The sequence below is a fragment of the Motacilla alba genome, chromosome Z, assembly GCF_015832195.1.
Source record: "Motacilla alba alba isolate MOTALB_02 chromosome Z, Motacilla_alba_V1.0_pri, whole genome shotgun sequence".
NCBI lineage: Eukaryota > Metazoa > Chordata > Aves > Passeriformes > Motacillidae > Motacilla > Motacilla alba.
Window position 1 is genome coordinate 64,152,503 of NC_052046.1, and position 72,089 is coordinate 64,224,591.

The 72,089-nt window shown below is 36.5% G+C and overlaps 1 protein-coding gene across 4 annotated transcripts; it reads right to left on the reverse strand.

Annotated features, from left to right (window-relative positions):
• Positions 1-14,182: 14,182 nt before the first annotated feature.
• On the reverse strand, positions 14,183-41,774 carry SLCO4C1 (solute carrier organic anion transporter family member 4C1). 4 transcript variants are annotated; one of them, XM_038124829.1, is made up of 13 exons: positions 41,430-41,771; positions 36,258-36,521; positions 32,105-32,299; positions 29,401-29,497; positions 28,398-28,519; positions 27,455-27,570; positions 27,020-27,164; positions 24,978-25,173; positions 21,771-21,924; positions 20,056-20,243; positions 18,451-18,515; positions 16,556-16,693; positions 14,183-15,020 (listed from the first exon to the last, which is right to left on the reverse strand). In XM_038124829.1, exons 1-13 carry the CDS (start codon positions 41,662-41,664, stop codon positions 14,896-14,898), a joined length of 2,040 nt encoding a protein of 679 aa, XP_037980757.1. In that variant the 5' UTR covers positions 41,665-41,771; the 3' UTR covers positions 14,183-14,895. The 4 variants fall into 4 exon arrangements, 3 of the variants coding, with proteins under 3 accessions (XP_037980757.1, XP_037980759.1, XP_037980758.1); XM_038124831.1 differs by lacking the exon at positions 36,258-36,521 and having other exon boundaries at positions 41,430-41,774; XM_038124830.1 differs by lacking the exon at positions 32,105-32,299 and having other exon boundaries at positions 41,430-41,772.
• Between the last annotated feature and the right edge of the window lie 30,315 nt (positions 41,775-72,089).

Consider the following 72,089-nt stretch of genomic DNA (forward strand, 5'->3'; position numbering starts at 1 on the left):
TCCACCGCTGAGTGCTGCTGTGCCAGACATGCTGGAACTCCAGAATGAGCTAGAGTCCAAGGCAGCCAAGTGGTATGCCACTATTGACATTGGTAACACATTTTTCTCCATTCCTCTGGCAGCAGAATGCAGGCCTCAGTTTGCTTTCACCTGGAGGGGTGTGCAGTACACCTGGAACCAACAACCCCAGGGGTGGAAACACAGTCCCACCATCTGCCATGGACTGACCCAACTGCACTAGAAAAGGGTGAAGCTCCAGAACATCTGCAGTATGTCGATGACATCATTGTGTGGGGAAACATGTATATGGAAGTATTTGAGAAAGGAGAGACGATCATCCAGATTCTGCTGGAAGCTGGCTTTGCCATCAATAAGAGCAAAGTTAAAGGACCTGCCCAAGAGATCCAGTTCCTGGGAATAAAGTGGCAAGACAGATGACGTCAGATTCCCGCTGAGGTCATCAGTAAGATCACAGCAATGTCTCCACCTACCAGCAAGAAGGAAACACAGGTTTTTGGAGAATGCATATTCCTGAGTACAGCCAGATTGTGAGCCCACTCTACCTGGTTACCTGCAAGAAGAACTATTTCCACTGGGGCCCTGAAAAGCAGCAAGCCTTTGTCCAGATCAAGCAGGAGATTGCTCATGCAGTAGCCCTTGGCCTAGTCAGGACAGGACCAGATGTGAAGAATGTACTTTACTCTGCAGCTGGGAACAATGGCTTGTCCTGGAGCCTGTGGCAGAAGGTGCTGGGGAGACTCAAGGCCAACCACTGGGATTCTGGAGCCAAAGTTATAGAGGGTCCAAAGCCAACTACACTCCCACAGAGAAGGAAATCTTGGCCACCTGTGAAGGAGTTCAAGCCGCCTAAGAGGCGATGGCATGGAAGCACGATTCCTCCTGGCACCTCAACTACCCGTGCTGGGGTGGATGTTTAAAGGAGAAGTTCCCTCTACCCACCATACCATTGACATCACATGGAGCAAATGGATTGCCCTCATCACACAGTGTGCCCATATCGGAAACCCAGATCACACTGGGATTTTGGAAGTAATTACAAACTGGCCGGAAGGTGAACACTTTGGTCTCACTGATGAAGAGGAGCAGGAACAGATGATACGTGCTGAAGAAGCTCCACTGTATAACCAGTTACCAGCAGAGGAAACATGCTATGGTCTTTTCACTGACGGTTCCTGTTGCATCGTAGGGATGAACCGAAGCGGAAAGCAGCCGTATGGAGCCCCACACAACAGGTCGCAGAAGCTACTGAAGGAGAGGGTGGATCAAGTCAGCTTGCTGAACTTCAGGCCATTCCAGATTCAGTAACTAGAAATACTAAGGTAAAACAGAAAACAAACAAACAAACAAACACCAAACCAACAAACAAAGAAAGAAACCAAAAAAACACCTGCATACAAATGATCTCTCACAATGAATTGTAAGACGTCGTTTTCCTAGGTGATATTCAGGATCTCCTCGTGCATATGAGGAGCACAGCCTGCAGGTTGCTCAGAGAACTAGTTAGTGAGGTCCCAGGTAAAATGCTTTAGAAGGTGCTGGGGCCCATCACTGCTGGTCAGTTTTTAAGTATCACCTTCTATTAGCACAGGATTTGGCAATTCCAAAATGCTGGGAGTCAAGCAGGTGAGAGAAGGTCTGCTTGGCTGAGCAGGGATCTTTGGAGCTAAGGTGACAAAAAGGAAAGTGAAAGCAAGGTTGGATTACGTGGGAGGAATACACACACGTGCTGGTCACCACTACAGCAAAAAAAATTGTGCATCCAAAGCTCAGCTGGAGTTGAAGATGGCTAGGGCTGTGTCTTGGTTTACCAGATGGGGGTCTGCTAGGGAAAGCAGAAAATCTCTCTTGGAATGGAGAATGTAAACCCCCTCCCTCCAAATTATCATAATCTTGAAATTAAGGTGCTCTCAGGCAAAGATATGGGAATAGGAATAACAATATACTAGTATGTATAACAAGGCAAAACAAAACAACAATAACTATGGCATTAACAACAAGCAGAGCCAGGGGCCCCGTAACAGTCTCCTTGCCTGCAGTCACTCTCCCCTTTGGTACAGTTACCATCAGAGCCGGCAGGAATGAGCAAAATTCTTGGGCTGGTGGGCGAGATATATCAGCAGTTTCGCGGTAGCTGGAACTGTGGGGATATGCCGGCAAGGCAGCAGACTGCGGGCTACGGCATGGAGAAAATGCAGAGCAGTAACGAAGAAACAGCGGGGGCGGGACAGCGGCATCCTGGCTCCGAGCAGGACAGGGAGAGGTGAAGTTCAGGATTCCACGAGCAGATAATGATCAGTTCAGTCAGGGCTGAGATACAGCGGTGCTGGTGAATTCTCCTCGCAGTAAGCGACAGCTTGGCTGTCCACCTCCGATGCTGCAAAGCGAGAGAGGGCTGCCCCCAACCCCGTCTCCTTTATTACCGGCTCCCATTCCCGCGGCGGTGTCTCTGCCCTGCCCGTCACCGCCCCCGCGCCCCACTTCCCGAGAGAGAAACTCCCAAAACCCAAAGGAGTTCCCCCTCCCCGCCACCAGTGCTTATTAGCAACTCCATGGGAACAAAAATGTTAGCAGCAGCTAACAAGGAAAGAACAGAAAAACCCAATCCCCAACAGGCTGTGGCAATAATAAAAAGAGCTTTAAAAAACATGTTAACAGCTAAATGTAGTGTAGAAATAAATATTAGAAATAACATTGGCCAGTCACACCATGAAGAGGGTCACTTCACTGAACAGGGACATACACAAAGCAGAGATGTTTAAAGCTTTCTTTGCTTTGGAACCAAGGGAATGACACAAAGCTCTGTCAAGGGAGGGTTAAGCTGTGCTGGGCCAGGAGTTTGATTCAATGATCCTTGTGAGTCAATTCCAATTCAGCAAATTCTGTGATTCTGTAATTATATGGAAATCACAGTCAAGAATTAAGGATTAAGCAAAGATAACACTTAATTGAATGATAGATGAGTAAGTTTACGTCTTGACTCAGTGAGATATGGCATTAATGCCCATCAGACTTCCCACCCTCAAAGGCAGGGTGGGTATCATTCCACTAATATGTAATACTTGTCAGGAAGATTAATCCACAAACATCAGAGGTTCATGTCCAAAAAGGAGACAGAGGAGTCCTTTTACTTTGAATAAAGGGAGAGGCCATGAGGCATTCCCCTGGGGTCTTTCTGATTTTTGGAGGATGCAGCCTCCTCTTTATCCTAATTTCCCAGCTGCATTTCCCTTCTCTCCCCATGGGCTGAGGTACTTGAGAGGTACAAACTTCCTGAAATGCCTGAAGATTTCCCTCTAATGTATAACCCTCCCTTTTAATTTTTAATTCTTATGGAATTTAGGGTTTCCCCCCATTGTTTCTTTCATCTTTCAATATCCAGTTTCATTTATCAGCAAACCTAAAGTTTATTTGTAAAAGTAAATATCTTTTTCCATTCATCAATCAGTATTTGCTGCTCACGGAAATTGCAGGTACCAGGACTGTGTCTGGTGCTTCCTGTGTCCTGAGCTATGCAGTCACATTGATATGGTGGTGAGCTTGGATTACAGTATCTTTTCTTTCAGCAGTAATTATCAATTTTGCCTTATTATCACATTCATGTCAGATGTATTTTTTGTTAAATCAGAACAAGAGCAGATCTGATTTCCAGCTGCTTGCTACATACCATGACAATGCATTCATTAAATCTTTTGTTAGGACCATTAGCTGGAAGGTAGGACGTGTATTCTGACTCCAGTTAGCACAGAAATATTACTACTTCAAATACAACTAATGAGATTTACTTGGAGATGCATCTTTAAGCATCTGTAGAAGCTTACAAACAGAAACCGAGTTAACACTGGACTTTGGATGTTTCCTGAGATAGACAGCAACCATTTGGGGATATACATATTCCAAAATTCTGACTTCTGTCCCAAACACAACTTTCTTCCTGCAGGTTCTACCTTTGTCTCAGTGTTATCAGCCTTGTGATGGCATTGCAATCCTCTGAGACTCAGTCTGACTGTCCCTGTGTTCTCAATGCCTTTATGAAAAAGGAAAATATATTTCTGAATTACACCATTACAGCATTAGAAATCATTATGGCATTAGAAAAGCTGAATTAGTGTTTTTATTATTTTTCTTATACTAAAGATAAAGTGAGTACCTTCATCAATATGCATTTTTGTAGATGTGCTATCTACAACTGGCATGAAAGCATGAAATTAAAACAGACCATCACTGAACTGAGACAAACACTGACCCATGGCTGCCTCCATGGTGTTGGAAGCCTACATAGTATTTCCACAAGCAAAACATGAGATGTTTGAGTGAGTCACACTAAAGAATGAATAAAAGAATCCCCATTCAAAACACAAATCTCTTCTCTAACTTTTGTCTTGTAATGTGAAACACAGTGTTGTATACTGTAAAATGTAGATACTATAAACTTGTCAATGGTAAAAGTATAAAATTATGCCTCAATGGCTGACTTAAATCAGGCAGGATTTGAGGTGGTCATTAGTGAAGGTTGGGGAAAAAAAGACAACCAAGACCATATCCTAACTTTTCTTTAACTTCAGTCTGCAATGATGTTGTTTCACAGGAAAATGCAGACAAAGCAAAAGCAAAAATATTTCCAATAGTACCCAGAGGCTGTTCCAACCTTTCAAAAAAAAAGTTGATTATCAAAATAAATTTGAATACATTTGCAGTATTCTGAAGATAAAATCATGATAATACAAAAATAATGAGAGGGAAGAACTAAGGGAGGGGGAAAAAGAACAACCTAAAGGATGAAATGGCTCATCTCACTATTTTGAGCATGGCAAGAACAGCTACAGATTTATATTTTCTTGTCAACTTAAAGCCTATTATTGAGACTTCAACAACAATTTTAAGGCAGAACACCAAAACTTTTGAATCCCTGCCAAGCATGCAGCACCATTTGGACCCACTACATACACAGCACCTGACAGAGACTCAGCTTCCTGCTGGGAATGGGAACATGACTATTGCGTGGTTCTATATACATGTCGAGTTCTGGCACTGGTGAACTGTATGCTACTACAATGTTTTGATTTGCCAAGGAAAAAAAAAGCTGACCTGCCATGTTTCAGATTTTGCTCCTCTTTAACCTCTGAAAACAGTAAATCTGGTTTGTAAGAAGCTTTAGAGAGGGAAAATCTGAGGCTAATGCTGTAGAAAGAAAATTGAATTTTGTTCAAGCACATAATTTTTTTATAACAGGCAACAGGGTTGAACGGGAAGTATTAAAATAAGTAATCTTCATCATTGCTTTCCTTCTGCAGAGAGAAAAAGAAGATACAATGGCTACTGGTATATTGCTCTGCATCAGATGCTGACAGTTACAATTTTACTTCCATTTTAATTTTCTGCTATGAATATGCTGCTCTCAGCAAATGAATTTACTGCTTGAAGAAATAAATTCCCATTAGGATCATATTTTAAGAGAACAACAGCTGCATATTCTTGTATTGTTAAATCATGTAGTCACTACAGTCTAGTTAATTTAATAGTTCAGAAGTATGTATGCAGGGGGAGGGGAAGAAGGGGATCTCAGTGCCCCAGTTTGTCCATCTCAATTACTCTTACTCTCTGAAGTGAGAGAAGAATATCCTTTCTGAAGAGAATTTACTTACTTCAACTAGACCTGGCTCTCTGTTATAATAACAAATAAACACTTTGAATGCCAGATAGTGGAATCACAGATAACTTTGCTTTTTAATGGAAGTTAAAGCTCAGGATTACCTGAGATCTGCATTGAAAACTTCACCTCAAGTTGCCCGAACAAGCACAAGTTGTTGGATAAATGCAGTTGCTTCTACATTGAATATTTAAAATGGAGCTCAGTTACCTGCATGTTGTACTCCAGTTGGACACACACATACGTAGTCCCATCAGGGACCTCATTAAGTGAACTTACTTTTCAGATTGCTAAGGACATAAGTCTTTCAATAGAGCTTCACCCAAACACTATTAAGAAACTCCACAGTAAAACACATGGCTCATGTTAAAATAAGTAATATGCTATTTTCCTAATAATGTTATTTAATCATCTACAAGTGATGTTAAGTACTATTCTAAAAGGACATTATTGTTCAGAAAAATAATAATGGACCTAATGAGCACATTTTTCTAATGGTTTTTCTTCCTCACCTCAAAAAGTACATTATCCCTATTTCTAGTTCTATATAACACATTAAAAATTCCACTTTCTAAACCAAACCATAAAACAGAAATGCAAGGAAAATATTTTGTCTGACATAATGTGAAAAAGTTACGAGATAAAACGAATAGCTAATACTTTGCTAGTTTCGATATGAAAATGAAGGACAACAGAATACATATTGGATGGACCAGGCAATCCATGCAAACCACTGTGGAGTTCAGGATGAATGAAATGTCTTCAAAGTAAGTCTAAACTATTCAAACAACAGAGTCTTATAAACAAGATACTGCCTACCATTCACTGTGTATAAGATTTCACACTTTTTCATGGAGCATAGAATAACAGCATTCAGTCATATTGAGTCCAGGTCAGTTTTGCTGACCACAGTACTGGCAGACACTACTACATTTAAAAAAAGTACACAAACCAACAAATGGACGAATTAACTACATTGATGTTGTCAGTCTGGTTTAGCTTGATAATTTTTCAAAATGAAGCAAACGTAGTCACTGTGACCATACCAACTTTAATACTACCCTCTATGTACACAAGGAATATAATAATTAATTGAGACTTCTTTAAGTATCAAAGTATCAACATTTGCACATATCCCAATGTGCAAAACACAAGTTTTCTCAAACACTGAAACTGAAGAGTAAGTTCCAAAAGACTCATTAACATGTAATTATAAAGATGCAAGGTATTATATACCAATGGAATGTTCACCAAACCTATCACACTTTTTTTTCCATAATCATCCCTGCACCAATTTAATTTCTTCATTCTGTGACTTCTCTTGAAATTGACGTCATGGTACAATAATCTTCATTAGCACGTAGCTAATAATAATAATAATAATAATAATAATAATAATAATAATAATAATAATAATAATATATTCCAGCAGAATAGGAAACAACAGTAGTGCAAAGCTAATTGAATAAAAACACCTAACTGAAATGTGTAAAAAACTTTTCCCCTTTTTATTCAGTTTTATTATCATGGGAATATACTCCTTGTATTCATGAACACTACGTACTTTGACTAAGTGACAATGTACTATAACTTACCTATGTGTTTCCCCTTCTCCATTATTTATGTGGCCTTTGTATTTAGCTGGCAAATATGTCTTAACTCCAGCATTTGGGACAGATGTTCTACTAGATCAAATTTTATCCAGTCCACATTTCTCATCACGTTCACGTGTTCAGACAGCCATGTACTCTCACTGAAATCATGAAACCCATAGAAAAGACTATGAAAGTTATTGAAACCAATTGCAAAAGCAGTTAGGTATTATTAATTCATTTGCAGTAGTAGTAAGTCTACCCTACCTTATGGATCTTACTGCATTTTTCAGCAGAACAGTTTTTGGGACATACCTGGTTTTTTGAGTACTTGAGCTGATAAGGAAATTCGCAGAGCCTTTTGGAGTTAGAAACTTTTTTTTATTGGTATAGTAGAAAAAACACTCTTTTATTCCTTTCCTGTTTTGCTAAAAAGCTCTATTGGACATTTTCTGAATACTGAAGTTACCATTCTGAGAATAGTTAAACAGATATTTTGTTTAGTTTTTTTAATTTTTTTTTTCAAAATTTTGACACATCTGCTAGTGAGCAGACCTAAGCAAGTGAGATTTAATAGGTTTCAGAATGACACAAGTCGAATGAATTTTTTTTTGTTTAAAAGTTAGAGTTGGCCACTAAAAAAATTAAATGTCTTAGCTCAGTCTGTCTAAGAAGCTACTCAGGAATTTTTAATATGCTGTTACTTGGTCTCCCATGCAAAATTTAAAAGTGCTTTACAGTTTCCAGAAGCAGTCCTCAAACTATCTGGAGGGATATTGACTAATGCAATCAAGGTCTTTGTGTTCTCATAGAATCATAGAATTATCAAGATTGGAAAAGACTTTTAAGATCATCCAGTTCAACCAACACTGCCACTGTCACCACTAAACCACATCACCCAGGGCCAGATCCAGGTGCCTTTTAAGTACATCTAGGAATGGTGACTCTACCACCTCTCTCAGCAGCCTGATGTAGTTCCTGACCACACCAAACTGCTTTCTAGTATCTAATCTGAATCTCCCATGTGTCAGTTTGAGGCAGTTTCCTCTGGTCCTCACTGCAGGCATAGTAGCAGAGGCCAACCCCTATCTCACTACAGCCTCCTGAGCAAAGGGCTTTTTTGCTTCTCACCCCACCAGTGAGCAGGCTGGAGGTGCACAAGGAGTTGGGAGGGGACACAGCCAGGACAGGTGACCCCAGATGACCAAAGGGATATTCCAGACCATATGGCATCATGCTTTACATATAAAGTTTAGGGAAGAAGAAGGACATGGAGGATGTTTGGAGTGTTTGGCTTTTCTTCCCAAGTTATCATTACAGGTGATATAAACCTGTTTTCCTGGGAATGGCTGAACACCTGCCTGCTCATGGGAAGGGGTGAATGAATTCCCTGATTTGCTTTCTTTGTCAATGTGACTTTTGCTTTATTTATTAAACGGTAGTTATCTGAATCCTAAGGTTTTTTTCACTTTTACTGTTCCAATTCTTTCCATCCTCCCACCAGAAGGGAGTAAAATAGTGGGCCTTTGTGGCTTAGTTGCCAGATGGGGTTAAACCACAACACCTACTACATACCACAATGTTCCCACCACCAGATTTGTTTCCAGGAGATTTTGAGGCTATGCAATCATCGACTGTATGTTCTTGTGTTCTGGTAGACAAAAATAAGTGATTTACAAAGCTTTTCAAATGCAGGTCATTAACTTGACTAAAATAAAATACATCAGCAATGTAATCTTATTTATCTCCTATATGAATTCACCTGTGTCACATTTTCAGCCTGCATTTGTTTTGTTTCATTTCCTATCTCCTGATACAACTTTTTTAGCATGTTTATTTGCCAATATCCTGCAGGAACTGCTTCAGCTCACTTATTGCAGGTAATTACTTCAGTTTTGGAGCCTCCATTATCCATAGCCTGACAGCTTGCCATTTGAAGGAATGGCAACACATGCTTGAGAAATGTGAAGTGCAAAGGTGGAGATGTGGATTTGCATTAATCAGCAGGCTTTTCCTAATATTTGAAACCAAATTCTACATCAAGCCAATTAAAATGTGACAAGTGAGACACTTTTTAAAAAAAGTGACCAAGTAGGGAAAAAATACTGAAAAGCACTGAATTTCTATCTCTAGCTTGCATTTCTGTCTTGGCTCAGTCATTTCTTACCAGGTTTATAGGTTACCAAACCCTTTCAGTTTTGTGACAGAAACTTCCTCCAACTGGATACATGGTACACACATCAAACAACTATTTTGCAATTTATCTAAGCACCCTGATTCCCTTTAAATAAACAGCAAAACTTTCACTGACTTCAGACCCCTACTTTATGATTTTATTTCCATACAAATGAAATACTTCCTTCATTTTGTATCTCTAAAGACAATCTCAGAATAAAATACTGGGGGCAAAACAAGTATCAATTGAGCCCAGCAATTTTTTGAGGTACCTGAATAATTTGGAGAGAATGATGATTTTTCTGGTTTATACTTCACCTTTGCTCAAGAGCTCCATTTAATACTAAAAATTAATATATTAAATATGAAAGCTCAAAGATAAATAATGATCAGAAAGAAACTTTATAGGTACCACTTGTACTTCCAGTTTGGGCATTTACTAAGGTATTCTGTAGACTGGAGAGTATTGGGTGTTTTATAACCAGTTACCAACACTCCTATTTATACAGATTTTGAAAGGCATATACATAAGTAGGCTGTCCAAATTCATAAGACTCCTCTGTATAGCAGAATGATTCTTCTGATTGTATTTTCCATGGAAGCAGCACACAAATAATTTATTCCCATTTTTTTTCATCATAAATTACTGAGATACAAGAGTAACAGTCTTCCTCCGTAACAGTAATTTTCCAAAGCTTCTTTAATCTAACACTGATCTTTTTTGCCTGTGGATTTCTGTCTTTTGGGGAAAAAAGCTCCACTCATATAAAAACAGAGTTGTATAGTGTGGTTCACAGACATGTCATGAAAAGAAAGTAAGTCATAAACAGGCATATTCATTTATTTACCACACAAAGAAAGTCACTGCCACTGCAAAAACAGAAATCAAGCCGACAAAAGGCACAAGTTACATTTTCATTAACTGAATATTTTTGCAAAAGCTGCATATTATCTGCTCTGCATTCTAAAGATTGTAATATTTCATGCAAAGCCCAACAAAATTATCTGGTTTTAGCAGAAATAGAACCATCTGGTGGGGAGGGGAAAAAACGCACATACCCAATAAAAAATCTACAACAAATAAATGAACAAAAACCCCCCACAAACAAACAAAAATCTGAAGTCCTAATGTCTTACTGTATGTTCATCTTTCTTAAAGATAAAGGCAGTCTTTTATACTCACTAATTCATAAAAATAAATACAACTTAACCCATAGCCCTTTTGATGGCTTTCAGACGCAGATGTTTTTCAGTAATTTTCTTATAGTTGCTTACACCTGAACCTACCTTTAACAAGGTAACTGCTTTAACAAGCAGTTCTTCATACTGTTATCATCTCAGTAATGGTCAACAAACATGTAAAACCAGCTAATAAGCTGCAGCATCGCTAACGTTCCCATGTTTCTGTCCATAATCAGTCAGTAGATGTACTTTGGTCTACTGTGTTCATAACCAACATATTTCAGGTAATTTTGTTCAGATACTTGTAATCATGTGCAAAGAGACCTTGCAAACCGGGCGTGTATACAAAATATTTTAAAGTTTCAAGTAATGATATTTATGGTAGCCACATGCAAAACAAAGTTCCTATTTTCCCCTTTCTCAGTATTCATGACACCAGGAAGAATGTACTCTTGCCCTTGCAAGTAAATTTTAGTGTTAAGATATTAAATTTAGAGTTTTCAAACAAAAAGAATTAGCTTTTTTAACAGTGGCTTGCTTTCACTGTCCAGACAGAGGCTGAGGTTACCTTATCTTCATCCTTCCTCTTCAAATGAGAGAAAATGCAATTTGCAGTTGTGGTTTTGAGATTAAAAAAACATACAACAACTAAGAAAGTTTAGATGAGTTTAGTCTCACGTCTAACAGTTACTTACAGTCGCTCCCTTGTAAGACTCATGGAATCCTATATATTTACTGGGTAGAGGCTCCAATAAACTTTTGGGTAATTCATTTGCACTAGCCATATAAGGTAATGTACTTAGTTTTAGAAGCTTACTTTTGGTTCACCGATGAATTACAATGTTTGTTCTACTACAATGTTTAGTTAGACAGTCCTGTTTACAGTAGGATATGTTTATAAAAGTAATCATGCTAGTTAGAAGATGCAACTTTCAGAAAGTCTTAAATCATCCTTATTTTGAAGAGTAGTTGAATTTCTAAAACTCCAAATCTGTGATAATTCATGTAACCTCAAAGGTAAGAGTCCATGAATTTAGCAGTCCAACCACTCTAAATAGCAGTTCACAGAGCATGTAAAAATCACAACTTCTATTTGAAATGGTTTACCACTGTTATCATGAAAAGAACTGTACATACACAATATTAGTTGCTAAAGGTTGTTTAATATTAATATGAGATATGGGCTGATATTAAACAAACAAACAAAACAGCAACAAAACCCAAGAAAATAAACCAAAAAACACTGTGCAAAACCAGATAGGTCTCTGTCATTGTAAGAACACATATAGAAGCTTCACATCATATGGTGAATGGGGCAAAAGTCTCACTGACAACCATCTCACAGAAACACAGAATCATTTAGGGTGGAACACTTCAGATCATGAAGTCTAAACCCTGTGCTCAAGGAAGGTCAGCCAGAATAGATCACTCAGGATCATGTGCAGTCAGATTTTAAAAATCACCAAGAAAAGCTTCACAAATTCCTGAAAATGTTATTGCAATGTTTGACGACCTTCACACTTAAAAAAATTTTCTTGTGTTCAGAGGAAATTTCAGGTGTTTACTCTGTGTGCACTGCCTCCTAACTGTCCAGAAAGTCAGGAATTAACAACAGTGTAGTTTCTACCTCTTCAAGGCTCAGAACTCCCTTGAGCCTGATCAAGGGCAGAAGGAGCTGCCCTAGGTCACAGTATGAATGATACTCCTGTTCCCTGATCTCCTCTGTAGTCCTGCACCACACCCATTCCAGTGAGTCTGTAACATCCTTGTTTAGGAGAGCCCAAGTGGCCTCAGCACTCCAGATGTGATCGCACTAGCACTGCATCACTCCCCAGACCTGCTGTCAGTGCTTTGCCTAATGCAGATTAAAGACACTCCTGGCCTTTTTTTTTTTTCCAGAAAGTGCGTATTGCTGCCTCGCGGTCACTTATCTACTGTGAACTCTTAGGCCTCCTCTGAAGGGCTGCTTTCCAGCTGGAGGGTCCCCTACATATTACTGATGCATGAGATTATTCTTCCCCCAGGTGCAGGCTTTTCTACTTTGTTGAAATTTATGAGGTTCCTCTTTGCCCCTTTCTCAATCTTGTAAAGGTTCCTCTCAACAGCAGCAATCAGCCAGTCTATCAGTCACTTGTCCAGTGCACAATATATCCCATCATTCAGGTCATCATAAAAGAGCTGACTTTTACTAGCCCCAGTATTGACCTGTGAGGTTCAGCACTAGTGTCTTGACTCAGCCTGGACTTCGTGCTTTGACATTCTGGGCACAGCTATTGGGCCAGTTTTTAGCCCACCCTCCCTGTCTGGATACATACAACACACTTGTCTGTGATGTTTACCTTTACTTTGTGAAACCTCTGACACAACATCTACTTGCCTCCACTATGTATTGCTGTGAAACAGGTAAATGGATAAACTTCTATTTGGTCTGTCTTCTAGTCACTGTGATACTCCTAAACCAGCAAGGGAAATCTTTAATGGGTCATAAAGCCAGATTATAAATTACAACAGCAATTCTTCCTTCCTTCTCCCTCTAAATAACCACTCCAGAGCAAGACTGCCGATAACTTCTTCAGAAGAAAGCTCTCATTGCTCTACCCCACAAGTTTTGTAATCTATGCAACCGCATTAAGCAGAAGAAACTAAACTATGATCTCAGAGTCTGGGACAGAACAAAAGAGACAAGTTTACCAGTTAAGCTACAGTACTATATGTCTTTTAATGATCTAGTACACCCCATACAAACCATGTCAGAGCTGGAAAATTAATTCAGAGTTTTAGGCCACATTGCCAAACATTAGGGAGGATCAGTACTTCATTCTTTCAGGGGTAGTTAATCTCTTGCTATGAGCCCGTTCATCAGGAAACAAACACAAAACTTACCAGGAGACATTTATCTAAATTGAAGCAAGCAAATCCTGCCCCTTTTCTTCCCTCCCTCAAAAGCCATCAAGTCTTGTGCTTTCACATACAGTGTAGTCAATTTTATTTCCTGAATTGTTATTTACAAATAGATGATCTTGAGTTGCATACTTAACCTCTACCTAATTTAACAGCTGTATTTAAAGAATGAGATGAAACTTCAGCCATATGTCATAATCCTTTGTTCTAGCACTTGTTTAAAAATCTTCACTGAGGCACTGAACACAGTCCTTGTAACCCAAAGAAGAGAGCACACAGTTTCAGAAGAGTGACATGAGCAGCCAATGCAACAGAAAAAAAATTACTACCAAAGTAAAGCAAGTGTAGAGGGTATTTTACTGATTAAAATTTTCCTGTCAATATTGAAGGAGACTTCAGTAGTAGGCAACCTTGTCTAATGTCTGGTAAGACTGACCAGGTAACTTGTGACCTGGTAACTTGTGACCAATTGCATTGTGCTATACAGATATGGCTTTAACAACATGACTCACAACTTAATAAAACTGTAACATAAGTCAGAAAGAAAATGAAGCCATATTTTAGTTTTGATGCTTCCATACACATTCTTGCTAGCCTTCATCATTATGTTTCTTGGGGTCAAGAAGAACTCAGTCACATTTGAAAATGACAAAACATACACAGATGCAGTAAGAAAATAGGTTTTATTTTAAAATTTTATAGAAACGTTTTTAGATTGCTTAAATAAAGCAGCTGGACAGCAAGTTTCTGTATATATTTCAAACAGAAACTCAAGTACTTAAGTTAACCAATACTTTGATTTTGCAACCCAGCTATTCTATCGTAACTATTTACATGTTCCTACAAATACTAAAATATGAACTTATGTCATTAAGATAACATGTAAAAATATTTCTAAAACATAGCCAAACTCACACATTGCCAAGTGTTCCTACAGAAAAATCCCCAAAGGCACTAGCCCAGATTATGTGCACATTAAGTCCTTTTAAATATACACAGTTCCCTTCAATATACCAAGTTAATATTTTTCTCCCACTACAGTAACATTTAGGGATAAACACAGCTCAGTCAGCTCAGTTCACTTTATTCATCCTGTTTTATGATCAGAGTATTCCATCTTATTTCAATTAAGTTACATACTAGACTTTTAAAATTAGACTGCAAATTTCAGTGCAACTTCTTTGGATAGCCACAATGGAATACTAAACAATGTCTAGCAAATTAGAGAAGAGTACAGATTCAAAATATTTCACGTTGTTCAAATGTTGAATATGATCTTTTACATTTAGGCAACGGTGTACAAGAACTTTGGTACAAGTGTTGTAATAACCCTTATTTTTACAGTTTTCTTTCAAAAGTCCCTGATTTGCTCATAATTTATGTGCGTATAACAGATATCCTTTCTGAAGTCTTTTGTGGCAGGGCTTTAGTTAATGGTGGAGGCTTGTAGAAATACACTGCCATGACCACAAAGATGATTGTGACGATTTTGCAAGCAGCACCTGAATGCAAAGAACAGGAGAGTTTTTGTCACACTCACTTTCAGTAGCAGACGCAGTGTTTCACTCATTTATAAAACTTCATATGGTGAGTTACATATATCCTGTAAGACTAAAATTCATTGCCTCCATTTAAATGTACTCTACATGAATGACAAAGGGCAGATAAAGACAGTCATATAGCTGAATTTAGACCTCTCACCTGCCTACCAATTTTTGCTCTGCTCCAGTTCTGTATTTCTTCACCCCATTTTAGCCTGAAGTGCAAATCTTTCTTATTTCAGTACTGTCATTTGTTGTATCAATATTCTTTTCCAGCAACTAAAACTTCCCACATAGAATACCTGTTAAGTATTCTCTTGTCAGCTGTCTTAGAAGGTTATACAAAGGTGTTTGCACAACTTGAAGGCCAAGGAGAACAGCAAAACCAGAGGGATTGTATTTGATCACAAATATGCCTTGAGATCCTTAACCTCAAGTTGTGACTGCTGCTTTTTCAGTTTCAGGATTAGACATCAGTACTTCAACTTACACACTGTAAGTATCATAGTTGCTAGAAGACAGGACATCAGCACTTAATCTCAGATGCAAGCTCAGCCTACACCCTCCCTCCCAGTGGCATATATACCTCACATTTGAAGGGAACAAATTGTTAAACAAGTCAGGAATTTTCCTGACTACTGTTCAGACATATTTTCAAGAACTTGATATAAGTTATGAAAAAGAACTGAAATACAAAAAGAGGAAGAAAGCTCCCCAGACCTTAACTGCCAACACACAACCAGATAATCACAGAATGATCTGGGTTGGAAGAGAACCTAAAGTCTGTCTACTTCCAACTCCTGTGCTGGGGGGCAGGCACACCTTCCACTAGATCAGATTGCTCAGGGCCCCACACCTTGAACACTTCCAAGCAACCTGTTCCAGTGCCTGGCCACCCTCTCAGTAAACAGTTTCTTCCCAATATCTAACCAAAACCTATCTTCTGAGTTCTAATCCATTAGCCATTGTTCCATTACTATGCTCTCTTATAGAGTCCTTTTCTATCTATCTATCTATCTATCTATCTTTCTTGCAGGCTCCCCTTCAGGTACTGAAAGGCCTCAATAAGGTCAGCTTGGAGACTTCACTTTCCCAGGCTGAACCAACCCAATTCTCTCAGCCATTTTTTTATAGGAGAGGTGCTCCATCCCTCTCATCATCTTCACATCCCTAATCATGCTCATTGCCCTGAAGACAGACTGAAGTGTGAGCCAGTCCCTTAAAAATCTAGTAAAAAAAGTGTGACAATGAAGCAAGATCAAAGACCAAAACTATTTTGTGTAATTTTTATAAGAGTTTTTAAAGTAACCTTTAAGGTTTACTTACTGTGGTGTTTCTCCTTCCATAATATTTTGCTGATCATTCATGAAAATAAATTAAAAAACACTGCTGCCAAAAATGAAAAGTGTAAGGTTTTATATCAAAATAATTCCCATCTAGCAGACAAGGTCAGTACATATATTACCTAGTATATGTATTTAATATAAAGGACTTACTTATGCCCATCAGCAAATAAGCCATTCTTTCATTGTCATATACCCAGCAAACTCCTTTAGTTTCACATTCATTTATATCCCACAGAGTACAACTGTTGTCTATAGCAACACCAAATAAAATTGGTCCAGGAATAGTACCTAAAAAACACAGCAACACATTAGAATGTTTGAGTTACTTGGCAAAATAGTTTTCATGCATACAGTGAAATGCCAAGCTGGTGGGGAAGATAAAATGGGAGAACCAAACACTAAACATAACATTTTAATGTAAGTCATAGGCTTCGTATTACATAGTAAGTCTGTACCTAACATTGCTCTCAGTTAATAGGTAGGATGCAGAGAGTTAATTCATTACACAGCTCTCACTTTATTAAGCAAGAAATTTATTCAAAGACTTGAGCTTCTTAACTTCCTCTGTCTTCACTGGAAAAAAGTAATTAAAATCAATGGTGAAAAAAACTAATCAAGAACTCAGGAATTTAACTGAAAGGAACAAAGTTCCTTTCTTCTGATCATACGCACCAGTCTGTTCCAAATTAAGACAACTAAATTATCATTTTGTTAAATGTTCAGTTACACATTTCTCCCTATTCCTCAGATGTAGCAAAGCTCCCAGTAAAAGTTTCACCCAAAAAAAGCAATGTTTAAAATTATTCTTGCACAGATTTTATTAACTCCATGTGATTTTTGTGTGTTATAATGCACAAGTGTCTTTCATCCAAGTATAGCAAATTTTAGAATAAACACACCAGGTACATCACTGCATGTCTACCCAACTACCCAAGGCTTAAACTCTCCTAGAGCTAACCAAGTAGTTATGCCCCTCACTAAGTCTTCAGCCTAAAACCCCTGTGTGATTCTTAAAGCCTACAGCAAAAATATGTTGCTGGTAAGTATACTGCCTTCTTCAGCCATAGTACAGAGCAAAAAGTTCTGTCACTCCACAGTGAAGTCAGGAGTTAAGAGATCTAGCATAAATATCTGAACTCTGAGTAAAGTGAATCAGAGGGCCCCTCATACAACACTGATCACAGTCTTCCAGCTTATTTCTACCTGTGAGGATGTTTGCTTTTATTACACTTTATCAGTAGAATGACTTAGATTAATCACAGTTTGAATAACGCAAGGCAGAACTCACACTGCAAGTGTTAGATATGTAATCTCAAAGGAGAGGGAATGGCTACAGTACTAAATATTGGCATAAAAGTCCAATCAGCAACTGTGTCTTGTCCCAGTCTTGAATTGAATATACAATTTAAAAACCATCTACTACTTAACCAATTTTCATTATGCCTGAGAAAGTTCAAATGCTTGTGGACAAGAAAATGCATACACTTACCTTTGTTTTACTTCAGATTCATCTATCTTACTGAAATGCTGGAGATGCTTAGATATGGAATTTAAGTATTGTGTGTCCCACATTATACTCTGTAATTATTTATGTACAATTATCTACAATCTCAATAAATGCTGAAGTTAGTCAAAGACGTTTTAAAGGAAGGAAGAAGAGGAAAGGCTCCACATATACACTTCTCTTTCAACTTCTGGATTTCAGATGTTACATGAAACTGTTTTCTATTACATCAGTACTTATCTCAGCTTTCAGAATAGACCTTCTTCTGGGGAAAGTAGCACCAGATGTCTTTCACTGAAAGAATGACAGTTGCCTGTATTTGGTTTGTGCTCATAAGACTGAAAAAGGCTAAAGAGAGCATGAATGCCCTATTAACAATGAATTTGAATCCAGATGTTACCTAACAAGTGTATCCTATAAGCCAATGACAGGCTGCTTCAAGCGCCTCTGAAAGCTTTTTAAGGCATTATTTTAAAGTCTAGGAAAAAATGTCAAATAAGTTCATTATTCAAAGGAAAATGTTTCAACAAGAAAGTCATACCCAGTAGTCGTATAAACACTAACTGTACTCCAAGAGCAAATGAGCGCTGTTTATCTGGCACACACCTGTAAATAAGAGTTTCAGTTTAAGACAGAGTAAACATGTTCCACTTTCGTGCTGTGTCCCTCAGTGAATATGCTTTTTCTCTATATACTCTTTTAACCTGTTAATTGCTGAGGGGTTTAGAAATCCAGTGTGCAGAACAAGTAACCCAACTATTTCAAGTGGTGTTTAGATAAAAGATAGAAAAAACACCAGTAGCCCATCAAGAAATTTTATATTTAACTAGTTTAACAAAATAGTATAAATAAAAAGGAAGGTTGCTATCAGCATCCTGATACAGTGCTGAACATTTTTCCACAAAACAACCAAGGAAATTAAAGCAGTGCTAGGATGCAATCCTGAGCTACTATACATAAAGAAGAAAGTGTTAGGATTCTATTATCCATAAAGGCAATTAAGAGAAGGAGAATGAGTTACGCATTATGCAGGTAATTATTTCTAGTAGTAGAACACTCTCATGAATATATGAATTTATGTTTGAAATTGCACAAAATAGGCTCACAGAAAAGACATCAGAATATACTGTAAAATTTACTGACATTTTAGCTATTTAAATTAGTTTTTGAAAAATGAATCTACTTACAGTCCTTTTTTCCACAAATACTGCTCCACTATTTCAGCTGAATTATATAAGGATTCAAATATCCAAATGCTACTGCTTAGAATTACTGAAATAAAACTAAGTCAGCTCAATTTTGAAGATAATGCAGAACTCCACATTATTCTGCTCCCACACTAATATGACAAGCTGTTAATTCCAGATTTACACCAAACCTGGACAGGAGGCTATTACAAAACACTGTTGTAGGATGTTACTGATTTCCTCAGCCCCTTGCCAAAAGGCATCTAGCCACATCCTCACAAAGCAACATGCTTATGCATCATGGTTATCTTTCCACTGGAAGTATTAGAACTACAAGCCACACTTCAACACAAAACAGCTCTAAATTCAGAATGAGAAGCACATTTTAAATAAAAAACAAAAACAATCTATATTTCATGCATATAAGCTTCAGCAATTTGAGAGACTGCAAAACCACTGGTTAACTCAGTATCACATTTTGTATTAGTGACCACCATAAATACAACATCAGTATGATGGAAAATAGCTTAGAGTTCTTGACAGACTACAATTTTCCAAGCTAGAACTCTGAATTGAGACAGGAATCTAAGGTTGAAAATACAAGACTAATTGTTATTTTGTCCTTTTCCTGATAGAATTTGAAATGCTGACACTATCAGTAGGCTACTCAAATATTTTCTTCATCGAAGCACATGGCACATTTATTCCTTTTTGCTTTAAAACAGTCAAGACTGCTCCCATAAAATAGATTTTGCTACATGCTAGAAAGATTTTTTTTAAAATAAATTCAAAATTTATCTACTAACAAGAGTGAATAGTGGTATGACTATGCTCTGTTTTAAGTACTGCTTGCGTATTACACAACCTTGTTCAAATACCACATTGCAAAGCAAAAGAAGTATTTCACTGATAGTAGTTTTCAAAAGAATGTCACCTTTCTTACAGACTAAAAAACATACCTGAGAATGGCCACAGTTGTTGGAGTAGTGGCCATAAATGTAAAAACAACAGCAAAAAAGAAGAAGGTCAGGAATAAAGGTAAAAATTTGCATTGTGTTGGGCATTTCCCAGGAACAGCTTCATAGATAAAGTCTTCTGAACCATTTCCTCTTTTTGGTTTCCCAATACAGGAACAGTTGTGGTATGTCTACAAATAATTTATAAGACAAAATTTAGCTCTAAGAAGGACACAAAATGACACATTTTGGTAAATTTTCATTATATTTGCAGCAGAGAAGACAAGAATAAACATTGACTTTACTATATGGGAAACATTCGATTTCCTGATGAGCACATGACACTAACACTAATTTTTAAAACTGGCTCACCAGAACTTGACTGGTCCACCTCACCTGAGCAAAAGATATTTTTGGATTTTTGACCAAAAAGACAGTAGTACCCTCCATTTTGTAAGCTTTTAGCTACAAGCATAAAAAACTTGCAGAAGTTAGAGGCAAACCATATGCAGAGAGGCAAGCTCTACACTTAAGCAGGAAAGAACAGAAGTAATACAGGACCACTTCTATATGCAGGTGAACAAATGGAATATGCTCTTCATCTAAATCCACAGATTTTGTTTTCAAAGAAAAATATAATGTGTCAGTGAAGTGTGAAATTTCAACTGCAAGAAGTAGTTAGTCTCCTACATTTTCTTATGGATAATACCTTCTCTCAACTTCCAATATAAAAAGTATAAAGGCCTTTCCTGAATCAACTTGCCTTTTGGATCTCTCTATACTGCTCCCACATCCCTGCTCAAGAGTCTATTGTATTAGAAGAGATAAGCACAGAAAGCCCCTCAGTTCCAGGAAGGCTTGATAATAACCTAGGCACATTCCCGGCTTACCATTCCAGCATCGGGCACTACTGACATTCAAGTTTTCAAAATTCACGGAAACAGGTTGTCATGTATACAATAAACATTGCATTTTGCTTAAAGACCTAGATAAGAACTTCAGGTTCTTCAGAACTTCAAGACGATTGCTGACTTTTCTGATTGTCAATTCTATTCAAAGTACATTTGGATTTACCTTATTTTCAGCATTAGGAAGTCTGGTAGATGTACACTTGGAGAATGGCATCACACAAGTGAGAAACACTGTGGCTAACCAGTAAACCCTTACAATGAAAGACAGCCCAGAAGTGGGAAGGACTGTTGTGCCCATGAAACTCACAGAACAATGCAGGCTGTGAATGACCAGAACTGTTGCAAAGAAAGCTATACAGAAAACAAACAGCTATGCCACTTCAGTGAATCAACAGTTATGTTAATGCTTCTCTCTGAGTTCATTAAGAGAGTGGAAACATTTTCCTAAGTTAGCCAGACCAGCATGAACATGGGGAGTGAAGGGCAGGGAGTGTGGCTCACCCCAACATAGAGTATAAAAAGCCAGACAACTACCAGAAACATTTCAGAGAGCAAAGGGCTTGACCTGGCTTCAACACATGAATGCCTTCCCAACTACTGGGGAGGCCCAGCACTGTGGCAGTGAACATGTTAAGAGACCAGCAGTGGGAGTCACACTGGTATCGTAAGTGAACTGTGTATTGTAATCACTGGATTTTGTTAAATACAACCGACATTTGGTATTGTAGGGAAGGACATTTTGAAATACAGCAAATTTTACAGGAAACCAGAACAAACCATATCAGCTATCTTCATTGCATAAAGTACCTTTTTCATGTTGTTAAAAATGTATGAGGCACATCCCGCAAAACAGGGAGAAAAGTACTGGACTTCATCACTGCCACAAACTGGGTAGTATATGGAGCGCAAACACCTGCAGTTAGCATTGCATGGTGCTGTTAAGTTCTGTAGAGTGCCTGTTCTGAAAAGCAGAAGTTAAAAGGCTTTTAATAAAGCAAATGGAAAACAGAAGATATGTAAATACGTAAAACAATATTTATAGCATAATAAACTTTAAAATACTCTATTCATGTTATTTATGCACTTCGTGTTTTAGAAAATAAGCATAGTAGTTAGAGCTCTAGATTTTCCATTTATTATACACCTATTTTTATGCTGTGATTCTATCCAAAGATTATTCCTCCAATTTCCACTCACAAAAGAGATGACAAAATTCTGCATCTCAGCCCAAATCTTACATCATCCTCTCCCTCCCAATTATGTATTTTAATTTCTTCAATTTATAATTTCAAGAAAAAAATACAATATTAAAACCAGTGTTTGGAGTTGTTTATTCTACTGATCATACTCCAAGATTTTTGCCCTTTTTTTGATTTGAGTCTAGTTGCAAAGCCACTTCATTTTTACTATTTCTAACACTGCCATGCAGATATCTAAATTGTATGAGCACAAAGACGACTGCACATGTTAAATGCAGAGTGCAATGACACACCCTGAAGGACCTTAAAGATTTCCTCTGTCTGTTTAGGGAATAACTAACAACAGAGTTTACTTTAACTCTTATACACTATATTTACTTCCAATTTACTTCCAATATAGGTAATAATATAGTTTTATTTGAAGTAGTCCCACTGTATTATTAGCATGAAAGATCACTCTGGTTTGTGTGAGGACTGTCCCAAGGCATAACCAGAGAGAATAAAAACATCTTTTGATTTTCAAATGGTAGTTAATTAATAAGTACAGAATTTTCACAGGTTAAAAGTTCAGTCGGCTAAAACCAGGTTACTGACACCGCCACTAGAGTTTAAATATTGTACTGCAAAATTAAAGTTCCACATTAATTATCTAAAGGTATGTTTATTTGTGAGAATTTGAGATTGCAAAAAAAAAAAAAACTAATAGGAGAAATAGTTTATCTAGGAATTAACTTCCATTTGAAGTTTGAATATATGTAATATTAGGGACATCATAACTACATATAAAATCCCTTTTGTTGTAGTTCAGCAGAACCCCACTAAATTAATTTGGGCTTTAAGCCTAAGCAAACTAACTTAAATTCTTCTGAGTACGAAGAATGAACTACAGTGCACCATAAGCAAATTCACTAATCAGATTTACATTCAGTGCCTTCCTAGCCCGTGAGGCATGCAAAGCCTAGAAATATTTAATAAATTTGGTGGCATTTGTCCTGTTTGCATGTGCAGTGTCTCTTTCCCTGACCTCCAAAGAGGGACTGAACACTCAGTTATACACAGTCAGATAAAAATACAACAAAAAAGATACTCCTGGCTTTTCTAAAAAATCTAGCAGATGAGACCATCAATTGCTCATTAAAAAAACTCTATACAAGTTTTTAAACAAGAGTCCCAGAGACACGTGGAAATAAACAAAGTACAGATATAGTCACTGCATTTCTGGTCCTTCAAGTTTTCAGGGAAGCACTGGGCAATAGAATTTGGCAAAACCAGTTCTTTGAAGTGCCTGTTGGACAAAATTATGTTAGTTCTGCTGATAGCCTACTTTAGCAATAAACAGCGTTACTAAAAGTAAGATGCTGTTTTCATTAACCCAAACAAGTGATCCTGTACTCGTATAATTCTGAGACAAAACCTGCAAAAGCTTCTCACCTTTCTAAGCTATTTTTCAATAAGATAATGCTTGCCATGAAGGATTTCTTGAAATTCTCCACAAAAATCTGTATCAAATTCCAAGTAAGCTCTCAGAGCAGTGTCATAATTTATTCATTCAGAAGCATTTGTTCAGTAGCATAAGCAGGGGGCAAACACTTGGCTGTTTTCGCACAAGTTTATAAATTTATTATTTTTTTTAGAGCTACTGCTACGTATTTTATTTCTTCATGGAAAATAGTTTAAGAACTGGCACTGTATTAATGCCACTAGCTATTCTGATGCACTTGTCTGGTATAATCCAACATGTAACACTGAGTAAGGTAGAAATGAGCCATTTTTTATAATGTATACCAAGGAAAGAGATATATTTCAGGACTGGTTAACTTCCAATTGCTGTAGATAAGTAGCCTTCAGCAACAGTTAAGCTACATAACTGATGAAGTTACACAAAACTGTAAAATACAAGATAGTAGTATTTAACTTAGGATGAAAATCAGTTCAGCTGTAACTTTTGTCAGCTGCCTGTTATGATAGGACCTGATATAAAAATACTGGTAAGTTCATTTACCATTTTCTACACTATATCTTCAGCATTTTATTGATGACTACAGATTCTTTGGCTAAATATGTAATTATAACCATTCTGTAGCCAAAATCTGAATTATGATTCACAGTTCTGAGTTGTCTAAGTCATCTGTCTGCTACTTTTTCAGACACTGAGGCAAAGCCATATTTTAGTCATCCAATTTCAACACTTGCCTTTAAATATACTGTGAATTTATGTAGCAAGTTGTAAAGATGGAATCAGAATGAGTCGTAACTTGGGCTTCTTGGGCTTTAAGGTTTATTTTCTTTCAGTCACCAGTGTATGGAACTTTGTTGATTCACTTTGCATACTTTTGCATACCATTAAATTTCTACTTTCCACCAACTTGCATGGGCATTAGAGGCTACAAAACCAATTTCCTCCAAGACCCATCTTCTGTTTTCATGGTACAGATCATGCTATTGTGACAGCAAACTGCACCACTCCTCTTCCCCATTTGATTTAGCTTCAAGTGTCTTTTTATGCATTGGAGCATACAAAACACAGCATACAATTCACACCTATTGTTTTGGTTTTTTTTTAGATGGCATCTAGCAGTCCCTAGGTACCAGCCTACTTGAGTTATTTTGCACAGCACCACCTGTCTCTTTGGCAGACCTTCAAACAGCTGCTGTTGCCTCTGGCTCTGTTAATTTATGATGGGGTAACTGATCACTTGAGAGCAAACTTCTGGAACAGCTAGTTGCCCTCCTTCTGCTTTTAAACACTGCTGGTCTGTACTATTTAAAATCATGGCAATCAAATAAATCTAAGAGTACATTAAAATATATTTACCCATTATATGTTTCAGAGACACCTGCAAAAGGTTCATTCCCACATTTAGCAAATAAAAACACTGTGTTTAATATTAAGGCCACTGAACAGGTGCTTATCATGAACTTGATTATGCCTCTGCAATCCATTTTGCGCTTGGAAACCAAGACACCACTTATGACTTGGCCTAGCGCTGCTCCTGGAATTAGTACAAGTCCTAGAGGATAACAAGAAAAGAAGCAGTTACATAAAAATGCAAGACTTAACTGTGAAGCAATTTTATGCTAAGAAAAAAATCAAAACAGTTACCTGCAAAATGCAGTACATGTGATACTGTTTTCAAATCATACTACCAGAATCTAATGACATGAGCAATTTATTCTACTGTTACATCACCTTTAGCCTTTCCAGAGGTTTAACTGGACAGTGTAATTTATAGTTGTCCAAAACCCAACTTCAACACAGCCAAACTAGATGACTTAGGAGCACTGTGGGGTGGGGATCTCTGAACACCAGTAGGTGTCTCCACGAAAACAGAAAATCCTGTTTTATTCTTTCAGTGGTTTGACATGTCAATGTTCTTTTTTATACATCTGTTATGAACTTGCTAATAAAGAACATAAACACTATTACATAAGAGACAGCACACAGGATGCAAGAAGACATCTACTGAAAAATTTAAAGAAATCTAGATCACTGGGTCAGATTTGCTGTCATAGTCTATATAGTCCACCATGATTTATCCTCTTTGCACTCCAGATAAAATAATTGAGCATTTTTATATGGTTAATCTATAATACAACACAGAACTCAGTATAACTTACACCAACCTGAGACAGTCAACTTTACAGACAGTTCAGGTACAGTGACAAAACTGTCCAGGTCACAGACCTGGATATTCCACAAACCACAGTCAATGATAGTTTAAATAGTTTCTATGATCATTGGTAATGCTTAGACTAATTAGCTCAGTTCAGGTACAGCCAGCTTTCAACATTACTATAGGCATTTCTTTAAAGCTGTACATTTAATAAGCACTGTCAATATTTTCAACTCAAAGACATTCAGTCAAGGTCTATGGACAAAAAAAATACAACACTCAGTTTTTCACTTCACTCCTAGTTTTTGGTTAACAACTCAGCATATATTCCAATGTGTTTTTATGTAAAACTTACAGATGCTTTGTTTTGATGCAACAGTACTATCTAGTATTGCCCAGAGAAGTAATTCAGAAAGTCTTTCCCAAACACATTCCTGTTGGAAAAAGAGCAGCTCAACTACCATAGTTCTATTGCAGCACTCTACCACTTAGCAAGACACATTCTATGAATATTAAATCTGCATATTGCAAGCATCTGTTGGCATTATGGACACTTCTGCCTCGATCTGGTTGCTATTCTTCAGAATTAATTACGTCAATGATGTGAGCCTACTGCTCTTCCATCTGATGTTTTCTGTTTCTCCAATACTCAGTTTTTCATAGCTCTCTCCTGTTTCACCTATTACTTCTGCACATCAGATAACAAAGAGGTAACAGTAAGCCAACTACAGTAGAGTCAGTTATATAACAGACTTATTACATATTCTGATCAGTCATTTTATTGCAAACTCATTGTAATGTCAGCGTGGAATTAAAGAAGAGAAAGGCAAAGTCAACTTCTTATTTGTGATAAGCGCTGCTTTTTTCCCTAGCTGCCCTTCATCTTGATTGTTTTAGTAGGGACTAAGATACTAATGTTCCTTCCGCCAATTTTAAAGAAAGAAAAATTAAATGTTTTTCACCAAGAATAAGAAAGGAATAAACTACTAGTAAACTAAAAGTTTCATCAGCACACAAAATCCTCAGTCTACTTTGACTAAGAAGACTAGAGTACTTAAGTAGTACTAGAGTACTTAAGGGCAGGCAAGAATAACAAAAATACTGCTCTGATTACTGCATTCCTTTTAAGTACATTCACAAATATCTCATACAAAAAAAGATACCCATATAATCTTCCACCTCTAACGTTAATGAAGTGTTCAACACAATATACACAGCATTTAAAATTAAAAAGCTGTATTACCTCCAAGAGTTGCTGAAAAACTTGACGACTTTCCAAACTGATTTTCTATAAACTTTGGTAGAAATGTGGCAAATCCAGTGGCAACTAAAGCTTCTGAGGAACTGGCTATTATTAGACTCATGAGCACTGGATTCTTCAAGAGTATCTATGGGGAGAAATTATCATAAAGCTCTGGAAATTATTTTATTTTGGTACCAACTAAAGTAGAAGTCATTAGATTTTAAAAGTGAAATGGAACTCTGAAATGGAACTTCAGTAACATGCTTTTTTAACAATCTCAAGCATTAACAAAATTAATGTGCATTAAATTATCAGTAACATTGAAGTTTTCCCTATCACAACAGAATAAGTCATTTCTAAAGACCTCTAACATCTGGAAAATAATTTCATTTCTCAGAATATATTCAGTTTTAGCACATTTGAGATTTTTCTTACCAGGAGAGCCATAGGAAAGTCTTTAAAACTTTGTCCAATATTGTCGGTCTGAACCAGTACCTGACCTCCATCATCATGAGTTTCAGGGATTTTTTCAGCCTGAATTTTTGCAGTTCCTACAAATGGTAATATTTATCACACAATGAAAACATTGAATACTTGCACTCTTAGACAATGTCAAAAAACTACAAAAATTTGTGTTTCCTTTAGTTGGGAAAGCTCTTTCAGGTATTACAGGTCTTCTTGCCTGTTTTATTGGTACAGATTTTTAGAGAGATCAATACTGTATTGTTGAACGAAGATTTTTGTTGAAAGCATCATACTTCCATTGGAAGGTCTTGGCTGCAAGAAGATATTATCAGACACATCCTAAAAACTTGAGAGTATGCTGAAGCCCTTTTTTTTTTTAACCATCCTCACATTATCCCATTTCCTACTTTATTTTTTCTTTTCCTCCATTATTTCTTCTTCAATATTAGTATACTAAGTCCCTTTGGATGCTCATGGAATTTTTACATTGTTCTTGGTGGGTAACACAGAAGCTTTAAATATAGTCATGGGTGCTTAGCTACAAGCATCTTTCAAACTTTGACCACCAGTCTCCACACTTAGGTATATGTTTCCAGTCTAGTCCACCATTATAGAGAATCATAGAATCACAGGTTGATTTGAGTTGAAAGGGGGCCTTGAAGATCACCTATTCCCAACGCTCTGGCCATGGGCAAGACCACCATACACAAGATCCCCCCTCTAGCTGATTCACCTTGTTTTAAAGGCTGCATATTGGAGGGGGAAACAACAAAAAAAGATTGTCCTCAGATTTTAGTCAAAGACAGTTAACTGCGGAAAAAATTAAAGAGCAAACATTCAGTTTAGTACTCTGTATCCCAAAAATATGAACAAATGTCTCTTCCAAAGTAGCCAAGTATTGCTAAACCTTTACCTGGTAGGTGCCTTGGAAAGCATGAAAAAGGTATTATAAGAAGCCAAATGGCAAAAAAGCATGCAAGAAATCCTATCCACCATGCTCCAAGCCAACGTGGGTCATCTTGATCCACCTTTGTACTGGAAAAGTAATTCAGAAAAAGCAGGATTACCTTTCTGACCTTCAGATTTCAGTGAGCTGGAATATTTCCTTTTAATACATTTTAACAGAAAGCCTTTTAATGTTGGTATTTTCTTAGTTTCATATGTATTAAAATTGTTTGCTTGTTTAAACCAGCTTCACTGGGCAATTATAAAAATATTGAATTCTACAAAATGTACCCTTCAACTCATCAGTTATTGTCATTCCAATTTCAAGACTATTCTTTGGCCCTGATTTCAAGATTCTGAGGCATTATGAAGATACTGGAAATGCTGGATTTAGAAAGATTCCTCATAATCAGTGAGTTCCACCAAAACCAATTCAGAAGTTCAGAATGCCATTGCATCAATCTGAAGGCTCTAAAACAGAGGAAATAAACTGTAAATGAAGCTGATGGTTTAAATATTAGTACAATTTATAACACTTTTTTAAAAAATGCACTATTATTCAACAGATTTTCTAGCAAGCTCTTCCCTAGGAGTTAAGGATCCTAATCCTAATATTCCAGCTCAAGGAAACAGTTCCACAAGACATCAGTAGATGCAGCTTAACCCCAACTATACAACTAAGCAAAAGAAATTTTTTTGTGACTGAGGTTTAGAATAATAATATTTAAATTCTAGAACTAAATATTTGCACTACAGAGAAACTTCCACACACAATGGAGTCACTACTCACTCTACGAAGTGACTCACTAACTTGAAGCCTTTGTAAGTGCAACTTGTTTCCAAGATAATGAAGCTCTTGAAAACAGTATTTTCTAAAAAAAATTTTCTTCTTACAGGGAGAAAAGTTGAATATTTTAGTAAAAATTATTAGGAAAAGAAAATAGGAAGCAGTAAACTAAGTTGTATCTTGCCTTTTTGGGAACTGGATATCAATATAAACTTTAAGCAGCTGCCCTCCTAAGACATAGCCAATAGCAGGACCCAGCAGAGACATGGCATAGCCAACTCCTAGAAGAAAAAATAAATAAAGTTCACCATAACCTCTTTTTTTAAGCTTTCTGTTAATAATGTTCTTAAGTCAACTTCAGACCAAAAGGTTTCTGTAAGTCAACCTGTTCTTTCACTGTCACTACTTCAGTTATAGCAAATAGAAGACAAAATCTGTAATTATGCCTCAAGAAGGAAATTTGCAGCTCTCAGAAGCTTCAAATCAAAGGTTCAGTGAAAGGCATTTCACTGACTGCACCTTTAAGCATAATTAGATTGCTTTTTTCCCCATTTTGTGCCTACATTTAAAAAAAAACTGGTAAAAAAAAAAAGCTAAATTATGAACACTGGTTGTTAACTGTTTTAACCACAATCCTTAAGAGCTTTCTTATTTCTATTTTTGAATCTAAAGTTGTTTTCTAGATCTTCTAAAACCAGAAGACAGTTACATTAAAGTGTGCGACTGGAGTAATATCTGCCTTAAAAGGCACCAAGGCTCTTAACAGCTCCTGACAGTTTTAAAGAAAAAAAAACCAGACAAGCGACAAAACAAACAAACACCCTAACCCCCTCCCCCGAAAAAAGAAATCACCAACCTGCAAAGTTGGTGATATTTGCAGGTGTAACCATACCCTACAAAAGAGTACAAGACTTTTTTTGATGTCACAATAGCATTCCCGTCCTACCAGACAGATTTCTGTTGCAGCTCAGCACTCACTGACAGCACTGTCTCTGCAGATTAAGGCTTGCAATGAATAGCAACTAGATCCATCTTTCATTAATAAACATTCATTCCTACTGTTTCCCCAGGTGGAATAATCCGGATTTCTCATTTGCTTCTGAAATGCATGGACCACAAGTACTTAATTTCCCTCTAGTTAGTAAGAGGAAATGATGGGGGAGTCAGGAGGGCGAGAGGGATGAAAGAGGATAAAGCAACGCAGAATGTGACAGTCAAGTAAGTAAAAATAAATATTAAGTAGATATATCCCAGGTTTTCCTACATTTCAGAAATAGTGACATGGTCACAGGAACTTTCTGAGTTAGGTTCATATTCATCCTACTGAACTTCAAACTGAGCTTAGAAAGTGCCTGTTTTCTCCCACACTCAATTTAAGAACCATTTGGAATTGTTTAACTTCAGTGTTTAACTTTAGTTGTCCTCATGAAAATGCACCCAGTATAGAGGAGAAAGAAAATACCAACTTATAAGTTGCAGGCTTACAGCAAAAGGTGCTAGCAGCTATTTATGGACCATTTTAGGGATGGGTTCTGGGTTTATTTTGGTTTAGTTTTGTGGATTGTTTATTTTTCCTGCATTGCATAAGCCTTCTTGTATAAGGTAAAGCAACACAACATACCTAAAACACTTAAAACATTGCATGAAGCAATAAAATAACCAGAGCTTAGTTACCTACCCACTCACTTGCATTCCAGTTTTGTTATATTAAGCAGAATACACGACTCTTCTGAACTCAACTCAGTTGCCTGAAGACTGTGCATGAATTAGTTTATTGTATTGGTCTTTTTTAAAAAGTATAAACACTGACACCATTCTCCTGAGTTTTCACATCACTTCTTGTTCCCCCAGTTATGCAGTCAACCCTAATTCTGCTCTATTTATTTCACTGGATTCAGGGGGGGAGGCAGGGGAGGAAGAAAAAATGTAATATTATCTCTCTCAAAATAAAGAAACAGCAAAAACAAAACTTGTCTTTTTCATCTAAGAATTATCATAGCACCTATCATGTTTGTTGGCATCAAATGAAGTAGCTTGCCTGGGAAAACTGAAAAATTTGCACGCAAACAGATAATGATTTCAATTTTGCCCCTTAAAATATTGTTTTAGTCTGAAAACAGTCCTAGAATCTGAGATGTTTTGAATTCCTCCTGTAAGTTTACTCCTAAGAAGTATAGGTAATATGTTTTTAATCAGCTTACATATGAGATGGGGGAAATAAATATCTTTATACCCATAGAAAACACATTTAGACTGAAATGAACTTGGCAATAAAATGGCATATAACCTAGAGAATGGTGACTGAAAAAGATTAAAAACTGTTGCTAAGTATTAGTACTCCTTAGCTTTTAAACAGTCCCAGTGAAGCAATCTCTGTACTTCCAGTACAGCCAAGTGCCAAATTTGTATGTGGCTAGGGAACTGGATTGATCAGACGAGGCACAGCAGTGTTGATGCACTGAGCGGACAGCCTACTATTAGAAGGTAAGAAAATAATTAAAGAATATAATATGATCTAGCTACTGACCTGACTGATACACAGTATTTTTCAACACCTGGGACTAAAAAGTAAGTTTTTTGCTACAATTTATTCTGCTGTTAACAGACAAGCTACATGAACCATTTAACAATTTTCAGTTACTGACATGAAAAGGTAACAGGAGGGTGCTCAAAGTAGCTTTACCATGCTCTACAAAATGAAAATTGAAAAGACTTGGTACTTAGAGCAGACTAATACCTAAATTGCACAGAAACTGATGTAGAAATACTTCATGCACATAAGTAATAATTACAAGATTGCTTAATTAGAGGAATTCATAAAAATACTTAGAATGCATTGCAGTCTATGATCTATGCAGACAATGTTCTAGAAATGGTTTTAAATTTACCTATGTAAAGGGAAGACTTGTGTTTTGGGACACTATCATCAATAAAAGCTGTCCCCAAAGTATATAGAGGAGTTCCTCCAACTCCCAGCAGCAGCTGTCCAAGGATAAAGACGTACAGATACTTGCGAAGTGAAGAGTTTGTGCTGGCACTGCAAGTGGCATTAGCAAAGGTAGTTTCTGCAGTTTGACATATGTCTGAAAAACAGAGACAGCAAGACTTTACAAATATAAATTTTGTTACCTAACTCACAGTCCAACTTGTAGAATAATCTGTACTGAAAGCTAAACTACAAATGAATTCTGTTATGCCAGGCTCCCATTTTAATTTTCACATCTTTTAATATATCCAATATTGCAGTGCCAAGCCTTCTGTGATATCTTATCCCCCAAAAGATTTACTAGCAGGGCTTGGTTTTTGTTTCTTCTCTAGGAAGAAACAGGATTGAAATAGCCTTATAAATATGCTTTGGCTTGTTGAAAGTATTATTGACCAGATGTATGAAAAAAACCAACCAACCACCTGTCAAATGGTCATTCCACTGGTTATGAGTACTCCCACGTCACAGACACTTCATTGTATTCTTGTACCTTATAACAATTCTGAGGAGCACTTAGAACTTCCACTCTTACGTGACAGAGCAGCCTACACAACCTGAGGAAATCTGCCTGATAGAAAGAGCAGTCTGTCATAGCAAAGATGATCCTTCCTTTACATTCACTCTTTGAGAAGAGTTTGCCTATGAAAACCTTAAAAACCTACACTACTCCCTCACAGAATACACACTGCTATGCCTCTAAAAGGAGAAGTTCACGTAAAACCTCTACACTTGTGCACACACACAAAGAGGAAAGCAGTGTTACAGCTGCATAGGTTGTATCTGCTGCTGTAATATTTGGCACTACAAGGAGGGAAAAGAGGAACTGAAAACAGTGAGTACTGTGTTGTCTTCTCCTTCCTCTTGCTATCACTGCACTTTTGGCAGCAGAATACCAAGAGACAAGATGAAGGAGAAACTTTTCCATGGTTCTCCTCATAAGAGCATAAAACCCTAAGAAGGAGGATAAACCCATCCACTTGGTAGTAATGAACCTCATTGAGCAAATATATGAAAATGTCATCCAGATCAGATAAGTAGATTAATTAATTTGCACTATTTCTCTACAAAATTATTACAGCCTTTATTTTCCCAAGATCCTTTTACATCTGAGAACACTTTTTACTTGCGCAAAGAAGCGGCAAGATCAATCTGCACTATGGGCTCACAAAAAAAAGCTTAAGAAAGTGCTAGCCACATACCAGGTATTTAAAGAAAACCTATCTAAATCATTACTTCCTATAGCAGACAATAGGTAACACAGTGCGATTGCAACAGGCCAACATGTGGGGTAAGAAAACCTCACTTCAAAAGGAAGAGTCTTTAAAGTTTTGCTTCCTTTCAACTTAGGAAGTATCCTGGGTACTCTGACTATCCTGACTGTCTTCACAATGAAGTTATTTTCCTTGTGTCAAGTGAGAAACTAGGATTCCCATTTGCTGTCACAAACATACTGAAACATGTTTAATTTTTAACATAAAATCCAAGACTGAAGTTTAAAGGTACATTGCTTACAATATTTGTGGTTTTCACAGTCCTCTGTGCAAATTAATCAAATTAAGTTAATTCTGTTAAGGATGCACCGGCAGGGGAAGCCCCTGACTGCACATACCGGAGCCAGATGAGGCACTGGCAGCCCATGCAACCTAGAAATGTTACCAGAACAAACAGCTGTACCCGGGTTACAAATTTGAGTCTAAAACCTTTCTGGAAAATAGCAAACACATTTTACAGTGGCTTAGGAAAACAAACAAACAAAAAACCAACAAACCAACCCCCTTCCAAAAAATCCCAACCCAAAAAAACCAAAATAAAACCCCAAAACAATAATAGGCAGACAATTGATTTGCAAATCTTTCAATATGAAATGGATTAGACTATTTCTAGGAAGTAGTATTATGAGAAATAAATTATGAAATAGATTTGTAGAGTAGGATATGGGTGTACTCAGAATAAAAGGAAATTATTATCTCAAGATAAAGCAGTAAGTTCCAGAAAGTCTGTAAGACTTGTGCTGGAGGCTAGATGTATTTTGTATTTCAGACTAGATTTATTAATTAATATGGCACCCACATTAAATATTGCATTGAACTGTACTTTAAAGTTATCCTGCATGTAAAACTCACTGTAGTGACATAGACAAACATTAATAGTCCAATAACCAACTAGTAACAAGACGTGGTCAGAAATAAATTAAGTGCTGGATTTTAATACAAAGCATCAAATACAAGCTTAATTTAAAAAAAAAAAGCATCTCCTTAAGCAACTCACACAAATAATTAAAAGGAACACTTTTGGGGTGTGGTGCTATTAAATTCTGCAACTAATTTTATGGTTAAAATGTTTCATCAACCTCAGAACTAGTTAAACCAGACAACCCATAATCCTGTGCTGTGGTTTACTTAGGTAAGAGATGCTGTTGCACTGCACTTGAAGATTTATATTGACTGACCCAGTGCTGACATTCCCTACACTCTCAGTCATTTATTTTTGACAGTGTTTTGTTTAAGTCAGCTTAAGATCTTGAACGTGTTCACCACCAGCACAGCACAGGCTCTTGCATTACAACGGTCAAAACAGCAGGCAAGCTGTCATCTGACCGTGCTGTGGTGAAGAAACACATGCCAATTAAAAAAAATTCCCCACTGCTTTTAGACTTCAAAAGTCCATGTGGAACATGTATCTAATAAAGGTATAAATATATACAGCCATCTTCAATGATGGATGTTGGATAAAACAGTAAAATGTTCCTTGGGATTTCAACTAAAATTGTTTGAAAGGGGAAAGATCAGTTGGAATAGCTGGTAATCTGCTCTCCCACACTGTCAGTATTTTGTTCCAAATGTAAGAAGAAAAATCAGATTTAAACTTTTATGTATTAAATTCAGCTTCCCTTTCATCAAAGTGAAGTAGAATAGAAAGGTCAAGACTGAAACCAAAATTATAGGGAAATGGGACTGTAACAGAGCCAGGAGCAAGCAGCCTGTTGTCTCTCCCCAAGAGCTAACAAATAATTATCTGCTCATAGCCCCCAAAGTACTAAAGATGTTTTCTTCTGGCCTTGTTCAGTTAAAAGTTCAGTTAATTTCCATTTCAGATCCTCATTTATTAGACAAAAAAACAGCTTGCCCAACTTTTTAAACTAACATGTAGACAGCTCACAGAAGTGGACAAAATGATTATTACTGAAGATACTAATTTGAGAATCAACAACCTTTCATCATGTTGCTTAATAGATACTGATTTTTTTTTAGTGAGCACTCTAATATGCTTAGTCATTGAAGGCATAATTTTGATTAAAGACTGCAATAACAAGACAATCCTAAACGATTAAGTCATGCTGCTTTAAACATATCTGAACATTTCTGTATTATAGATGTGCCACTAAATTGAAATAAAAATAGTTGGCATTATCACACTGTGCTAAGTCTTGTTTTGTGAGAAAAGTTTAAGAACTGAGAGATAGCTACACCCATTACTTAAGTACTGCTTCGTTCAGTACAGTTCAGTACTGCTTGTTTCCCCTCTATTTCAAATAAATCCGTAAGTTAAAATCAACATATTTTAAAAGAACTTAGAAAAACTTGCTAATTAATTAATCAACATGCCTTTAATAGCTCAAAACCACAAAGAAATGCAAGCAGTAGTCACCTTTCAGGTAAGATGGTAAGACTTAATAGCTTTAACATTTCTCCTACCTTGCTGACCTAGCTTGATTCCTAGTCACAAAGAGATGCCAGATAATTTTTTCTTTAGTGAGTTTTAATTGCATTCACCAAGGCAAGGAAAAAAAAAGCATTTTATTCAAATGTTGCTTAAGAGCAAGAACTGATATTGACACTCAGATTGCTTCTGGAAAAATAAAGTTCACTGTGCAGAGAGGCAGCTCTTGAACTTCTGGATTTCAAAGAATCAATTTTCAATTACAGACAGCACCCTGTTTTAGGACATTGACAGAGATTAACTATGTTGTAAGGAGTTGCAAATAAGGAGTTGCACCAAGTCAATACAGAGATTTTAATTTTTTAGAGTAATTTTCAAAACAACTGTAAGCTTACCTTCAATTTTACTTCCATATTGGTATTTTCCACTGCTGAAGTGTGGTAAGGAAAATACAAGTGAGCCTAGTCCTAGCATAAATGCTGAGAAAGCAAGCCATCGTGGTTTGTGCCCTCTTTCTCCAAAGTAAGATACAAACAGTGACAATAAACAAAAAGCAATGTCATAGCTTGCAGAGATTAAGCCAGTGAGGGAACTGTTCAACTCATAACGCTTCTCAATTGTTGAAATACTAATGTTAATCAGGCCATTCACCACAATACCTGCAAAAAAAAAAAAAAAAAAGGAGATAATTAGTGAAAGACATTTTAATTCAATAGAGTTGCAGAGCTAAACTTAGTTAGCTTAAACAAGATAACTTTTAACCTTGGAAAGGTTAAAATTTATATATATTTATACAAGGCTGCTTTATAAGGTATTTACTAGCTGCAAAATACAGGTACATAGTAGGTCAATACGGTGCCAGCTTAGCCAGTCAAATTGCACAGGACCTATGTATTTGTCTGAAGCACAACTTTCAAACGGAATGCATTACGGTGTCGTAAGATCCTTCAAAAATTAAAGGTATTTTAGTCAAGATTATAACTTGCATTAGAATACATGCTATGGCTGAAGCAAGTTCAGAACAGAGTTTTCTACTTACTGCAAACAACCAACTCCCTGCCACCACAAAGGGAAGATAAAAGAAGGTGAACAAACATGCATCCTGTATAATATTAAAAAAGTGTAAAGCTATTCAATAATTCTTTGCAACTGTTTCAGAGCAACTGAGGTGATTTACTTCAACTGAGCAAAGAAGGTTTGCTCCTTGAATGTCTAACTTCCCTGAAGTTACAGAACAACCTGGAAAAAAGTCGTTGCACAAGCTGCCCTACCAAAGCACAGATGAACTGCAAAAAAATTAACTGAAAGTAGAACTAAACTACAATTGCCAGTGCATGCTTAAACGCTCTATCCATTTTTACAAAAGCAGTTTGTAGACTAACTTAAATCTTCTACACTGCTTCACATTGTGTTTCTGTGAAAAAGACTAGGCAGTTAAACTTTGATGAGTTTGGTTTTAGCAGTCCCAAAATAGGATTCAGTTACAAGATAAACAGTTGTAATTATAACACTGTCAGATAACTTTATCATAGTCTAATTAAATTGTGCCTATAATAAAATATATATACCTGAAAAAATAGTTGTGAAGTCTTAGAGTCAGAGGTACATCTGTAACCTCACAGATGACTGATGAGGATCTTCCTTGACACATGGCCTATAGTTACTCTAAAATTAAAACATGATTGTCTATCTAAGAAAAGAACACAAGACTAGTTACAGAAATGTGTTTAAGTTAAAGTTAGTTTTCAACAAGCATTGCACCATCCGTAAGTACAACTACTTGAGCTAAGCTTCAACATCTCCTTCAAGCACTCTAGTGTATTAAAAAAATTACTCCAAATAAAACAGCCATTTTCTAATAGCCAAACTTCAGCTTTCTATATGGAAAGAACTCTGTGCACAATCTTAGTTCCAATACCCTACTACGGCCTCATTATTAAGGCTGACAATTTCACCTGTCAGTTTCGTCATCACACCTAAACTTATACGAGATTGACACAAGTATTCAGGTGTCCCTTCAGTGCCATTAGTTACACATTCAGCAGCTTTATTTTCCTCTTAAAAAGCATTAACCAAAGAACAATACTAGCATGAAGGAATGAACAAACAAGTTTTTCCCACCTGCCAGAACTTCAAACATTTACTAAGGCTTTAAAACACTTGAATGAAGTGTGTGCTACCCAGCAAGTGGATACAGAGCTAGAAGGCATTGTCTTTTACAGGCATTTTAAGTCATTACTTTTAGTTTACATTCTAAAAGCCATAAAGTCTTCCATTTAATTATCCTGGGTAATTAGACTTCATCTGTAAAAATGCAGATATGATGAATAGCAGCATAACATCTCCAATGACATCATCCAGTAATTAATTACTAATATCACTTCAAGAAAACAGAACTTGGCTGATACTAACTTGATCTGAGAAACAAATTCTGTAAGGACATCCCAACACTTAAAACTGTAGTATAGAAATTACCAACCAAAACCTTGTTGTCATGCCACATCTGTCAGAGATCTAGGTAGTGTGAACTGACACATAAAATCCAGATTAATTATAAACCAACTGTCACAAAACACAAGAGTATTCTTTTTCTTCATCCATTCAACCAAAATATGTGTTTTGCAGTTGTAATAAGAATGGCAGCTTTAACAACACATAAAAATAACAATTAAAAGTGCCTTGGTAAAAGTACCACGTCTAATCAGCCTATAAAGTATTACTGATATTCAAGGATTTCAGATAGATTAGACTGAACAGTCTTCAACTGTGGTTCTGTTGTTTAATTTACCAAAAATTATTAATGACATGAGAAATAAACAGTCCTTTCTGTACTCAAAAGAGTGAGATAATCTCTACCTTGTTTTCTACTACAGCTATGAACTGCAGCATATCCAGTTAATGTATTACTAGATGCAATCATACATTTAGGCAACTCTAAGTGCCATACAGAAAGCAGGTATTAGTCATGCAGAAAAATCTAGGCAAAGAAGTGTTTTGTATTCTGGAAATACAGGTTTCACATGTACTTGGAACAGAAAGGGCCAGAAACTAGAGTTAAGTTCAACCAGAAATCTTCTGAGAAGCTGCAATATAGCATATCAGGTGCTAATCACACCAATCTATTTTTGAGAGTAGCTAGAAAAAATGTTGATAAATACATGACTTCAGTTAGATTCACAACATACCAGGTCACTGCAGATAATCATCCACTATGTTCACTCATTTAAAAAGTCTAGGACAACAACTTACATTCAGCAAAAGTATGTTATGGATTACTTAATTAATCTTCAACGCATTAAGAAATAATCTTTTCTAGAGGTGCATTAGGCAAGTTTAATAGATATCTTATCCTCCTCATGGTTTCTGTAATTTGGAGGATAAATCAAATTATTAGACCCAAACTAGAGTACAGTATTAGGTCACATAACCCCAAAATCCTAGGTGTGTTTTGTGTGCCTTTATCTAAACTCTGAAGCTGCAAGACCTGTATATTTTCACGAAATTTCACACACAAGCCTGCATTTCTTGCTGATAAACCTAGTTTTTTCAGCATCTCAAAAAGAATTGCAGCTTGTCTTCAGCACCCAGTTTCCTTTATGTTTTAAGCAAAGGAAAGATTCTTGTCAGAAAATCCAGGTAACACATCAGGAATGTCACAAGATCTGTAATAGCCATGCCTACACCTGCTTCCAAAACAAACATCATAACACCAGCTTCCAAAACAAACATCATAAGTTTCTGTCCTTTAAGGCCCTAAACCTGAACAAGATTTGTTAGGTACTATAGAGTTAGATAACAGAAGCAAAATTTGGATGAGTGGCACAAGCAACACAAAAAAAATCCCTAAGGGGACAGAGATTCTTACAATACAAGTTGTTTTTATGGTTGGGAACCTATCCAGACTACAACCAAGATTTTAAAGTATGCTGAGTTTGTTATTCAGCTCAACAATCAGATCAGAACAGGACTGATTTTAAGAAACTTAGACACGTTAGGAATATTCAAGAGACTACATTTAGTTTAACAATCTTTTCAGCATAATATTCAAGGCATTTTTAATTGCCTATCCCTATTCTTATGCCACCCAAAAAATTTATATGTGTATTCTAAGTGTCTTCTACTATTCAGCTACTATTGAAAGCTATGATGTAAAAAGTTCTTCCACAACCACACCCCCCCTTCTTTTTATTTACAGAGAAAGCAAATTTAGCAGGACAACTGCAACCAGAATCATCCTCTGACCCTACCAGCTGTAGCATGATTTCTTATGACCCTACCAGCTGTAGCATGATTTCTTTCAAATTCAAGCAAGAAACAGCAGGCTTATCCCAAAACTTTCTAAATACTTCTTTTCTAAAACTAAACCTATATGCTAAGATCAGAATCTGAAGGGGCTAAAATCAGAAAAAAATCACAGAAACACATACTAAGGCACTAGTTCATGCAAGAACTTTCCAAGCATCGCAAGTATAATTAAAATCCTTCTAGGTTTTAAGCAGAGTCTCCAATTCTCTTCTCCTCATACCATTCCAGATGCCTCAGTGTGGTTCCCCATGGAATAGAGCCATCCAAACCACGCATTTCTTTGGTATGGGCTGCTCTCTCCTCTAACATCAAATATCCAACATTCCCTTCCACCATTCTGTAGAAATCCCTTTATGAGTAACAACAAGGAGCTTTGAAGCAAATTATTCAGGAAACACCCTTTTCTTTCCTAGCTAGTCAAAGTTGAAAGGTTATGAATACAGACCAAATCACTCCCTTTGGCAGACAAGTATCCAAGTTTCAAAAACCTCAATTTTTTTATATTTTTTACAGTAATTCTTCTCCTCCCCTCAGTGAACATTTCTACTTTCTAAGTCTAAGGTTTGCTAAGGCCCTTACCAATCGTTACAGAAAACCAAAAATACGGACAAGAATCTGTGAAGCTGAAAAACAGGAATTTAGGGCAAGCTAAACTTCAGGTTACTCCCAAGATCAACCTAAATCATTAGTTAAGTTTTAGGAAGATGGCTGCATTGGGATTCACAGAACAAAATCACATGTTTTTGCTGTTTTCAAATTCACCCAAAGTCCTACCCAACCAAGCCAGGAGAGTGTTTCAATTAGCAAACATGTAAGAAAGCAGTGGGGTGCTACAATTTTATATTTATACTGGTGTTTTACTCTCTGTTTTTTAAGTCTCTGCCCTTGTGTGCACATGAAGCACGATTTCCCTGTGGTCAGTGGGGATAAAGCATTGACAAGTGCATGAAGCAAGTCCACAGGTGCGTGGATTCAGTGGTCAATAAAGTACGTGGAAAAAGAAAAAAAGACAGAGTGAAGTACAAAGAGTAATACTGGGCAACTTCCCCATCCCGCGCACAGAAGAATGTATACTTTCTTCCCCTTGTCAAACCATTACCCTCACTGCTCTGCCACAGCCCAAGAGGAACCCTGCCTCTCCTCACCCACCACCCAGAACACCACCACTCCTTCGCCGCCTTCCCCAGCCCAGGCTGCCGCCCGGCTCCCTGCAGCCTCGGGACGGGGAACAACGTGTGCCCTGGGCAGCAGGGACACGTTACCTTGGAAGATGGCCAACAGGCTGTAGGCAGCCAAGTACCCCGCGGAATTGTTGCAGAGCTGCAGAGCTGGGGGTGTGCAGGTACCCCACCCGCAGGGCCCCTCCTCGGGGCAAGGGCCGGGCCCGGCGGGGGCCGCGGCGCCGGCACCTGTCCTGGCGGGGCCCGCGCGGTACCGCTGGCCGAAGTCGGGACTGGGTGTCTCGAACGCCGGGTTCTCGATGCCACCGCCCTTCATGCCGCCCAAAGCCGTTGCCAGCCGCAGCTGCGAGCGGCACCCGCGCCCAACGCTCCGCTAAATAGCCCGAGGGCGGCCCGGCCGCGCCGCGCAGGTGGCGGGGCTTCCGCCGGCCCGCCCCGGCCCGCCCCGGCCCCGCGGCCCTGCGGGCACATCCTCCGCGCCGCGGCCTCGGGGCATCGACTGCCCTGCGAGATTTACTGAACGTCGGGCGAGCGGACAGGCGTGTCGATGTTCTCCAACAGCACTCTTTCTGAGGGAAAAAAGAAGTAATAGTAATAATAATTAAAAATCGCGTAGCTGAGAAAAGTAATCCGGAATGTTCTTTCGAGAAATGGGAAAAAACCCAACGACATTAAAATGTTCTGTGTAAGTGTTGCAAAAAAGGGAAAAGTTGCAAAACCTACCAGATACAGTACTTTCCCACTTGAGGCAACATGATTTGCCCATAACAAAAGCTCTGGACATTTGCAGATGCTATCCTTTTGAAATGTTTTTCTCTTCCAGTTCCTCAGAAAGTTTCTACCTGCTGGAGTTCCCAGTCATTGAACACATTGACTCAGTTGCAGACATCAATTATGAGAATTTGTCGAGGGCATAAGAAAATCTGAGTTTGTTTGCATTTCATATAAATTGACTTATCTTCACAAGCATAACTGGGAGAGAGTCTGGGGATCCAGACAGTGAGCTTTCACCACTGAGGTTCATCTCTGGGCAGTACAAGACAGTCCTGAAAAGTTCTTCCCCTTTAAAGAGTCCGAGACATTTTAGAATCAAGAGAAAGAGTATTGAAACCAGAAACATCAGCAGTGACTTTGGTTTCAGAGTGAAAGCCAGGGCATCATCTTAAATTCCCAACTATGCTTAGATACAAGCACACATTTTCCAGTATTTATATAACAACACAGAAACCTAATGGGGACATTTTTCTGTAAAAAGAAAACACGTAAGTTAGACGAGAGAATATGTTTCTATTTATTCTGATAGGTTGGAAATGGAAAATCAGCTGTTATAGATGTTTCTGCGGCATCTTGTAGGGACAGTATGTGGTGGCTAGAACTGGAGGGCTATGGACTTCCCTGGGTCTTCTCCACCTTCCTCCTCGTCCACCCCAGGGTCCCTCCAAGGTGCTGTCCCACACCCACAGTCAGAAGTCACCTTCCCAAGCCCACAGGCATGCAGAAAGCTGCTTCCCAGTGAAGCGTTCCTCTGCTGGTCACTGATGATCCCAAGCCCTGAAATTTATTGTAATTTCAGGCTTTAATCCAGAATGTTGTTTCCTCAAGTGTCTATCAGGATATACCCCCGTTAACAGCTTCATGAGAGGTCTAAGAGTATGCCTAAACCAGCTGGCACACCAGCTGGCACACACACCTATTTAAAGGAACTTCTTTTTGTGTTTCCTTTTTTTTTTTTTTTTTTTTCTTTTATATCCTCCTAATTATAGTAAAGTAGGATATGTCATTTGAAATAACATCCTGATCTTTGCTAGAGTGCCTACATGCTTGTATAGTAAGAGTAACCCATGAAATTGCTTAATTATTATACTGCTACTAAGACATGAAAACCTCCCTTGATCTGCCAGATCAGCTAGGTTTGTTGTTACCTTCATCTAGTTGTCACTCTACTAATTGGTGGTATTGTCTTACCACCACAGGAAGGTGGCAGAATGGAAGGCAAAAAGAGAAGGTGGTGGAGCTTGGTGTGAAAAAAATGTGTGTTCAGATGAAGCCAACAACTTTTTTAAGAAAACTGGGGAGGAGAGTAGCATTGTGGCACCCAGTGTAAATCTAATCTGAAAATTAAATAGGGAATTGAATAATCAAGGAAATTAAATTGGGTTGAACTTAGAAGAATACCGATTTTAGGAGCCACCTACAGGGACAGGAAGAGAGAGACAGAGAATAAAATGTGTCTTTGTGCTGCCTATGTCCCCGAAAGCAATTTACAGAGAAATGCGAAGATTTAACCAGTTTTATAAATTGCTTTACTCTGAGACAGTATCTAAAGCCATAACAGAAGTTTAAGTTCCTGGCATTTAAGACTGGATACAAAGCCTGCCTGAAAATGGCAAAATATGAGTGCGTTCTGTGATAGTATCTAGAGTGCTCAGATTAAAAAAAAAATAAAAGACTATGAGGTGAATTTGGTGAGGTATTTGCCTAGACCAAAGATGCTCATCAAAAGGGCCAATATGACCAACAGTTTATATGTGTATTGAAGTCAGAGGTACCTGCTAAAATTCTTTTCTATGTTATTCTATATAGTGTACCACTTCCATCCTCAGCTTCAGATGAAATCAGTTTTGCAGGATAAAATGTGCAGAAATATTACAGAGAAGTTTGTTTTCTACAAAAAGGGGAACGAAACAAGCTTGTTCAATATAAAAAGCTGAAGCGCTTCATGAAATATGCGACCATAAGGAAAAAGATAGAATGTGACAGACACTTTCAGAACAAATGAGCAAACTGGCTACAATTAATTTTCTCTTCTCCAACTAATCAATTTTCTCTTTGATGTTAGAAGCCTTTTAATCCTCAGTAGAGGTGAGTTTTTGGAATAAACTTGTAATGGCTTTACAGAATTTTAAAATTCCAAATGCAGCTCGATCAAGTTATAACCAGGATAAAGAAATGAGAACTGATTAACTAGGAAGTCCCTTTCTGACCCTAAGTTTAAAGGTGGAATAGGAAACCATATTCTAGGGGGAAAATAAGGACATTTATTACAGAAGAATATAATAAAATTTATACTGGCATACCTTGCAGAGACATTATTTTAAAGAAAACAACTATTTTAAAGAAAAAATTGCTAAATTTGTGGAAGAGTTATAAAATTTTGGCATTTCCTAACTTCACAGTATTGTGTTTGATCAGCTACTGAGTCTGCACCCTCACAATTCATGGTTGTCCAGTTGCATGTCATCATGCCATGTCACATTTCTTGCAGTCATGGGAATGCTAGATAATACCTGTGGTTATGTTTAAGAAATATTGGTTGCATTATGAAGTCTCAGAACTGCCAATCTCTGATTTTTGAGAGATTGAGTTTTTGCAATCAGATAAGGCAGATGGGGGGAAAATGCATATTCAAAATATTTTTTTTTCAAGGATCTCAAGGCCATCCCCTCTCATATAAAGGCCAACTGGAGCACAGACCCACTCTCTTATTGCAAGATTATCTCACAGACACTCAGTAAAACATTTTGTCAGCACAATATTTCCTTCAACTCTACCAATATAAGGTAAGATGCAAAGCAGATTACCTGGGTTCCTCAGAATACAGTTTCCAGCTTTTGAGTGTTTGCTGAATGTTTCCGACTTCAAATGCTTGCACAACTTTATTTCTGATACCTTGCCACTGATAAAAATCCTCCTCTTTTAGTTATTTTGTCTCTACTAGCTCTCTCTGTGTAATTTTCTGCTGTTTGGGCTGGGTCAGAATTCATGCAAAGAATACTATGAAAAAACAATATTACTTTTTATTTTAATGAAGAATCTCCTCTTGCATCTTCTTTCTAATTTTTTTTTTCAGTTACAAAAAATAGTCTTGAATTTTTACATACTTTTTGCTATTTAAAAATGCAGCTAGCACTTTTGCCAAGTGTATTTCCTGTTTTGAAGAGGAATGTTAGTAAACAGAGAGAGTGAGAATGAAATAGAAATTAGCCTGCCTGATTGGCTTGTAGAACTAGGAATTTCATATATTAGTTATTTTCTCTCTAGACTATAATTCTTTTATATTACTAGTAAGATCTTAATCCTGTGCCAATCCTGATGGTGTGTTTGTTCTCAAATAATGTAAAAATAACATTTTTATTGCCTATGTGTAGTTTTCTACTTACTTATGTAAAAATTATCTGCTTTGGTCTCCTTTTGAACACCCTAGTATCTTTTAAAGTGAAAAAAGCAAACCTACAGCTATGTACACTTCTCCTGTAGGATCTAAGTAGCTGACGGTATCTCCAAATCCCATTGTGCCTCAGGGAAATCGTATTCTTCTGTCGCCACAGTAGTGCTTGTTTAGAGTCTTGTGTCTACTTAAATTACAGCAATGTAGCTTTTAGTTTGGACTGTGCCTAATTGTGACACTAACATGGGCCTAAGGAAGCAATATAAACTTTCCTATTTTGAATATATAACAAAGGAGTTATTTTCCTGAATCTTTTTAAGGCATCCCCTTTTAATTCTTGGGAAGTCCAGCCAGCATGTCCTGAAGTGAAACACATTTAAGTGTGTGCTTGTTTGATTACTAGGTTAGTGATACTAAGAGGGTTAAAGTGATATCCTACAATTAATACCTATAGTTATGCCCATAATTTATTAAGCTGCTTAACTAATATGCCTCAATATGGAAACTTAAGGCTTCTCCTGTTTTTGTCTCAATGCCATAATCTTTTACTTTCAGTCAAACCTCACCTACTTTCTGTAACCTTGATGTTTTTTGAGCTGTAAACATACTCAGGGCTGTTACCTAATACCATACTACTACCACTACCAGAGTAATTGATTTTTTCAGACATTAAGTTCCAGGTTTTTTCCTACCCTTGGAATTTAATAAGTAGATCAATAGAGAAGAATGAATTATTTCTTTTCAGAAACACTAGTTTCAGTGTTTTCTAAAACTGGGAAGTCTCTTCTCTTTTCTTTTTCCCTGGTTCACAGATTGAACAAAGCCAAATCAAATTGGATCTGTTTCATTGTTTGTTTCATCAGCAAATAGATGGCCTCTAGTGGCAGGCAGCTAGTAAAGTTTTATGATATACAGTAAATTCTGCATATCCAGAGCAGGAACATTCACAAAATTTCTGTCTAACATACTATGCTTACCATAATGACAGTTCGGTTTTTTTAGCAGTGAATTTGATCTATATATAATGTTCATATTGCAGGTAAAAATACACAGACCCTCTATGTTAAATCTGCTTCACTGGTTTTATCCCCAGGTAAGTTCTACTCATCATGGAGCTGTGTGTCCAGTTCACACCACTGCAAGAGAGAAATTGAGATGAAAAATGTGCAGTGAAGGCCCACTGCAATGTTGAAGGAACTGGAGAATCTCTCTTATGTGGAAAGGCTGAAATAGACAGGACCCTTCAGCCAGGAGAAGGGTAGGCTCTGGACAGGGATCTTATCAATGTACCTGAAGGGAGGAAGCAGAGAAATCAGAGCCAGACTCTTCAGTAGTGCCCAGTGACAGGATCAAAGGCAACAGACACAAACTGAGACACAAGATGTAGTCAGAACATCAGGAAATTCTTGCCCATTGTGAGGATGCTCAAGCACTGCCTCAGGTTTCTCAGAGAGGTTGTGTATGAGTGTCCATACTTACACATGTTAAAATGATGACTGGATATGGTTTTGGCACCTGGTTGTAGGTGATGCTTGAGCAGGCTGTTAGACCAGACTGGTTCCAGAGGTCCCTGCCTCATTTGACCACTGTGTGATTCTGTGCTCTGTTACATAAACAAATATTTCAACAGCAGAAAAAAAAGTGCATATTTTGGAGTGGCATGGAATAATTGTCTTCTGTCAGAGTTCTAGTTATTAGTCTAGAAGTAGTCTAGTTGACTTGTCCTCTTTATTAACTGAGAACACTGCTGTAAACGTGCATGTAGAAAGAGAAATTATCAATCTCTACATTTGGGCTGTTAAAAAAATTCCCTGACAGAAATGTGTGAAAAAGAAACTTGCTAATATCTTAAAGATACTGCTACAAAAGTCCAATCAGTACTAAGTACAGTCCATATAGCTAACCTTTGAAAAATACAGTATAAAATCAGTTTTTATAAGATTTGAGTTCTATATTAAATTGGCAGAGACTTGATGTCTCTGGTCTTAAAACCTCAGACCCATTTCTCTTTTCTGAATCTCACATTTTTCTAAGAAATTTATGGTTTCAGTTTTGGAAAATCCATTATTTTTTAAGGGATGGATCAGTTGATATGACATTCGTTGTAATTCAAGTCATCAAGATTATATGGGGTGGTTGTAGCAGTCTTGCAAATTATAACCACACATTTAATGAAAACTTCTTACTAGCAGATGTTTCTGCCTAGATGTCATGTATATATGCAGCTAAATATATAAATTCTAAATTTGTTGCTTTGATTTTCAGAATGTCAAATATTTCCAACTGTTCTAGCTTTTAAAGAAAATTTTAACATTAAGTATAATAAAACTAAAATTACACAATTTTGCCTCATGATTTTATTGATGTAGCCTAAACTTGCCTGGGTTTTTTCAGGGATTTTCCCACTTTTCTGAATTTATAAAGCTTCTGTTTGTCCAAGAGATTTTAGTATGATTTCATTCACTGACTTATCCTCCTGGCTAAAAAAGTTTCCATGAGTCATTCTTGGATAGGTTTAGTTTTATATGTGCCTAGTCATGATAATTATATATGTGGAATAGAAAAGGTGAACAGTATTAATATATATTACGAAATGAAAAATCTGTGCAAGAAAATTATTAATCTGAAGAACTCCATAAAATGTGTCTATTACAAAAAATCTATTAACAAATTAAGCCTTCAAAAGTTTCCTTGATGTCCTAGATTGCAAGGCAATATGTATTCTATTTGCCATCTGTTAGAAGTGTGGCAGTTACCTTCTGTTAATTGGGCAGTATTCTTTAATTCTTCCACAAACAAATCCTCCCTCCAGAGATCTTCTGTTAATGGGCCATTGAGTGTCACTGCATGACTGATAAAAATTACATCATTCCATTGTGAGATGCTCTGCCCAGGGGGAGGAGCCAAGCATTCCTACCTGTACATAATCTGCATTTTTGGGACACCAGAACAGCCTTTCCGCTGGATTCCCAGAGGAACAGATGCCTTTTCCACTGGATCTTCAGAGGAAGACTACACCCTTCTGCGGGATCACTGCTCCAACAGAACCACATCTGCCACTCCAGGAGGACTGCAGCCACCATTCCAATTGGATTGCTACAAACACCCTGACCAGCAGGGTGTCAGGTTGTATTCTGACTTTGTCAGTGGTTTGTCTTTTGTATTATTGCATGTATTTTGGTTTTTCTTTTCCTTTTCCTAATAAATTGTATTTCTAACTGGGAGTCTCTCACTGGTTTTGCTTTCAAACCAGAACACTTGAACAGAAAATACTCTAAAATTTAAGCTTTGCAGGTATTAATTACCTTTTCTATTTCTTTTAAACAAGAAAACAACAAAATACTGAAAATAATGTTAAGAAGCAAATATATAAATTAAAAGCTCTAAATAAAAAACAGGAGAACCTGACAACTCAAAGTCAATTGAACAATTGCACTGGAGTTCAAATAATTTTATCTACAAATTAAGCAATTAACTTACTCAGCAGTCCACTGAGTACCAGGATCAGCAGGTAGATATAATTCATGAAGTGTATCAAACACATGTAAGTGAAGAAAAACCTCAAAAACTTTGTATGTTAGCTCTTAACAAAGGCAGTGGCCAAATTATGAAGTTAAACAATGACGAGACTTTTTTATTTCTTGCAAAGATGGTCAAGTGACTTATTCAACTTATTCAAAAAAAGTTTGTTCTTCATTCAATGGTTTATTTTCAAGTACCACTTTAGAGGTCCATAGCACAATAATTAAAAATACAATTAATTTATACATAAAGTCATATAATAGGTGTTGTTCACAAGAAACCATAATAATACATTTCCACTTTAATTTTGATTGAGATATTGAATATATCAGATTTTAAATTTGCTTCACACACAGTCTAATTTTGTACTAGTTGTTTTTTTGGGTTTTTTTTTTTGTTTTTTGGGGGGTGTTTTGTTTTGTTTTGTTTGGGGTTTTTTTTTGGTTGGTTTTTTTTTTGTTTTGTTTTGTTTTGGGTTTTTTTTTGTTTTTTTTTTTTTTACTTTTATACTGACTAATGCAATGGAATAACAAGGTTTCTGTTGCAGATCATATAAATAAAGTGACCTGGTCATAGCTACATAATTTGCTGACGATTACCTGTTTTGGAAGCTGAAGCTCTGAGAATACAGAAATAAGCTAAACTGATGGCCTTCTAGCAAATAAATCATATTCACATTTTTGCATCATGTACAGTTATTAAAGTATGTGATGTTAAAGTATCTTGCAGAAAGAAAGGGCTGCATTCAACACAAGATTAAATAACCAAAACCTTACAGTCAATCTATTTAGCAGCCTGATGAGTGACAAAAGAGCTATAGGGTGAAAAAGGATTAGAGGATTTCTCACTAAATGCACCAGGAGAGGATGTAACATACCCACCAGAAGTGTCAGGAGACATGGCACCAACAGAAAGGCATGGGAAGATTTTGACACATCTAGAGGCCCTTCTTACTATCACCAGGTTATGGGATCCAAGTTGGAATAGCTTCCTTGAATTTTGAATAGTTTGTTAAGCTCATATTTCTTCTAGGTGAAACACACTTAGACCTCTAATCAAGGAATCATTGATAGTCCAATGACATGCTTTTAACATTTAGAGTCTAAGTTGTATATAGCTAAAATGACATGCAGAAACCTCTTGTGTTCAGCTCTTCCTTTAATTTTCTATTCATACTTCCACAAACCTTCTGAGACCCAAAGCTGATGGCTTCAGTTTGGGTGATGGGGGAGAAGCTGCCATCATCTTTTCACCTATGTAACTTGGAAAAGGACATTGCAAAGATAGGCAGGAGAACAGCCCATGAACCTATCTGCTATTAGTCACCACTTGTCAATAGCTAAGGATCAACTGAAGAGTGGCTTGGTCAAATTTCTCCATAAACACCCTGAATTCTCCAGGCAGCAATTTCAGCACTGGCACATTGAGACTGTAAAATTTCAGGAGGCCTGAGGGAGCAAAAAATCACCTCCAGCCTCACAGTTCTCAGAGGTGTGCATGTCATTTTAATGGGAACGATTCCCACATGCCACTGTAATAAACATACCAGCTTTACAACTTTCACAGAAGTTGTGGAGTTTGTTTGCTTCCACAAATCTCTACACAGTGGCTAGAAGTTCCAATAATAGTCTACTTCAGCAAGCACTGCCACTCATCTTTGGAACATCAGGGTCTGCTGTACACAGTGATAATCTGTTTTATAGTAATTTTTTTATAACTATGTTTCATAATTGGTGTCTGCAATGAAATAATGTATTTTTCTGTCCTAATACCTTAATGCTAAAGTTCAGAGTTATTCCTTATTGATTTGGGGTTTGGGTTTGAGATTTTTTTGTGAGGGATGTGAATTGTATTTCCACTGGCTATAAGAATACCACTTTAAAAGTTGTTATTTCTGGAATTTGAAATCAGTACCTTGAAACCTCTTGCATAACAGAATACCTTCAAAATTGCTATATTCATCTTGTTCAAGTGAAACTAGTAGGTCCTCATCCTCAGCTGCATTTTGGGAGAGCACAGAGGAACACTTTCACAAGAAACACAAAGGAATTCCTTGACAAGAAATAATGTTTTTCTTCTAAACTCTGTCTTTCTAGCATTATGTCTTTCTGTTAATGTTTCATTCAGAGGGCTAAATGTGCCTCTATGACAGGATTCATGCTGCAGGAAAAGCAGACATCCACTGCTGGTGATACTTCTTGAAGTGGATGATCTGATTCGCTGCTGCAAAAACAAAGAAGCTCTGAGACTCTGAGTCACCTCTGCTGCAGTTTATTTTACAATTATTTATACATATTAAACTAGCCCATTTGTTTGCCCAGGGTTGGGCCATTACCATAAATAAACTATTGCAACGTCTCTTTGGGCACTATGCAAGTATTTTAAAAGCCGGTTTTGTGCTCTTTAGCAGGTATGGAAAAGGAGAGATCAGTTCTTTAGCTGTCATTGCATGGTGCTCTAAGAGCTTAAACCAGTGATACATCAGCCAGGGTCTCATTGGGCAAGTACATTAACACCTCTTTCCTTCTAGTCCCTGCTATCTCTCATTTCTTCTTCCAGAGCTTAGCAGAATCTTTATCTCTGAAAATGCAGTAAACCAACTTTTCTTCAATAGCTGATAAAAGAATAAAAGTGTAAATGCAGGAGAAGAAGTGTTAATCAGCACACTGTCCATGCTGTCCATGACTACTTTATCAAAGCAAAGTCCTCAAAGGGCAGGCAGGCTGCCAAGAAGAAAATGAGATGTAAATCATGGCAACTATATAATGAGCACCAAATCCTCTCATCAGCAGCTGACATGGCATCATGACCCACACCTGCCTACCAGCCTGACCCTTCAAGGCCTCTCATCTCTGCTCTGCCAGTTCCCTAACTCTATTTTAATTTTCATGTCAGAAAAGTTTTGAGCACAATCTTGTCAACACTTGCTAACACTTACAGAAATATTAATTTTATTCATTTTGTTGGGCTCTCTTTTTATTTGTGTACCAGCAATAAATGTGACTAAAATATGGTAGAAAACATACATTATGTTTTTACTGGAGTAGAAATAATTTTTTTGCACCAGTACTAAAATACAGTCATTACATGTTTCTACAAAGTCTTCAACAGTGTTTTTAAAATGCTATTCTTGCCTCTGTCTTTGGATTTCCCAAATTATGAGTAGTGCTACATTTAGCTTATTTTCTTCCTTCATACCAGTATTTCGTCAGCTAAATATTTTAGCCACAATAATTTTCTCCTCTTTCAACATTCCATGTCTGCTGTCAGAAATCTCTTCAGTTTTCACTTGGCTTGAAACTGGAGGTGAGACTGCGTGGTTTTTTTCCAGATTAGTCAGTGCAATTTCACAAGAGTTCTTTGGGCAGCCAACAGAAGTGGAGAATGTAAATATAAAAAGACCAATACCACTGCTTGAAACATTATTTTAGAAGTGTGTTATTATGCTTGAGATCAGTTTAAAAAATCCTGAAGATTCAAGTCAATAAACCATAGTAAACTAAATCAATGGAATATATCAATATCACTATCTTAATTTATATCATTTGACTTTCTGGTCAATGGCATCTTCAAGACAGATAATAAGCTGACAAGTTCAAAATAGGAGAATCTTAGTGTAGGTGTATAATTTACATATTTTATGTATTATTTTAGGATAAACTGGATTTTCGGGACTGTTGCTATGTCATTTGTTAGTGAGTTTAAGTTACTTATACTCTGAGTTCAAAAAACACAGTGAAACTTCGTTTGCATTACCAAGAATCCATCATTAGGAAGGATAAGGCTCTAAATAAACACACACAGAAGTCAGAATTTGGCTATGTTTCTGAAATAATTTCTCCTTTGGATCCTAAAGCAGATCAATTAGAGCTTGTTGTCAGATCCAGTGTGCTGGAAGCAATATGTTTACCTAACAGAATTGAAAGATTACCTATAAAATGCTATCTTTGGGGAAGATTCCTATTTAACTTAACAGTTCCCAGGCATTATGAGACCAGCAATAGTTTTCTCCTCAGTACCCAGGCAACGTATTTATTAAAAGATTTTTCTGCTGCTCCATGGCAAATTAAACTTATAGAAAGTTTTATTCAGATGTAAAAAATATTCAGCAAAACAAATATTTTACATTTATTATTAGCATTATTTCATTTGATATTTTGCGTCCATTGTTGCCATTGTTTCAACTGACAGATGTTACTTTGCTACTAACATATATTTTGCAAACATATAAACATCTGATTTCAGATAGCCTGGTGGCAAGGGAAACTTTACTTTTTTATGTTGGCATTTGCCTCAATGGCAATTAATTTTGTCAGTAGAATGATGTATATTCACAAACAGAATTTCTATACTCAATCATTTCAGTAAAAAATGAGGAAAAATATGAAAATGGAGAACACAAATGCTAGATGTTATAAAAGTTTTCCAAATTTCACAATCTAGAGTCTTCCAGCCAGCTGCTATGTTTTCTTACCAATCTTTCAGCAAAATAAGATATTAGTGTTTTAATTAAGCAATAATTCATTGAGGAGCCTTTACTACCAATGTAAATTGCTTCTCATTGCTGGCAGGATTAGAAGAGAAGTCACTTAAGTCACTGGAAGAGAAGTTAGTTTTTGGATAAAAGGAAACTGTAAATGATGCATTGCTCAATTGCTTGCACAGTATTTCAGTCCAGAACTAGGCAACCATATTCTTGCACTTCATTTTGTTACTTCAGCATCAACCTCCTGTATGTCTGCATTGCATAGACTAAAGCAAATTCCCTAACTTTTCTATAAAATCCTCTCTTTGCTCCCATTCCAAGTTATGCTATCATTCTCACTTTCATCCAAAACCGCAAGGACAGTGTCATTTATTCATCTTCTATTCTTATGTTCATGTCTATTGACTGTGGTCAAAAGGAACTGTTGTTAACAAGATAATTTTGTGGCCTGTCAGATTGTCATCTTTATTTGAACAGCTACACTTAATTCTTCTTCTCTTCCCAACAAAATGGAAAAAAAATTAATTTTATATAAATAATATTTTTAAAGTAGATAAATAGTGTATATTCTTTCTGTCTTACGGAAAGTAGGCCATTAGTAAATTTTTCAATCAGTATGTGAAAGTTTTAAAACAGTGCCTATGTATTTTTCTCAGTCCTCACATAACTAAGAGGTAGAATTTGATAACAGAGTAAAAAAAAAGAGGCTCGAATAGTCTGCTTAAAGAGATACATAGAATTCTGCTTGTGTTCCATACATCTAGATTTCAGATCTCAGAAGATTGCAAATATACCTTGTAATTGGTGAGCTAATAAAGAATGTACCAAGTAAAACACAGTGTTAATACCAGGTTTATATTTACAAAATTTTTTCTTGGAAAGAGCAAATATAGAATTGCTAAAAATACTAATTTTGAAAAAAGGAATGTACTTGTATTTCATTATTTTAGAACTGAAGTGCAAAATACAGGATGCCATATATTTATTTATACATTCATGTTAATTCTGGTTTTCCTTTTATGTTAATTAGTTCCTGCAAATAGAAACCAAATAGATCCCACTAGAATGTACCAAAACCAGGGTCATTTTGAAAAGAATAGTAAGGTGAATATTTCAGAATATACACCTTGCAGTATTCTAACAGAAGCTAGCTTAATGTTTTTAACTCCCAAAAAAAATAAATATTTTAATTTTTACAGTTGAATAACATATTTTCAAGATTTAAGGTAAAATTAGAGAGAACAATGAATCATTAACTACAAAATGACAGCATGTTACTGAAGAAGCTGCAGCTACTTTGATCTGTTGTAGGAATCCAGTTCTTAGGGAGTATTTCAATAACTGAAGCACTAAGAATCACTCATTCCTTTGGAATATGACTATGTTATAAAGAGACAGACATTAATGCTAGGAATAAATTCTAAGTGATACATTTAGACAATGCAAATATAATCTTGGCAAGGTCTGTGTACATTGCAGTTTGATCTTCTGCAGAGTTCAGGAACTGATTGTCTTCCTTGTCCAGATGAGCATACAGAAGGGTGGTATCACAAGCAGAAGAACTACCTCTTTCTTTCCCTAGACATCTTTCCCACCTGTCTATCTACTTGAAATCTCCCAGTTTATTCATTTGATGTCAATGTGATGAAGTCAGGCTAGAGGTCTTTAGCTGCACACTTACTCTATTTTCCTTGCCTGGGTGCCTTGATCTGTGTGTGAAGGTAAAGTCTAGTATCACACTCATTTACAGCTATCTGTTGGCTTTTTAGTAGGCATCATGAGATTTAAGTGCCCTACTTAATCCTGGAAGAATATGCTCCTTTTCCGAGAGCACTGACAAAGAATATTTGTAGGCAGTTATGCCTTCAGTATTCCACAAGGCTCCATGTTGTCATTCTTATCTTATTATAACATTAACTTGTTAAAGGCCATTTGGGCAGATATTTTGATACTCTTGGATGACAATGTTCAACTCTACATCATTATGTATCAGCTCTTTCCCCTCAGCGTTTTTTAGCAAAGCCTAGTGTTTGACTAGACTATCCATATAAGTGGTGAGTAAGCATCGTAGCAGCAAGCCCCTGAACAGGGAATAACGAGCATTGACTACATGATTGCAGAAGGCTGATCATTTGCTTTATTACTATACTATATCAAACTATACTCTCCTATTAAGAAAAACTCATCCCCCTTGCCAGACAGTCCGATATACACGTGGATCCAATTGGTCAATGAATCCAAAACACCATCACCAGAGTCCAATTAAGAAACCACCCTTTGGTAAACAATCTCCATAACACATTCTGCATGTGCACAACAACAGGTGCAACAAGTGGAGATAAGAATTGTTTCTCATGTTCTCTGAGCTTTCTCACAGCTTCCCAGGAAAATCCTGGGAGAGAATTATGTCTCTCTCTGTTCCCAGGATATGTGATTACCACAAATGAGTGAGCTGAATCATAGCAGAAGTAGCACCCTCTTTACTGAGGAAGAATACACAGAAGTTGTTTTTCATGTTTGTTTATGGCTCTTGTCACATAGAAAAATTATTTGTAGGTAGCTGTCACAGACAGGAAAATATGGTGGAAAAAGATGGTTTTCGCCTTACTTTAGGGAAAAAAATTGCTGAAGTTGTCAATGTCATCAATATCTAAGTTAAAAATTAAATGATACATGCAATTATATCATACATGGAATGATACACTGCAGATAATACATGCAATATTCTGGAATACATCGTTAAAAACAATTATCTTCTTTTAGCATATCATTGATCAGATCTGTTGTTGTGGACTCACCATTAAAACCAAATTAATTACAAGCAATGCTTTGGCCATTTTTAAACAGTGAAGAGTGACAAGGATTTATCTTTTTTCTATTCTGCGCTCCCCTCATTCAGTGAGCAGGCTGGGAATGGGCAAGAGACTAGGAGGGGACACAGCCAGTATAGCTGATACCAGCTGACCAAAAGGATATTTAATACCTCATTTATGTCAGGTGTCACTGTTGGGAAAAAACCACACAAACACACCAGAAAGCTGAATAGCATAACTCCTCACCATTTATTTTGGACTGCTCCTTTTTATACACTGTTCCAAATCCAGGTGGGCTTGATCGATCATTCTGTTGATACATTTCACCTGATTGGCTAATTAACAAGATGCCCTTTTAATGAACAATCTTTGTGAAAAACAAGAAAATAGAGAGTAGGAAAGCAACACCTGTAGGTTGTTTATATAATAAGCTATTATAGTTTGTCCTCAACTCCCTGAAGTCTCCTAGGCCAGTTCTGGGAAAACTTACCTAGTTTTCTTGCTCTCTGACCAGGCTGTCACATCCACAGTCAGGCTCAGCAAAGAACCCTGGAGTCAGAAGAAAGAAGGGGATGCTTTTGGATTCTGGGTGTCCATCAGTCAAAGAGTGGCAATGAGCATTGGTCTGCTTGTGGGAGATGGTGAGGGATTGCTATTCTGTCACACCTCTTTTATCTTCCCTTCACCTGTTAAATAATTTTTATCTTGATCCATCAAATTTTCTTGTTTCTGTTCTTCTGATTCCCTTACCTGTTTCACTAGGCAAGAGAAGGAATGAGTAAGTAGCTGTGTGGGGGCCTATCTTCTGGCTGAGGTTAAACCACCACATCAAGGAAAAATTTGGGAGTTTTTTTTGTGAAGTAAAAAGAATAGATCACATTACATTTCTGTAGTTGCTTTGAAAAGTTAGTCTTCCTCTTTGCTTTAGTTTCAATCCAGATTTCTTTCAGATTCTAGGGAAGAAAAAAAGAAAAATCCCTAATAGAAATTTGCTTTGCAGGACAAAATTTATTTAAAGATATTTTAGTAAAAATTAGGGTTTGTTTCAAAAAACAAAACAAAGAAAATCACATTTTCATATTTCTGTTAGATGAGTTTTGGTACAAAAACATAGCTAGTTGTCTACTATGTCTAATTAATTACTTACTTCAATAGGGATTTTTTTTTTACTTCATAACTGCTTTTTATTCTATCAGTGTACTGCTTTAAAGTAGAAAACTAAAATATCACTTAAAATGATAGCATAGATAGAAGAAGTTTTTATAAAATTGAATGTTTCTATTTTGTACTGAAACTAGCAACTATCGTGCATAATCCATGCCAAGTTAGTGCTTATTTTATTCTATTGGGTGTAAGATTTCATAATACTCACAAAAACACTCTTTTAGCTTTTGATAATAATCACATTCTACATAATCTACCAAGAATGTTTGTGTCAGCCATCATTCTACCTACTAATTGCCTGCTTTTGTCCCACAAGGTACTGTGAAGACCAGGACACAAAGGGGATCATTAACGAACATTATTTACTGTCTTTATTGAATGTAGACTATGTTTGCAAAGTTAGAATGATGAAAAGAACATGGTTGCAAAATTGAAGGAAATTATATTTTCCTATTGAATACTAACAGATTATGGAGATTTAAGTGATTTACTCTTCCATATTATATCTCATTGGCTGCAGATACAGAACATATCTATCCACTTTTCTGCTGAGGGAGATCATTGTCTTAGAGGAAACAATACCATTGTTCTGGCATCATCCAAAATTCATTGTTTCCTGACTTATTGTCATCAAGATACTGCATTATTCCAGAATTTTTATTTTGTTTTGGGGTTTGTTTTTAATACAATACATTTAGATATGTTTTATCTAATGTTTGGTTTATAAATATATCACAGTAGATACCTGCTATTATTGAAAAACCTCTAAGAAGTTTTCAGGGTGTCCTCAGATTAGTCATATACTTAGATATTTGCTATTTTAAAGCTATTTTTTCCTCTATGCATCCTCCTTTGAATACAAATGTCACTAAAACAATGCATTGATTTTGACATATGAGTTTTCTTTGGCAAAATTGAAAGGTGTACCCCACACTAAAATTTTTCAGAGGTTTTCCAGTTTTGTATCCATGAACCCTGACATAGCAAACATGAGGAAATAATGCAACCTCATTTGCAAATATACTTGTAACACACTGCAAACTTCCTGCACCCTCTACCCCATTAACAGTACAGTATCCCATTTTCAATTCATATGGAACAAATTCAGAGATTCTCAGTATCATTAGAGTGAAACCTGAAAGTTCAAAGAAGACTCCATTTGTGGGAGCCAAAGAGAGCTTAGAGAGTCTCTAGTTGTGCTACTCTACTGCTCTTACTAACAAGCAGGTTTAGTTATGACTAGGAAAGGAAGGAAGGAAGCTTTGTAAATTAGTATATGGAGGCTCCTCTAATTTGAGGATTCTCTTATCAGCACCAAAAATACTGGGGAAAAATTGTTCATTCTCAAAGACAATGTATGTCAGGTTTCTCCTAACTTTCTGAAAATACTCTGAGCTCTCTTTGCTTTTAATTATATGTAACAGAGCTAGAATCTTGACTTTCTAGTACACAACATAACTGTGGGACTAAGTTAAACAAACTTTTGTCAGACATATTAAAAGTGTGATTAACGTGGCTTTGAGCACAGAGTTAGATCAGGTGACGTGTTACTCAAGGTGAGTACAAGGCTTTATGGTTCTGTGAAAAAATGACTAATTTGTAATGAAAAATATTGCTTGGAATTAAAAATTGAAGGGTTTTATGAAGACACTTTCAGAACAAATAATCTTCACATCTTCATAATTATCTCTATTTTTTCCTTCAACTACATGATACACTGATTATCATTTCATTTCTATTTTCCACCCTCTTAGGCATGGAATTTTCCTTTTCAACATAGACAAAAGAAGGCAAAACTATTCAGTATGGGTGTATACTGGATCCCGAATTTGAAAAAATCTACTGACAAATATATTCTTTCCTTCCCCATGCTGACTGTAGTACCACAAGGCAGATATTCCAGCTATTAAGTTTTCAGTATTCAGTTTCCATTTACACAGTTTATATATTGAGACTAACATGTAAATTTTGAGTAGAATGTTCATATTTTAGAAACAAAAGGGACACTGGGTGTTCAGACCCATTTCAGCAGTCTTATAGTCTACCAGAATCTGCTTTAAAATGCTTTTAAAAACATGGGATAATACAGTATGTTTTGAAGTGTAGGGATCTGATTAGAAAATTGCCTAGTAACATTCTCCATAGTATAATGACATGTAAGCATCTATCTAGGAAGCATTTATGTAGTTCAGTGAAAACAAAGACCTGAGATAATCTTTGAATTAACCATCGTGTGTTTCATGTTCAGATCATATGTTCAGCCTGTGCTGCTGGTTTCTGCAGAGAAGTAAAACCAAGAAGACCATTGATTTTCACAAAGATGGAGCGGTCTACAGAAAGGAGAGTCCTTAAGCCTTATGGAGCCTTGTAAAAGAAATATAAAATGTATTGATATTGTCAGAGAAGTATGATTTGACTGAAGGAAATATGAAAATGTTGTCCCTGCTTTCCCCCTACTATGGGGCTGAATTAATGTTTCCACTGATTTTCTTTTGGAAGTTTCTGGTAATAGCAAAGTGTTGATAGGGCTCAGAGGGACTTTTATTACCCTCATCTCACAACATTCCCTCAAGATTTTTTAAAAGATTGAACATTATACAGAGCTTGTCTGTTCTACTACAGCTCTGGAATATCAGGGCACAGTTTTAAAGGGGCTAGGGGATGATTTGATATTGAAACTGGATTAAAGAAGGACAGACAAGATTAAAAGGATCTAAATGCATAGACAATGAGTGTCCCAAGTCTGTCCCCAGAAGGGCCAGGCTTTCTGAACTCCTCTTGCAGCTGTTCTGTAGGTAATCCTCCATATGATATTCTTCCATAAATTTACTATTGAAAAAAATACTCTAGTTTAGGATAAGGTATGTCGGAGTCTTATAGGTTCCCAGACATTCCTTAAAGGAAATATACATTATTTCACTGCCTACTCTTTTGCTAGGTACCTTTTTATTGCAGGAATATGACTAAAATAATTGACAATAAAAGCATAAGGTAGGAATATTGACAGTGTGATGACACATTGGGACATACATTCCATTTTGAGATGTCTGTAAATCACAGATATAAGGTCAATTTTATTACACATTAGAAATGTTTCAAATCATTTCATGGTGGCAATTAGGTAGCACTGCAAATTGCAGTGGTCAAAACATGCCATAGATGAGATGGCAAATCTGACATGAAACTTTCTCATGAAAAAAATTATCAGGTTAATTCTGATACTAAACTGGTAGTCAAAGAGCACTAGAAATTCCAGTTAATAGCAAAGGCAATTAGTTCCACTAAATATTGAACCTGTGTCTCTGCAAGCTTTGTGTTATCACAGTGATGCAAACACCAAACAGCGCCTTTCCATAATTTTTCTTTTAACTTAAAATTGTCAAAGACTAAACTTAGTTCCATAAGTATTGCATTTGCAAGGCACCCCTGATGAAGGAAGGAATGATGCATCTGACTCCATGTCCTCAGAAGGCTAGTTTATTACTTTATTATACTATATTATGTTAAAAAATGCTATACTGTACTATACTACATTATACTAAAGAATACAGAAAAGATACTTGCTGAATGCTAAAAAAATAATAATGAAAACTTGTGACTCTTTCCAGGGTCCTGACACAGCTTGTCCTGACACATTCCAGACAAGCACAGCACAGGAGAAGCAAATGAGATAAGAATTGTTTTCCTTTTCTCTGAGGCCTGTCAGCTTCCCAGAAGAAAAATCCTGGGTGAAGGAATTTTTTTCAGAGAATATGAATGCCGCACGTAAGACTATCAATTTCCTGGTTTAATTTGATCATAATATGTATTACAAACTGTTCTTTTTAGAAAATTTCTTAAATTATTATTTTAAAGTAATATTTTTCAAGTGTAGAAATGGGTTAGACTTTAGGCTGTAACAAAATGGCGTGCACGTTGTGGTAGAGAAAAGGTAAGAAAAGGAGGTGCACAAAAAACAATGTGGTGCAAAATTACATAAGATGCGGCAAAGAATGTGGGTTGACTGTTTTCGCAATTTTTTAAAGTGCCACAAGATGGCATCAATTAGTTTTTAATGGACAGAGACTCGGCTAAAGAATTACTTTTGTATTCCACAGGTTTGGAAAAAGCACTAAAAGGCAGAAGTTGTATTTTTTTTTTCTAATAAAATGCAAAAGCTCTCAAAATACATTCTCTATTTACAAATCTAATGGGAAGAAAAATTTTAGTTAAATAAAATATTTGGAGAGCTCTGTATGTAAACTGATTCTAAAAATGTGAGCAGAGGAACTTGATGTTGAAAATTATCTGACTTATACTGATTCAATAACGTGTACTGCCCTAGCAGATAAGTTACTAGATATGGCTAAACATTCAAAGGGAAATGTGGAGCAGAAAGGATCATCATAACATACTACTCTGCTCCACAGAAAGTTCATCACAGTTTTCAAAAAGTGGTTTCAACTAAGGAGTTTGAATTTGGTTCCAGACTATCTAAAGCTGTGTATTTGGAACTCTGAACTTTGTATTAAAAAAAAGTTTCTCTGGTTTATCTTCACTGTACTTTTCCTTCACAATTTCTTTAAATGGGTCTTTCTTGTGCTTTCAAAGACCAGGAGCAATAGATACAAAGGAAAGCTTTTGAAAATGACATCTGTCCCAAAGGCCTTTTCGCTGAAGGGTATGTTAAGAAAGCAGGAATCATGCTGTAAGCATGTAAGTAAGAAATAGCAAGAAAACAGCTGAAAAAAGCTGAAGAAGAAGGATGTAAATGCAAACAAAAAAAAGGAGAAGTGAAAGGAGTCTTGGAGGAACAGAAACTGTTTCCATTGTTTTAAATAATTGTACTGATATTTCAGAGTTTATCCAAACATTGGGACTTGGTATTTCAGTCTCATAACACCCAAACTGTACTTTCCAAACTGTTGCAAAACATTGCTAGGAACTGACCATCCATGGCAGGTCTTTACTCAGCCTACAATGATATAACAGAGAAATTATAATCTGTAACAGAAGTAAAATGCAGAATCATTACTCCTAGTCTAAAAGGGAATCCTCTAGAAATAACTTTATAAACTTTAAGGAGCATATTTTAGGGGCTGGGAAGGATTGTTATTGCTGAGAATGAAAGCAGACATCCAAAGCTTGTTTTCAGAACAGTATATGCCATCTCATTAATATCCTTTAAAATTGCTAGAGCCTTTACAGTGGCATAATTTGGGGATGTTCTGCTTCTCTTCTCCTTATCTGTGTGGGACAGTGACTCTTTTTTTCGCCCTGTCCACTGCACTAATGAAGACTGAGCATATCTCATATAAGAGCCAGCTTTTCTTTGGTGGTATAGAACTGAATGGGGCTCTTGGACTGTTACGAAGTATCTGAGTGCTCTTAATTGTCTTACATCTTCTTAGACAAACCTAGGAATTACCAAGAATTACCCCATGCTCCTTATAGTTGTTTTCATTGTTTACAGGTATAATTTTTCATCATTATTATCATCATCACTTTTGTCATTGTAATTGTTGTGGTTATAATTGTTTTTGTTATTGCTAAAATTATTGTATGCCTTTTTTTAATCTCAGTTTAGGCCTAAAACAGCATTAATGACTGCAAGCTGGCTCCAGTTTGAGAAACCTGTAGTTTTGAACTCCAGCACCACTCCTTGCATTGGATATTACAGATTAAACACAGGAAAGACTTCAAATAACAGATCTATCTGCTGCACAGTATCTCAGTAGAAGCCCTCAAAATCAGTATCCTGGATAAGAGGATAAAATAGCTCATGCTGTAAAAAGGGAATATTTATTGTTGATTCTTGGGGTATCTACTGAGGAAGAAAAAAAGGCTCAGCATGAGAAGCAGGAGAAAAGAACAAAACCCAGGAGACTGACAGAAGATTCAGAAGGCTTTTGATGCCGGTGACTAACATAACTGTGTCATTTTCAGATGAACTAATGGACATATCTTCTACCTTTAGGCAACCTTATATACTAAATGACTATACAGAATTACATTTATTAACTGAGTATTCAGGCACTTTAAATATCTCTGCATGAGTAAGCAAATGTATCTCTTACAATTGTTTATATCTTTGCAAACATATAACTACAGCATTTCACCACTGGAATTTATGTTTCTTTCAGCAAGTGACAAGGGATTCTAAGTGAGAATAAGAGAATAGAACAAGAGATGGAAATTGATGGCTGATGATGTCCTGGATTCATCCAGGACAGAGTTAGTTTCTTCTTAGTAGATGGTGTTTTGGATTCAGAATGACAATAATGTTAATTACACACTGATGTTTTGGCTATTCTTAAGTAGTGCTAAGGACTTGTCAGTGTCTCATTACTGAGACACTGAGGAAAATTAATGAGGAGGAAAATCAATGTGAGAAGCTGCACATTGAGCGAGGGAGAACAGCCAGGACAGGTGACCTAGACTGGACAAAGGGATATTCCAGTCATAAAATATCGTGCCCAGTATACAAAGTGGGGGAGTTACCCAGAAGGGAGGTCATGTAAGGAGTTGAAGAGGTCAGTTCCCTGTCTCAAAAGTCCACAGAAGGAACTTTGCATAAGATAAGCTACCAGAAGAAACTTATGATAAGGAATTTGCAAGAGGAAGGTGCTAATTCCAGGCCTGGGAGAGGTGAGGTCTAGTTAGCACATCCTGGTTAATGTATCCAGACATATATTCCCACTCTGGCAAGCTGTGGGAAAGGAAGCAACTGCTCATATATATATATCACCTCAAGTTGTGGGAACAGCATGCACCACCACCCCATGGATTCCCAGAACATGTACTGTATAAAGGTGTTTATACCCCCAGAAGAACAACTCTGAGACCCCCAACACCAAAAAGCCTGGGGTGAAAAGGGACCAACAGCATGCAGCTGGATCCGTGGGTGGTGATTATCTTTTGCTGATCTCTCTCTCCCTTCCCTGCACCAGTTTTTTCTATTTTTTCTATTTTTTCTATTTTTTCAATCTTTCTAACTCAAATTTTCTGTTAATTAAGATTGTATTATTGACAGTCTCATGGTCTCATTTTCACCTTAATTCATGTAGAGGTATCTTTCACTAATACATTTATAACACACTGATGGACATTCAGAGATGGGCTGGACGTGGGTGACGTGCAATTGTATTGTGCATTGCTTGGTGGGGTTTTTTTGGTTGGTTTTTTTAAAATTAGTATTACTCTTGTATTTTACTTTATTTCAATTTTTAAACCCTTCTTATCTCAATTTTCCTCCCTATTCCACTATGTGCTGCTTAGCTGCCAGCTGGGCTTAAACCACAACAGATTTTTATACCTAATTTTTGAATGGAAAACATCTCCTGCAGCTGTGCATCTATTCTGAAATAAATCAGTGTTAATGATTGTGTAACTGATTTTTCTTTTTGGAAATATTTTCCCTTGATCTTTAATGGTATAGCATTTTATGACTAGTGTAAGATTTATAATAAGTAGGATAATTTATAATAAATTTATAATAATAAAGACTATTTTTGACTAGTGGGTCAAAACAATTTATGTAGTTACTTAGAACATGTGATCTTCCGTACCACCAAATCTGCAATAAATATTGTGTTAGCTGGTTTATTTAACATGACAAGGACATAGTAGTCAGTTTCAGTCCCAGAGGAAACAGAAAAGCTAATAATGCATCTTTTAATCAGATACTACTTGGCAGAATCAAATGCTTTTGTTCTGTGTAGGTGAGACTGAGAAATTGCTATTCTCTTGGACAGAAACTCTTGTTGGATTTTGTTCTTGTCCTTATGAAGTTGGCAAAAGTATTTCCAATGTGTTTGGTAAAACTAAGATTGGATCCACCGTAACAGTGAAGTGTGACACAGATAGTAGTTTTGATGTACAGAGGCTGCTGCTTTGAATTACAGGATCACTCATGCAGTTCAGCTTGAAAATAGGACAGACAAAATATTTGCCTTAGGACTCCATGCAATATTTTAATTAAGGGATAATGTAATTATCACACATTCCTGTCCCAGGATAACCGTCTTCTGCTGCTGGATGAAAGCCAAGAAAGACAAACAGTTAATGAACATAAACACTGAGATGCAAATGTTTCCAAAGACTGGACGTTTGTCCTTGGGATATAATTTCATTTCAATTGTTTCTGTCAGAGAAGGTAGTTAGAAAATGAAATAAATCATTGAACATGGCTACATCACGGTGACAATTTTTTACTGCTAACCAGATTATGCCTACAGGAAGGAAACATCTCCATATACTATTTGCTACAAAGAGAGGCTTCTCTGCTTAAAATAGCAGTAAAAGGTTCTGACACTTGACCTGAAGATAGCCTGAATGCTGCCTTTCTTTGCCAAAGATGTCATTTTCCTAGTGTTATCAGCTCTGATCTACAGCTTTGCAGCACAGCTGCACTCAGCTTCTTCCCATCTGCTTTAACTATTTAAAATTATTCACATGGATCTGCTTTATTATTTATGGAGGGCTAATGCTTAAGGGGCTTCAACATAAATATGGACCCAGTTGTGTTACAGATACATCCTATTAAGATTCCAGAGCCTGTTCTCTATGGAATTTAACAATTTGCTAAATATTTGTGTGTTTCCATATGATTTATAGCTGTTTGTATTGTAATGTCTCTACTGAAACAAACATCTTCATTTTATTCATAGATAAGCCTGATATTCAAGAATCTGGGCATTGTCTTGTCTGAATAATAAAGTTTTATGATTGCCATAAAAGATAGCTCTTTATAGGTATACAAAGAACTGGGATGAAGAAGACAGAAGTACTTTGGTCTGCTGATCTGTTCCTACCAATCAAATTATTCTCCTAAAGTATATGAATAAAAAATGGGTATTTACCTCTCTTAGGCTTTCTACAAAAATCACTGAATCCTCATATTTTCTGTAAATGTCAGTGACAATAGCCTGGCATTAAACAATCCTTTAAAAGGACTGAAACAGAAAGACTTTAATATGGCTGTGAGGGAAACACACACTGCCTCACTAGGAAAAATCTAAAAAGAGGGTTTGCAAGAATGTGGAACAATCTCCCTATGGAAATGGTCTTGCATTATTTACTTCATATGCTGCCAATTAAACTGAACAGATCTCTGATAAAAAATCTATGTGAAACTAGCTTTTTGGAAAATGTGCTTGCCATTTGGTTATTATTTCAGTGTGAGTTCTGCAGTCTGTGGTGGGCCTAGGTTCACATCTTTAGTATTGAAGACTTATCAATCACAATTTTAATGGTAAACAGTAAATCATATAAACTGAAAATGGGACTTTCCTGTTTTTTACCCATTTGCATTGTATTAACTGTTCCTACTACCAGAAATCCATGTGTAACATGAGTAAAGCTTCATTTTTATATTTTTACTTCAAATAAACTGATGCTTATTTATGCATGTCATTCAATTTGAAAGTACTGAAACTGTTTCTAATAGCTTTCAAAATAATTTTGCAGCCTTCTTCTTCTAGAAGTCTTATAAATTTAGAAAATTTCAGTATTTGCAAGGAAAAACCAAAATAACTGGAGGTAATATTTTCCATTCTTATGGATGATAACTTTAAAAGAAACAAACAAGATTTCCAGAAATCTACTAGCCTTGATTTTTCACTTGCACTCTGACCTCTTCCATCATACTTACAGTACAAAAGCCCTTTAAAATGGAAATAACCCACTGGCTCAAGAGGTTCTTGATGTAAATGAAAATCAGGTTCAGTGAGTAGAAAGAACGCTGAGCAAAATTAACCCTGTAGGGAAGAAAGTAAAATGCATTCTCCTGGAATAAATGCTAATTACATAGTGGAGAGAAAGTTTAAACGAGACCCTGAATCTCAGTGCTCAGGAAGTCAAACACAAACACAGGAAAGGTATTGCTGCACTCATTACACCAAAACAGATGAGGAGTTCCCTGCCTTCTGCCCACATCTATTGATTTAACAGCCGCAGACTTTTTTGTTGTTGTTGTTTGTATTGTTTTTGTTTGTTGTGGGGTTTGTTTTTGGTTTTGTTTGTTTGTTTGTTTTTGTTGTTGTTGTTGTTGTTGTTGTTGTTGTTCCATACTTTATATGATGATTTTTCATTTCACAGAAGAACAAAATCTTGTTCTAAATCATGTCTGAAAGAACTTGAACTACCATCCTGAGAGTATTCAATTCATTGAGGCATTTAATGCATTCCTGACTGCACTGCTCACATAACTAGCATACCAGACAAACTAACCAAGGAAACTCATAGTAAATTCAAGATGACTTCTTTTTTCTTTCCATGGAAAGTCAGACCATAAAGCAAGCAGCAACTGTTATTAAGCAAGCAGCAAGTGTTATTATTTATCTCTGTATCGCTGACTTTTGGTTAAAAATACAATTCAGGATTAAGAAGAATATATCAGTAACTTTGTCAGGAGACTAAAGACTAATCAGCAAGTGTCCAAGAAAGATCAGTGTGGAAACAAGCAAAATTTCAGGAATTTCTTAAGAAACTGTTATAGTCAGGCAAATTACTTTATTTGTTACAAATAAATCTTCTGTCTTACATCTGAATTTGAATTGTCCTTTTTGCTTTAGCTGATATGCTTCAAATATTAGAAGGAAGCAATTAGTCAGTAATTAAGTATTATCAATAACTGTTGGAGAAACCAGGAATACTACAAAATTCAGTAATCTTGACATAAGGAAAAACAATCAGTATTTATTATCATGCTTGGTTTGTTTCGGTTTTTTGTTTTTTTTCTTTTATAAGAGCATGAAAATATAACATCAACCTCTATAAAGTCCCCGGAAGCAGACAAAAAAAGCCTTACAGAACTAGGGTTTGACAAATCTTGGCTTTTCAGATAAGTGAAAATTGTTAATGGAAGTTTGATTTCTGCTATGTGATTTAGCTGCTTACATTCAAATACACATGTGGTTGGGTGGAGGTATCTAGGGTCATAGCAAAGACATTATGAATGGTTTATTTAGGAAAATTTGCAAACCATTTAAAAAAGTAAATGTACAATGTCTTCCATGCAATAGCATTCTGTATTTCTGGAAAAGCCTTGGACTCTGCTCTCTGCTTGTGAAAGGAAATTATAGAAAGAATTCTTCTGGAGGCTTATGGTATGCTTTTCCAACAGACAACAAATTTTATTTCTAATTTGTTTTTATCATCTCCTTGGTGAAGTTAAGCATGTGATAAGCTACACACCATTTGCCAGGAGTTACATAAATGTTCCTTGCAGTTGAAAAGGAAATTTGACCATATGAAAATAGTAATTTAGTAAAATAAGACCTGTAATAAAAGGAAAGTTTCAGTATTTCAATTTCTTATCTTATAGAAATACCACCTTTACATACTCTTGAAACAGAAAGATTACTTAAGGTTAATAAGCAGTTTAAAGAAAACTATCACCTTAATCACCTGAAAGTTCCCTGTTCAGACAGGCGCTTTAAAAAGTAATGCAACATAATATAAAATATTGGTTTGTATGGTGTTTTGAGGGAGCTTGTAAATCCCTACTGCCAGATCTGGCGGACACTAAAAAACTGGTACTCTCATCCAGGAAAGAGAGACCGGACAAACTGAGTTCATCGACTGAGTAACCAGGTGTCAGTGGTGAACTTGAAAATAAAGCTCTGCGCTATGCAATATATTTGTTGATGTGATACTTAAATCCACATTTGTGTAAGAACACACCCTTGTGATTCTATATCTTTATTGTGAACTCTATGATACTTACTGCTCAGTGAACTGGGAAGGAAACCTCTCTCAGTAATTCAGGAATGAGAATATTGTATTTCATTCCCAATTTGAATCAAGCAGACTACAAATGAAGTCAGTTATAAAACTGTAATTGTCCCATCAGTGACAGATGAAAGTAGCGATCTTAGTCTTTCTCCTTTCAAGCTCATTACAGAAGATTTAACACAGTGAATGACAGCATACTCATTAAGAAAAAGAGGTGTTTGGAAGATTTAATCCAAATGAGGAGAGTCTGCAGCCATTAAGATTTTTGTAGAAAATGCAGCAACCCAAATCCCTACAGAAACCTTATATTGAGATTTGCTCTCTCTGCTGGGTTATTAACAAATGTGCGAGGTTGGTGCAAATGAGTCATGCAGAGCTGCAGCAGATTTCTTTTTTCTTAAATGTCTCATTACCATTTGTGTCAATATGGCAATGTTGCAACTGCTAGGCACATAGAGACATAACCAAACAGTAACATCTGAATTTCAGCAGTAAAACTCAATATCCAGAAAACAATTGTTCAAACAAAACCATGTCCATTTTTTATTATCTGCAGGATAAATAGTAAAAAAATTATGTTTTGATTACCTACAAAACACTCACTTTACTCAAACTGAATTTTCTTTGACATGCCTGCATTTTCAGAAAGGATGGCATTTTGTTCACACAATTTATAAATCATTAAATAATCTTTCCAACATAAAATGAAGCTGAAACACAACTCTTTCAAAGAACTGTTTTAGCATCCTCTGAGAAGTAGAAATATGTAGAAAATACATGGAATGAAACATGTAACACCTACCTGTATCAGGAAGGTTAAACCACAGAATTTTCTTAAAATGCCAATGTCATGCAAAACAGTCATAGAGAGTCTCCTGCACTGAGGAGCTCTACATCATACTGTACATCAAGAGCTATTATTTTTTATCTAGAGGATAGATTAAGCTATGACTAACTTTACAAATATCAAGAGGAAAAAATAATTTTGTTATGCTTGCTGGAACAACATTCTGTCTCTTACCACATGCATTTAATACATTTTCTTAATCCTCTTAAGAACCATGAGATTCCCAAGGGATCAAGATATGACTTTCTCTAATTCTTTTTTATATATACATAGCTGCATTTTACAGATTGTTCTGATAGATCATATTAAGATAAATTTAAAAATAAAACATTAGCTAGTAGCTTTTGTGGACATTAGTTAGTAGCTTTTGTGGAAGCATGACAGTACTGCAGAAATAACCAGAATCCGGAAATTTAGGAAAATCCTAAATTCTAAAAATGTACTTGTCAGTTCAAAAAATATTAAAGCACTGGAACTATAACTAAAGCCATGAGAATTCAAATGTAAATAATGGTTAAAATGTGTCAGTTTTAATATTTGATAAGTATGGTTCTACTCATGGAGGAAAGAAAGAAGAAAGAAATGGAGGAAAAAATTTTCCATACATACATTATTTATTAAGAGCAATTTATTAAATGCTGCAAGTAAAACTAATATTTAGCTGAGATTATTGCATTTTTAATTCTCTTTTCAGTACAGCTATTTTTCACCACAATAAATCCAAGGAAAAGAAAGACACCATGACTTTAAAATAATTTATGTTGAGCACAGTGGGTACCAGAGTCAATTCATGTTGCCATGACAACAGACACTGAACATTTAAACATCCAGTGACAGGCTGAATTCCCTGTAAAGAACTACTCTGCATTAAAATTATATACTAGTAAAACATTAAACAGATCTACATACAATCTATTTATGTTAAGCAGACAACTTGATTATAGCTTTTAAAGAATATAACTATTCAGGCACTAAGTTTATAATCTCAGTTTCAATTTCTCTGAGATTTACTTACTGAAGACCAGTAAGTAAAAAGATGAAGTAGCCAATTAGAGAGGGACTCTTGAAAGAAGATGCCTTTTATTTTTTTTTATTAATGCAATTGCATTATCTGTCTATCATATATATTGGATTACATTTCCTCTGCAAATATATCATCCCCCACACAAAATTAAGCCTGTAGGTTGTCCTTTGCATATTCATTACAAGAAAGCATTTGAAAGCCTCATAATGCATAAATACTTCTCAGAAAGTTCTTTAACAACTTACAGAATTACTAGATTTGACAATGAATATTTTGTGCTTGCACTCAGCAATTTTTTTATAAACCAGTGTCATGTATTCTAAATGCAGAAGAATTTGTTGCACCTGGGCAACATATTTCAAGTCATAAACAGAAATCAAGTGGCAGGAAAAGCATTTTATTGTCAACTGATCAAACTATCCAAAAAAAGGATACAGAAGAAGTAGACAAGGAGTGAAACTACCACCATGATTTATACTCTAAAAAAAATCACCATTTGACTCTACATGGAGCAGAGGACACTGCTTTAGATCTGTTGGGCAGAATTCCTTCCACAATAACAGACCTTTAATGGTTGTCATTTAAAATAATCACATTCTGAAAAAGCTGTATCATTTTTTGAAAAAAAACTTATTGGCAATAATGCTAACCTAAGAGACTTTAATTAACTATTCCTACTTCATGGTGTATTTAATTCATACATTAACAACATGAAAACATTGCCAAGATTTATTTGTAAGTTTAATTTCCTTCTTAGAATTCCTCAAATTACTCTCTTTATCTCCTGACACTCCCAGTCTTCTACTGTCTGTGAGACTGCACAGAAGTTCAGACCATTGAAAAATCCATCCTGGAGAATTACAAACATTGACAAAAATAATGATATTATCTTTCTCAATATCGGCTTGTTAATATGTTCACAAATGGACCTCTTGCATAACACCTTAGTCATTGCTGAAGCACCACATCTGTATGAACACTGGCACTCACTGTTGACCTCCA

Coding starts and splice junctions, on each gene's coding strand:
- SLCO4C1 (XM_038124829.1), bottom strand. CDS start 41,664: ATGAAGGGCGGTGGCATCGAGAACCCGGCGTTCGAGACACCCAGTCCC. Junction 32,300..36,257: donor ATATGGAAGTAAAATTGAAG/GTAAGCTTACAG, acceptor TCTGTTTTTCAG/ACATATGTCAAACTGCAGAA. Junction 28,520..29,400: donor GATATCCAGTTCCCAAAAAG/GCAAGATACAAC, acceptor TTACTTTTCCAG/TACAAAGGTGGATCAAGATG.